The sequence below is a fragment of the Rosa rugosa genome, chromosome 1 (genome assembly GCF_958449725.1).
Source record: "Rosa rugosa chromosome 1, drRosRugo1.1, whole genome shotgun sequence".
NCBI lineage: Eukaryota > Viridiplantae > Streptophyta > Magnoliopsida > Rosales > Rosaceae > Rosa > Rosa rugosa.
This window is the reverse complement of record NC_084820.1, coordinates 7,681,867-7,753,038: the sequence shown is the minus strand read 5'-3', so window position 1 is coordinate 7,753,038 and position 71,172 is coordinate 7,681,867. Positions and strand designations below refer to the sequence as shown.

General features: G+C 38.8%; 5 protein-coding genes and 2 long non-coding RNA genes across 7 annotated transcripts; 4 read left to right on the top strand and 3 right to left on the bottom strand.

Moving 5' to 3' along the window:
- The first annotated feature begins 21,742 nt into the window (after positions 1–21,742).
- Positions 21,743–24,068, top strand: LOC133727125 (trimethyltridecatetraene synthase-like). The gene is made up of 2 exons (XM_062154748.1): positions 21,743–22,705; positions 23,309–24,068. The coding sequence occupies exons 1-2, from the start codon at positions 21,791–21,793 to the stop codon at positions 23,930–23,932; spliced, it is 1,539 nt and encodes a 512-aa protein (XP_062010732.1). The 5' UTR covers positions 21,743–21,790; the 3' UTR covers positions 23,933–24,068.
- Positions 24,069–27,214: 3,146 nt separating this feature from the next.
- LOC133736110 (uncharacterized) lies at positions 27,215–28,643 on the bottom strand. Its single transcript, XR_009859423.1, has 3 exons — positions 28,566–28,643; positions 27,578–27,988; positions 27,215–27,496 (listed from the first exon to the last, which is right to left on the bottom strand). It is a non-coding gene; the product is annotated as an uncharacterized LOC133736110 (long non-coding RNA).
- A 2,777-nt stretch (positions 28,644–31,420) lies between these two features.
- LOC133736092 (uncharacterized) lies at positions 31,421–32,849 on the bottom strand. The gene is made up of 3 exons (XR_009859409.1): positions 32,772–32,849; positions 31,784–32,194; positions 31,421–31,702 (listed from the first exon to the last, which is right to left on the bottom strand). It is a non-coding gene; the product is annotated as an uncharacterized LOC133736092 (long non-coding RNA).
- Positions 32,850–37,640: 4,791 nt separating this feature from the next.
- LOC133727124 (trimethyltridecatetraene synthase-like) lies at positions 37,641–39,689 on the top strand. The gene is made up of 2 exons (XM_062154747.1): positions 37,641–38,586; positions 38,798–39,689. Exons 1-2 carry the CDS (start codon positions 37,678–37,680, stop codon positions 39,425–39,427), a joined length of 1,539 nt encoding a protein of 512 aa, XP_062010731.1. The 5' UTR covers positions 37,641–37,677; the 3' UTR covers positions 39,428–39,689.
- Positions 39,690–45,806: 6,117 nt separating this feature from the next.
- LOC133714141 (serine/threonine-protein kinase RIPK) lies at positions 45,807–47,944 on the bottom strand. The gene is made up of 5 exons (XM_062140215.1): positions 47,276–47,944; positions 47,044–47,179; positions 46,805–46,941; positions 46,591–46,714; positions 45,807–46,489 (listed from the first exon to the last, which is right to left on the bottom strand). The coding sequence occupies exons 1-5, from the start codon at positions 47,660–47,662 to the stop codon at positions 45,915–45,917; spliced, it is 1,359 nt and encodes a 452-aa protein (XP_061996199.1). The 5' UTR covers positions 47,663–47,944; the 3' UTR covers positions 45,807–45,914.
- Positions 47,945–56,672: 8,728 nt separating this feature from the next.
- LOC133714128 (thiol protease aleurain-like) lies at positions 56,673–59,062 on the top strand. The gene is made up of 8 exons (XM_062140209.1): positions 56,673–56,925; positions 57,031–57,152; positions 57,295–57,410; positions 57,767–57,840; positions 57,945–58,209; positions 58,316–58,447; positions 58,535–58,670; positions 58,757–59,062. Exons 1-8 carry the CDS (start codon positions 56,735–56,737, stop codon positions 58,792–58,794), a joined length of 1,074 nt encoding a protein of 357 aa, XP_061996193.1. The 5' UTR covers positions 56,673–56,734; the 3' UTR covers positions 58,795–59,062.
- A 1,195-nt stretch (positions 59,063–60,257) lies between these two features.
- On the top strand, positions 60,258–63,883 carry LOC133727123 (protein FIP1). The gene is made up of 13 exons (XM_062154746.1): positions 60,258–60,456; positions 60,537–60,733; positions 60,838–60,887; positions 61,179–61,245; positions 61,461–61,533; positions 61,777–61,832; positions 62,161–62,257; positions 62,494–62,578; positions 62,662–62,724; positions 62,903–62,962; positions 63,186–63,278; positions 63,433–63,495; positions 63,590–63,883. The coding sequence occupies exons 1-13, from the start codon at positions 60,395–60,397 to the stop codon at positions 63,692–63,694; spliced, it is 1,071 nt and encodes a 356-aa protein (XP_062010730.1). The 5' UTR covers positions 60,258–60,394; the 3' UTR covers positions 63,695–63,883.
- The last annotated feature ends 7,289 nt before the right edge of the window (positions 63,884–71,172 follow it).

The following is a 71,172-nucleotide window of genomic DNA, read 5'->3' as shown; positions in this document are numbered from 1 at the left end:
TGCTAGGGTTTTGCCTAGCCGTAAATTGATCGTGTATGGATTTGGGACTGCCGGCCTCTTGGGTCGCCTTGTCCGGCATCGCCTTCGCTTGGCGACACTGGTTGGCTTATGCCTTCTCTTTTGTTTTTGTTGAACTTTCTATCTGAGTTTTGTTACCACGCTCTGTGGTGTGGGGGTTCAGCACAGGTTCGGCTCGTAGGTCCTCTCAAGGATGCAGACGGGTTTGTTCGATCTAACGGTGGCGACGCTGGACAATGGGTCGTTCCTGCACAAATCGAAGGGGTTGGTGTGATGATGGGTCGGTTCGGTGGCGCTGTGGAGTCTGGCCAGATCAAGGGCGCTGATGACGGTGATGGTGGCGATCTATCTTTCATTAGGGGCGTAGTTGGTGATGGCGGCGCTGCGAGTGTTGGGGGTTTGGCTACCGACAACGTTGTGGATTTGGGCTTGCCGGATCAGAATGTCGGTTGTGCTGGAGGTCTGATTGAGAGGATTGCAGGCGTCGGGAGTTGCAAGGCAGAGCTAGGGTTTCTAGCTTTGGGCCGGGGATTTCTTCCACAAGCTCTTAGGCCCAGGCTTCGGGCTTTGTTGATGATGAAGGCTGGTTTGGGTCTTGGGCTTGTCTCTAAGCCTCGGGTCTTTTTTACTGATAGTCGGGTCTATTTCGTAATTGAACCCAGGGAAGCCCCTTCTGCGTAAGAAGGTCCCGGGTTTGTAGAATAAGTTAGGGTTTTTTTCTCTTTTTATCCCTAACATTGTCTAGTTGTTGGTTACTTCTGGTGCTCTTACTATGGTGATTTCACTAGGTTGCTTTAGGGTGGCCTGCATGGCTTGATATTGACGTGGCCCTCGTGGGGGGTAAGTCATGTTGTGTAATTTCTTACATTTGGTTATATGAAAGGCTTGACGTTCTATTTAAAAAAAAAAACAGAAACATATCTTTTGATTTTTTAATACTCGTCTCTCTTAATTTTCTCTTGATATTTTATTCATTGGTATTATAAATTATTTGATTTTATTTTCAAATTTACAAGTTATTACCATACACCTTTGCCACTAGACCCCAAACTCTGGCTGGTAAGTAGCAAGTACACAGCCTAGGGGTCATCATGGGCCGGGTTAGGGCCGGCCCTACCCTAAATTTTAGGGCTTAGGGTCGGGTCGGGCCGGGCCTAGTCAAAGTCAATAAAATTTAGGGCCGGGTAGGGTCGGGCCGGGGCTTAAATATGCTAACCCTTACCCGCCCGAAAAGCCAGATCCGCTAGGGCCGGGTCAGGCCGACCTTCCGAATAGGGCCGAAATGGGCCAAAAAGGGCCTTATTTTGTTTAACAAAAAAAATATATATATATTATTTTTTTTTTCCTCAGAATGTGGCTCAATGATTATATAGGTAATACAAGACTTATTGTTTTTTGTTGATCATATTTAATACAAGACACACACACACACACATATATATAATTATATATATATATATATATACAGATTTGCTCACCTAATGGACAGTTTTAAGGGACTGTGAGGGACAAGTGAATCTGACGGTTGAAAATAAATGCACAGTTTTAACTTATAACATTTATTAATTTAGTTAAGGTAATTATATTCAATTAACTATTTCTCTAAATCTCCCAATATTAATTGTTGTGTAACAAAGAAAATAAAAATTAAAGAAAACAAAGCCTATGTAATAGAAAATAATAAAAATAATATATAAATTTTAGGGTTGGGCCAGGTAGGACTTTTAGGGCCGGGCCGGGCCTTAGGGTAGGGTCGGGCTTCATTTGCATGACCCTTACCCTACCCTATTTGAGAAAGGGTAGGGTCGGCCCGCCCTAATGCAAGGGTCGGGTCGGGCTTCGGCCCTACGGGCCGGGCGGGCTAAATGATGAGGCCTAACACAGCCTATACAACAATATATTGATTAGTGTCACGTGCTCAGAAGTTAATTGGGCTCATACGTTCTTCCCTTTAACATGCTTTGGTTAATTATTCCTTGTTATAGAAGCCGTCCAGATGACTCTTCAATTTTATTATACTTCTCATTCATTTTCAATAATATTGACATCTTTTCTTAAAAAAAAAAAAAAAAAAAAAAGAAGAAGAAGGAGCAACACCCTGTTTTGAAGCTTAAGAAGCAGTAGCATGTCATATTCCTCATACGAAATGCCACAAACCACTCAAAGAACAAAAAAAAAAAATATATATATATATATATATATATATATATATCCATCTGTGACCATAGATCAATTCTTATTTTCTTACAGTTCATTTAGCAAAAGGCTAAGGAAAATTATAACCAGAAGAACACTGATCACATTCTTTTTAAAAGTAATTAATGACTCTTGAATTGTTTGGCCAAAAGAAACTCTTGAATTCGACATGACAGCTTGTAAAACAAAAGAAGTACTAAACACTTTTTTTTGATGAATTAGGATGAGGGGAAGATCCCTAGCACCGTGTTGATGCCCAAAAATCCAGCTATCAGGCCCAATTCATTTCTCGAGCCCAATAAGCAAATTATACCGACAATCATCATGCCACGCATGTGGACCCCAGCCACATTCACGCATTTGGGGCTTATACGGAAGGGTGTGGTGTGGAAGGCCTTTAGCCCAAAGCCCGTTGAAACCATCGTCTTCCCTAAACCAGAAATATCGTGCTATCAAAGTTGCTGTTGGGATTGGTGCTTCACCATTTCTGGCAAGAACCCAGAATCCATGAAGAAGCTTTCTGATTCATATACCCAGCAATCCCGTTTCAATTTCCAATAGCCCTCAAACTTTGTGATTACAATTTACAATAGCAGAAAATAAGGGATTAGAATCCCTCAAAGATCACAGCAGCACAAAATCTGGGATTGCCACCGTCCTATACCTATACCACCAACCTTCACTCTCATAGCCAGAGCAAGCTTTCACTCTTTTTGGTTTCATGGGGAAAACAAAAACTGAAGGCTTTAGAATGATCCCACCAAAATTGAGAATACCCCTTCAAAACCCCGGGTTCTCAGCACGTATCTTCCCCGCCTATCTCCGCTATAAAAAACGGGTTCACTGCCATTGGAAACCAGACCACAACGACCCAAAACATCAAGCAAGAGATCAAGCTTTATCTCTGAATCCCTAGCCATCAATTCCCCCAGTCAATCTTAACCCAAAACCCAGAAATCATGCCATTGCTGGAACTCTCTCTCTCTCTGCTAAACTCCCAGGCATCTAGCTCCCACACCATATCCGCCTATAAGTTCTATTCTCGAGAAATCAAGCTCTAATTGCTGCTGTTATCATCTAGCTGGTCACAACGAAGTTGTTCTCAGGTCTAACCTTTGATCGATTTTGGGCTTAGTCTTGCTTAATCAAGAGGGTTTTGCTGCCGAATGGCCAAAACACAAAAATCACCCTCATTTCATTTCAATTTTCAACAAAACAACCATCATTCAAATAATTGCATATACTAGAGAGCATAGGGAAAAGGCACTACCACTACTGCAGTATGACGATTAAAGATCCTTAATATAAGAAAATTCTGGATTTGCTTGTTTATAAACCAAAATGATCATTAATCAGATAATCAGAAAGATTACATGCATTTTATGATTTTTTATCAGACCCTAGGTTGTCCTACATGAGGTACTAATAACTCACACCACTATTTCCATCAACAAACCCACTAAACCAATCAAGAGACTTAGAAAGAAAGAAAAGAAATACCTCCCGTTTGGAGCAAATCAGAAAACAAAGCAAGCTTGGATAGGGAAAGTCGGAGAAGATGACTGCATGACTGCAAGTCTGCTATGAAAATCAGTACAGGAAGAAGAACTCGACTCAGCTTGGATGGGGAGCCGCGGAGGAGGGTCTGACCACAGAGGAGAGAAGTGAGCTGTTGTGGGCTGTGGCTGGGGAAGAACGGGACTTTTACCTCCCAATTTTTTTTTTCCTCTGGGTATGGGCTGAAACTAAAAGTAGATAAATATATATGTATACTTAGTGGTTTTTTGCCCAAAAAACTGTCTAGGCTTGAGCCCATATAGCGCTCCACTTACATCCGCCCCTACCTCCTCACAGAAAATCTAAACAAACACATGAATTAGAATATAATCGTCATTTTCATGATTTTGTTTCCGCCTTTCTATTTAGTTAGTAGAAGTACCATATAAATACCTAACAAATAATGAAGAAGGACCATATGTTACAATTTGTAGCTGTATTAGTTAAAATCATTAAACTATACATTCACTTATCGTCCCTAATGCGTAGATTCTGGTTTTTTAGGGCTTGTACTAGGGAAACTGAGATGGAGGAAGTTGAGAGGCGTTTTGCGGGTACGTTGGTTCTCTCAGAGAGGGAATCGAAGGGTCTGAGGATTGGAGGAATAGTAGCCCGGTCTGCGCTTAAGTACCAGTTTGCGGTGGTTTGTAAAGTATTGACGGACGGGAATTTTCGTCGTCAAAGTTTTATTGACCTCTTCTCACGTCTGTGGGGGGGAGACAAGGGAGTGGCGATCAGTGATGTTGAGGATGACCGGTTTTTGGCCTGCTTCCAGAGTGAAGGTGATATGCGAAGGGTGTTGAACTGTGAGCCTTGGGACTTTGATAAGTCGCTGATTGTTATGGCTCCAATGGGGAATGCAAGATCTGTAGCTGATGTGCGCTTGAATTCTGCAGTATTTTGGGTCCAAGCTCATGGGGTCCCATGGAAGTTTCGCACACCTGAAGTTGCAGCGGATATTGGTGGTGTTCTTGGCGATTATATGGAGGTGAAAACTGATGAGAACGGATGTTGTGTGGGGCGCTGTGTGTGTATTAGGGTTAGGCTGGATATTAACTTGGCTCTATTGCGCCGTACTGTAGTTAATTTCCCAGAGTATGGGGATCAATTAATTGAGTTTCAGTATGAAAGATTACCGGAGTTTTGCCAAGAGTGTGGTCTAATAGGGCATCCAACTAGGGTTTGCTTCGAGAAGCTGGGAATTAAGGGTAAACCGGAGTCGGAACGTCCTTTTTCCTTAACATTGAGGGTAGATAAAGATGTGCATGGGAGAAGGTTTGGTCATAGAGTAGGGAGGAGTAGTCTGGCGGCTGCGTCTAGTGATGGAGATGTTAGTGGTGATGGGAATGGTTCTAAGTCAGGGTGGTCAACAGATTTGAGTAAGAGATCTCGCAGTGGAGGTTCCTCCCATATTTCGAAACCATTGCAAATTGAAGATATCTGCCAAGATACGGCTTCTTCCCCGGTGAAGGCGCTACCTCCGAAACCTAAGTCCAAAGGTGTGCTGATTGCAGAGAGTTTTTCTGCCCGACACCGTAGTTTAAATGTGGGTGACGTATTGGTCAATGATACCCCACTGTTGGAGGATGTAGTGAGAGATGTATCTGCTGTGGTTGTGGCTGAGAGTCAACCCCCTCCCATGCAGATGAAAATTCCTCCAACTTTGAATCTAATGGAGTGTGATGCAGTTCGTAGATTGGGTTATGCTTTTAGACAAGCCTTTGGTTCCAGTACTGGGTTTGGGGAGAGTGGCCCAATTGTATTGTCTGCATTTAGTGGAGTTGAGAAGAGCCGCAAGGCCTCGTTGGAGTTTTCTCTGGGGGTTAATAGGAAATCTCCCGTGGGTAAGAAGAATTTGAAGGGGAGGAGAATGGTGTCAGTAACGGCCAGAAGGAAATTACAACTGGATAGTGATTATACTGTATCTGAGTCTGAAGCTGATGGCAGTAAGAGGAAATTGGAGGTGAATATTTTCAGTGGTGATGAACAACAAAATAAGAAGGTGATGCTTTCGTCGGGTGTCCCTGAAGTGGTGGGAGCAGCGGGGCTGCCCCACCACGAGCAATGAGGATGTTAAGTTGGAACGTCCGAGGGATGAGGGGATCCCGGACGTTCCGTGATCTGAAGGACTTCCTCCGTGTTCATAAGCCGGTGTTGGTTTTTCTTATTGAGACGAAGATGACTTCGTGTCAAATGGGAAGGCTTAAATCGCGAGTGGGTATGGATGAAGTTCTTTGTGTGCCAAGGGATGAGTCAAATGGTGGTTATTCAGGGGGTCTTTGTTTACTTTGGAAGAATAGTATTTCAGTTTCTTTTCTTTCGTCGAACTTTTATTATATAGATACAATGGTTACTTGGGAGGATGGGTCTGTGTGTAGAGTGACTGGCTTCTATGGGGAACCTCAGGCTAATCAGAGAATGTACTCATGGAATCTGTTGCGTAGTTTGGCTCAGGGCTGGGATGGACCGTGGATAGTGTTCGGGGATTTTAACGAGATATTACATATTGAAGAGAAGACGGGAGCTGCTCTTAGATCCCAAAGACAGATTGATGAGTTTCGGCAGGCTGTGGAGGAGTGTGGTTTGTATGAGTTTGCTTTTACGGGTTATGAATTTACATGGGATAATAGACGTGAAGGAGATGCAAATGTAAAGGAAAGAATTGATCGAGGTTTTGGTAATCTGCCTTTAATTCAAAAATGGGGAGGCTTTTTTTCCCATCATCTTGTGACCATGGCCTCTGATCATTGCCCACTGCTAATTGAATGTGAGCCTCCTACATGTGATAATAATTTTTCTCAAATGAGGAGCCGGAGATTCCTTTTTGAGGAGATGTTGACAAAGGAACAAGAGTGTGGACTAGTGGTGGGATCGGTGTGGAATGAAGGGAGGAATAGAGGAGTGGTGGGTAAAATTAAAATAGTGGCGGAACGGTTAAAAGTTTGGGAGAAGGAAAAATTTGGCCAGGTACGACGTGATATTGTTGAGTTGAGGAAAGAGCTAGATGACCTACAGAGACAATATCCTTCCAGCGAGGTTGTCCAACAGAGAAGAGACATGGAAGTGAAGCTTGACAAGGTGTTGGAGAGAGAGGAAATTATGTGGAGCCAGCGATCCCGGGTTAATTGGCTTCGGTATGGTGATCGTAATTCGAAGTTTTTCCATAACTATGCAAAGCAGAGAGGGCGAAGGAATAGAATTACGGGGATCTTGGGTGAAGATAATAGATGGAGAACAGGTATGGCTGATATTGGCTGTGAGTTTGTTAGCTATTTTCGTCAGCTCTTCTCTTCCAATGGGGGACATATTGAGGATAGTATCTTTGAGGCAGTGGACTCTAGAATCACGCAGACCCAATCAGATTTTCTATCGAGGACGTTCACTCGAGCTGAGATTGAAAGGGCTTTGAAAGAGATGGATGCGACAAAGGCCCCCGGCCCGTATGGAATGCCGGCATTGTTCTACCAGAAATATTGGCCTGTGGTGGGTGCTGATGTTGTGAATCTATGTTTGGATTTCCTAAATGGTCAGGGTACTATAGGTGGAATCAACCATACTTTAATTGCCTTGATCCCAAAGGTGGATAGTCCGAAAAAGGTGACGGAGTACAGGCCAATCAGTCTCTGTAATGTGTTATATAAGCTGGTGTCAAAGGTTCTGGCTAATAGGATGAAAAGGGTTTTGCCGGTGGTGATTTCTAGTTACCAGAGTGCTTTTGTTCCTAATAGGTCTATTCATGATAATGTAATTGCTGCTTTTGAAGTAATCCATAATCTAAAGAGTAGAGGAAAGAAAAGCAGACAGAAAGTGGCAGTGAAGTTGGACATGGCAAAGGCATATGACCGAGTCGAGTGGCAGTTTTTAAGGAGGATGATGCTTGTAATGGGGTTCCCGGAACGTTTTGTGAAACTTATTATGGAGTGTGTTCAGACAGTTACGTATTCGATTCTGCTCCAGGGTAGACCTTTTGGGAAGGTGAAGCCATCGCGTGGGATTAGACAAGGGGATCCCATTTCCCCATATTTATTTATTATCGTGGCGGAAGGTTTTTCTTCTCTTTTAAGGAAAGCTGAGTTGGAGGGGCAGTTACATGGGGTTGCTATTGCACGTGGTGCACCTTCAATCTCTCACCTGTTTTTCGCGGATGATAGTTTACTGTTTTGCCATGCTACGGTGCCGGATTGTGCCAAGCTGAAAGAGATATTTGGTGTTTATGAGGCGGCATCTGGGCAGAAAATTAATACTGATAAATCTGCAGTTTGCTTTAGTCCTCGTACTAGCAGAGTGGTAAAGGAGGAGTGTGGTGGGGTTCTGGATATGAAAGTTGTTCCCTGCCACGAGCGTTATTTGGGGCTACCTACTATTACTGGAAGGGATAAGAAGAGAACGTTTCGTGGTTTGGTTGATAGAGTTTGGAATAGAGTGAAAGGTTGGGAAGGGAAGATTCTATCTAAAGGGGGAAAGGAGGTTCTTATAAAAGCGGTTGCTCAATCGATACCTACCTATACCATGAGTGTCTTTCAGTTGCCGGTAGGGACGTGTGAGGAGATTAATAAACATATTGCTCGGTTCTGGTGGGGAAAATCTGGTGGAAAGGGCATTCATTGGCGAAGCTGGGACCGTATGTGTTGGCCTAAAAACGAAGGGGGTTTGGGTTTTAGAGAGCTTCAAATGTTTAATAAGGCGCTTGTGGCAAAACAAGGCTGGCGGTTGCTCCGAAATCCTGACTCTCTAGTGAGCAAACTATTGAAAGCACGGTACTTTCCAAGACGCAATTTACTGGAGGCTGATGAGGGACGAAACCCTTCGTCAGTTTGGAGAGCTTTTGTGTGGGGTATGGAGCTGTTGAAGCAGGGGCTAAGGTGGAGGGTTGGTAATGGAAGTGATATTAAAGTATTTATTGACCCGTGGGTTCCTGAGATGGAGGGGTTCAGAGTGTCCTATAAGGATGGTATGAATATGTCTATGTTGGTTTCTGAGTTAATTACGATGAATGGAGAATGGGATATGACCCGACTTGAACAAGTTGGAACTATCCAAGAGGTAGAAGCCATACTTGGTCTACCAATTGTTCGTAATGGTGGATGTGATAAGCTGATTTGGAACCAGAATAAACATGGCAAATATTCAGTTAAAAGTGGTTATTGGCTAGCGGTAAAGGAGCGAAGGGAGAGAAGTGGTGTTCAAGGTGCTATTCCAGCTCCTACGGATTACTGGCGGCATCTTTGGAAACTTAAAATACCTCTAAAGATGTCACATTTTTTGTGGAGATGTTCTACAGGTTACATGCCTTGCAAGAGTGCTTTGTTCTTGAGGAGAATTACAATGGATCCTACGTGTTCGCGGTGTCAACAATTTTCGGAAACGCCTTTACACGCAACTTTTCTCTGTCCAGTGAGCGTTGCGGTGTTGGAAAAGGCGAGCTTCTACCCAAAGTTAAGCCAAGGTACGTGGGATAATTTTACTAGCTTCCTGGAGGATGCTATGAGACAATTGACTGTGGAAGAGATCAAGCTTCTTGTCGTGTTGTTATGGTGTAACTGGAAGGAAAGAAATGCTGTTCATTTTGGGGAGTTGGCACGACCTGCACAGATTATATATGATATTGGAGCTTCCATTTGGGCTGGCATTATACAGGAGACGAATCATAATAATGGTCAGCTGGGCATGCATGCAAATGAGGTAGAAAGTAGAGGAAAGTGGGTTCCACCCATGCATGTTTTTTTTTTAAAGCTTAATTGTGATGCATCTGTGATGGCAAATGGGGGCCAAGTTGGTATTGGTTGGATTTGTCGAAATAGTGAAGGAAGGCTTGTGGAAGCTATGGGTGAGAGGATCTCTGGGAGGTTAAAACCACGAGCTGCGGAGCTATTATGTGTTCTAAAAGGTTTGGAATGGGCAGTAGTGCGTGGGTGGAGAGGCCTATGGGTGGAAACGGATTGTCTGGAGGCTGTCGGGTTAGTTAATGGCTCTGAAGAATGTCTTGCTGATGAGGGATTGTTAGTGGAACGGATCCGCTTGCTGTTGGGTGCTTTGGAAATTCAAGGGATCCATCATGTGGTTCGGGTGGCTAATACGACTGCTCATGAAGTGGCAGGTTTTGTAGCTCGGGGTAACGGGCGGTATAATTGGTTAGGGGTTGGGCCCAGTTGGCTCATGGATGTCATTGATAATGACGGACCCATAACTAGTTCGGTTAGTAGGGAGGAGAGTGGGGAGTTCTTGTCCACCACCGGTCATTCCCGTAGTTTGTAGTTTGGTTTGTTTTTGATTGAATAAAGGAATTTTCTTCTCAAAAAAAAAAAAAAAAACTTATCGTCCCTAATTCGAGTACCTTTACTTTAATACCTTTTGAATAAAAGGAAAATATCGGTACAATTATCAATGATGTGGTTTATTATGGAGAGTGACAGTACCTGAGCATGACTTCTTAATTACAAATTCTTATAATTTGGAATGCTATCATGAAAAATACTCCTAACGAAATTAGTTTGAAAGATGAATGATTCAGATTATGAAATTACAATACAAAATGTATGCAAATAAGAGTAGTTTGGACGAATGTACTCATCTAAAAAAGTGTACGGCGGAGCACATAAACCTATTGGCCACAAAACTAGCTAGATTGCATTCTCCTAATTTGGAAAGAAAAATAACAAATCGTTGTTTCATCGATCTGATGGGAAATACACTCGAACTAATCTGAGTACTCAAGCCTCGTTGGCCGCACAAAGTTAGAACTACAGTTACAATCTAACATTTAGATCGCAGACGGAGCACAATTAAACAACCTATCATGCAACTAGTACGTTGGTTGCTAGCTAGTTGAATCACCAAAAAATCGAAATGACCCGCCTAACTGTGATGTCTTTCACTAATTGATCAAACAATATTATTAGGAGAGTGTCATAAAAATGTTACAAAAATTTGTCCTTCCTAGCCATGTAAGTAGCCCGTTATTATTTTTTTTTTTTTTGGGGAAGCGGGTAAGAGCTAAACCCGTTATTCATTTGCTAGACATGCACCAATACTCCGGTATGAATTCAATTCCCATTCTCCAATATCGCTAATTTAAAACTGAATCGGTGGTCGATAAGTTTCTTGCTTTTGAATGTCTAAAGGCCTATGAAATCTTATCAAATATTGTGGAGACTATAAACATCAATAAATTATCAAGCCTTTGGTGAAATGAACACGGAATACTTATGTTTAAACTCATTTGAGCACTTGAGTGAGGCTTAGGAGAGGGGTTGAGTACGTACGACTTCCAACTTCTTAATATCATTCAGATACTGATGATTGACGGGATTAATTAGCTGGATCAGATCGATATGCATGCTCTTATCTATTTACTTGAATAAATCACCATTTCCGAGTCATGAAATAATCAACACTTTGTTCACGTTCTTCACAGTTCTTCACATCTGATCGAGCAGATTCTCATGTTGGGACACATGCATACTACAGATTAAAACGGTAAGCTTTTGAGTTGTATTGGCACGTCCAAAGATGTGAGGCAGCCTCTAGAAATGGGACGTAAAGTGATGAATATGGAAGGCAACGTCACTGATAGACTATAAAGAAGGTGAATTATTGCCTGCACAATGAAGCAATATATTTTCCCATTGAAGAAAAGATAAACCAATTATTGATCGGAGTGCTATCCCCTAAATTGTTTACATAATTCGTTATAAAGATTACTTTTCATTGAGCAAGTGTAGGCGATTTCCGTCACTTTAAAAAGCTTTCTCTTACATACAAAGAATAAAAGCACGATTGCCTGCACAATGAAGCAATATATTTTCCCATTGAAGAAAAGATAAACCAATTATTGATCGGAGTGCTATCCCCTAAATTGTTTACATAATTCGTTATAAAGATTACTTTTCATTGAGCAAGTGTAGGCGATTTCCGTCACTTTAAAAAGCTTTCTCTTACATACAAAGAATAAAAGCACTGTTTAAGTAAAATATATTCGAGAGAGAATTGTAGAGAGAGATGTGTATTATTATTGAGAATAGGAGCCCTATATATAGGGATTACAAAGTACTAGTTCTAATGTTATAAGGAATACCAATCCGTGTAGGATTGGGAAATCTAGAACCTTCTCTCCTATTGCTACTCCTAGTTTGATAAGGCACACTAAATCGATATTCCTTCAACACTCCCCCTTGTGCCGCTTCAAACTTGGTGGTGACGCTTCATCCGTTGCCTCGTTAAAAACCTTGCCAGGTAACAAAAACCCTGTGGGATAAAAATAACCCTGGTCGAAGGACAAAAAGAGCACAACACGTCCTTCACTCTTCGAGATCGAACATGTAGACATCATAACTCCCCCTGATGTCGATATCTCCCCCTGATTGCTACAATCGTGGGAATTCAGATAACTTTCTCAATCCGATGCTCTTCACATGTTTCTCGAAGGTGGATTTAGGTAACGACTTAGTGAATAAGTCCGCTACATTATCCTCTGATCGGATTTGATTCACTTCAATCTTTAGAAGTGATTGTTGTTGCTGATTATAAAAGAACTTAGGCGATATATGCTTGGTGTTGTCGCCCTTGATGAAACCTAACTTCATTTGTTCAATACAAGCTGCATTATCCTCATAAATGCATGTAGGTTCATCTGTGGTAGACTTCAAACCACAACTTCCTTGAATATGTCGAATCACAGACCTTAGCCATATACATTCACGAACGGCTTCATGTAGAGCAATAATCTCTGCATGATTCGAGGAAGTAGCAACAAGGGTCTGTTTCGTAGACCTCTAAGATATCGCAGTGCTTCCCATGGTAAAGACATAACCAGTTTGGGAGCGACCTTTGTGAGGGTCAGAGAGGTACTCTGCATCAGCAAATCCCATCAAAGCATCATTGTCGTTTTGATGGAGGGGAGTAGTGTGAGGCCGGCCACCCTTGGTGTTGGTGGCGGCGTCGACGGCAATATGGCCGGCCACTTTGTCATGGTGGACGATGGCTCCATGCCTAATGGGGTCCGATCCCATTCTTCCGTCATTCCTCTTCTCTCTGTAGGGATAAAATAGGCCGATATCAATCGTACCTCCTAGGTATCGAAAGATTGTCTTTACACTAATCCAATGGCGGCGTGTTGGTGCAAAGCTATGTCGAGCTAACAAGTTCACTGCAAAAGAGATGTCTGGTCTTGTGCATTGAGCTAAGTACAATAATGCGCCTATTGCACTTAAATAGGGCACTTCGGCCTCTAATGGTTCTTCGTCCTCATCCTTTGGACGAAACGGATCTTTTCCGGGCTTAAGACTACAACCAATCATGGGAGTACTCACAGGCTTTGCTTTATCTTCATTAAAGCGCCTTAGGATTTTCTGAGTATATGCAGACTGATGGATCAAAATCCCATCACTACGGTGCTCGAGTTCTAAACCGAGAAAAAACCGTGTTTTCCCAAGATCTTTCATCTCAAATTCGGATTTCAAGTATTTATCAGTTTCCTTCAACTCATCTAGAGTTCCAATTAGGTTCATGTCATCGACATAAACTGCTATGATTGCAAATCCGGAACTTGTTCTTTTAATGAACACGCATGGGCATATTTCATTGTTAATATATCCATTCCCAATCAAGTAGTCACTTAGACGGTTATACCACATCCGTCCGGATTGTTTTAATCCATATAGTGAGCGTTTTAATCTTATTGAAAACGCGCTCCGTGGTTTAGAGCCACTTGATTTGGGTAATTGAAGTCCATCTGGAACCTTCATATATATCTCTGAATCTAGATCCCCATAGAGATATGCTGTAACCACATCCATAAGCTGCATGTCAAGTTTTTCGGAAACTACCAAACTGACAAGGTAGCGGAACGTTATAACGTCCATTACGGGAGAATATGTCTCCTCGTAGTCGATTCCAGGGCGTTGTGAGAAACCTTGCGCCACAAGGCGGGCTTTATATCTTACCACCTCATTTTTCTCATTACGCTTTCTAACAAAGACCCATTTATGGCCAACAGGCTTTACACTTGGGGGTGTCGATCTGCGTTACAGGCCCAAATACCTGTCTCTTTGTTAGTGAATCCAATTCAACCTGGATCGCATCTTTCCATTTAGGCCAATCTGCTCTTCGTTGACATTCTTCAACAGAGCGAGGTTTGATATCGTCATATTCTATAATTCCTTTTGCAATATGATATGCAAATGCATCATCAATCGCCATAGAATTTCTATCCATCATCTCATGTACACTAGTGTAATTTATGGAGATCTCTCTATTCTCTAGAGTTGGTTCTGACATTTGAGCGTCCCCTAACGATGTCTCTTGGACATAACCATAATCCGGAATATTCTCATGAGATGGATTATTCACATCGATGATTAATGGATTATTTTGTGCCAAACTCGCTTTCTTTCTTGGGCGAGAATCCATCGAACATATGGGCCTCCCGCGCTTCCTGGCAGGAGCCATGGGCCTAGCCAAAACGTCACCATCACTGTGAGATGGGACGTTGGCGCCATGCTCATATCCTCTTGAGTTGGCGTCGTGTCCTCTAGTTTTAGGGACATTAATCCTTGCAGGCACGTTTGCAGCAGGTATGTGTGATCTCGTCACTTTAGAGATATCAGAAAACGCATCAGGCATCGATTCTGCTACGTTCTGAAGATCGAGAATTCTCCGCACTTCAATTTCGGACTGTGCGGTTCGGGGATCAAGATGAGACAGAGTGGGGACAGACCACGACAATTCTTGTCGTTCCTGTTGAACATTGATGTTCTTATCTCCCCCTAACGACGGGAAGACTGTCTCATCGAAGTGACAATCCGCAAATCTAGCGGTAAAGAGATCGCCTGTCAAGGGTTCTATGTAGCGAATAATCGTTGGAGAATCATATCCAACATAAATGTCTAATCGTCTTTGAGGACCCATTTTGGTGCGCTGTGGTGGCGCAATTGGCACATAAACTGCACACCCAAATATGCGTAAGTGTGAGACATTAGGCTCATACCTAGTCACCATCTGGGACGCAGAAAAGGGTTGAGTGGCAGTGGGCCTCAGACGAATAAGCACAGCTGCATGCAATATTGCATAGCCCCAAGCAGAAATAGGGAGATTGGTGCGCATTACCAATGCCCTAGCGACCATTTGTAGTCGTTTTAATGGTGGCTTCTGCGAGACCATTTTGGGTGTGAACATGAGGAACAGGATGTTCAACATTAATCCCAATGGACATGCAATAATCATCAAAAGTCTTTTATGTAAACTCTCCAGCATTGTCTAATCTTATAGACTTAATAGGATGATCAGGGTGGTGAGCCCTTAACTTAATTATTTGTGCTAGGAGTTTAGCAAATGCAGCGTTCCTTGTGGATAATAGCATGACATGTGACCAGCGTGTCGATGCATCAACCAATACCATAAAATATCGAAATGGTCCGCATGATGGTTGAATAGGTCCACAAATATCACCTTGGATTCTTTGCAAGAATGGTATATTTTCTTTGGTGTCCTTTGCATAGGATGGTCTCGATCCTAACTTTGCTAAAGAGCAGGCTTTGCAGAACGAATGATGGGTTTTAGAAACAACCAATGAGGATTTTGGTTGAGCCACAAAATCACAAGTGACTTTAGAAGTAAAAGTTGGAGACAAAGGAGCCTTGGTGGCGTCGATGCCACCCTGAGGCCGCAGGGGGAAGGCGGCGCCGGCCAAGGATGGCTGGATTTGGGGGTGAACGGTGCTGTGAGGCGCAGGGGCTCCTTCGGTGTCCAAAAACCGAGTTTTACTTCTTTTCGTTCTAAAAAAAGGGATGTCCGTGTGAAGTATTTAATATACGGATCATCATGTCACGACCTGGGTGTCCCAAACGGTCGTGCCAAAGCCTATATGTGTCGGAATCCCATAAATCATCTCTCATGACATGGTTGGATTCAATGACTCGAATAGTGGTTGCATTCAACCCACTAGAGCGACACATAAGTTTCTCTAAGACTTGTTTATGTCCGTAGTCATTAGAGGTGATGCAAAGGAACTCTTGTCCATTCTCACAATGTGTTTCCACATGAAAATCATTGGCACTTACATCTTGTAAGTAATAAAGTTCGAAAAATATGTCCATGACATGAGATAAAATCAATCGATACTTTATTAATAATAGCCAATGATTACATCAAAGTTTCTTGACCAAAATCTAATCCAACATAAAAATCAAACCGTAGACAAATCGTAGTCACTCAATCCGTTCGGTAATTTCAATTTGGTTGTGACCAGGTAAGGTAAGGCGAGATTTTGGTGGAGCGTTGCTCACTTTTAAAACCGTTCTCTCAGATCAAACCTTGCCTAGACATCACAATTACTCTTGAGTATGCCTAGAGGGAAAGAGTTAATACAATAAGTCATTTTATTGATTTAAGGCATAATTGCCATTACATAATTCTTGGAAATATAAAAATCTGCGGCATTTTGTCTTCATCGCCAGATTTAAAGTCTTTGTGAACTCGATGTCTTGATCACCATGATGCGACTACCTTCGTAGGTACATTGCAAATTCAGGTCCATTGATCAGACGTTCCATATCAGAAATAGACACCATGAAGAGGATTCTCCCTTGATTGAGGCGCATTGGAGCAATATGCATAGTCCCTAGGACTGGTGGCGTTGGAAAGTGATGCCCATGGCCAAAGTTGGCTCCATGGTTTCCAACCCTATTTCCCTCAAAATCACGCCTCATACGGTCGTGAGATTGTCGCCTTGAGCGATTACCTTCTTGAGCATTTCGATCGTATAGATCATGACGTCTATGGTGACTTTCTCTAGCCATAGGACGATGCTCTTGATAGTTATCTTGAAGCCTATCAAATCTTCTTTTCACAAGTTCATTGCCATGTCTTTCAGTAGTGGCCATAGCTTCAATAAGCTGTTGAAAACTTGTGATCCGTCTTACATTTACATGAGTCCGGAGTAAGTCAGAGGACCTCATAGCATAGACGGGGAAGGTATTGAGGGTTTTCTCAATCAATTGATCTTCTGTGATTGTTTTTCCACAGAGACGCATCATTGCTCTGATGCCGAGAGCTTCCGAATAAAATTGCATGACAGTGTCAAATTCAGAGAAGCGAAGATCTTTCCATTTTGCTTTTGTATTCGGAAGTATGGAGTCACGAACATTGCCATATTGTTCGCGAAGCGCATGCCAAAGCTTTATGGCGCTATCCTCATTTATGAACTCAAACTATAGGTCACTATCCATGTGGCGTTTCATGAAGGCAAGTGCCTTGGAATTATCTTTCTCAGTTTGAGGGTCTGGAGCTGTTTCAATAGGACAAAGCTCTTGGATTGTATGCAATAAATCACGGACAATAAGGTGGATCACGACATCAGTGACCCAAATTAAGTACCTTTTGCCTGCATAATCCAATGGAACAAAATCGAGTTTGTTCATGTTTGACATCCTGAAAGATGAAACAAGAACAAGTTAGTTTCGGAGTCAATGCTTCCACGAAAACTAATATAAATAAGTTTCCGAGCTATGCTACCAAGAAATCGATTTCCAAGAATAATTGGATTAGACCGAAACAATGATGTTTGAATGGTCAAAATAGATGCTCACGAACGCTCTTAGTCCGTAGCATACGAACGCTCTTAGTTCGTTAAATCGATGCTTACGGACGCTCTTAGTCCGAAGTCTTACGAACGCTCTTAGTTCGTTAATTGCGTGAATCCCCACGATTCCGCTTTTCAAGAATCGAACCCACATTATAAGAAAGGTGGGATGTAGAAGAAGGGAGGTTTTCAAGTCCCCGAGAAAAGAAGAAATATTTGAATTATAGGAACTTCAAAACTTACTCTTGAATACTTACTTGTTGGTTTTGGATCACGCGTGTGTCGATGCAGGCGTGATGGAGCGAAGCAATCTGAGTAGAGGCGTGCAGCGAATGCGGGGCAACAGGGGCTGCGGTGGTAGTAGTGGTGCAGGAGTAGCGGAGGCAAACTGCAGGGGCAGCAGCGTGCGCGGGGCAGCAGTGGGCGCACGGGGGCGCAAACGAGCAGCAGAGTTGCAGGGACGCTGCAGGGGCAGAGTGGGGTGGACGCACGGGAGCGGGGCTGCTGTGATGTGGTAGGGCTAGCTCGGGCTAGGTGGCTTCGGCAGATTTTGGTGAAGAGGATTGATTGGGTTTTGTTTTTGGTTTTTGCTTTTTGGCTAGAGTCGTGCTGATAACGTGTTTAAGTAAAATAGATTCGAGAGAGAATTGTAGAGAGAGATCGATGTGTATTATTATTGAGAATAGGAGCCCTATATATAGGGATTACAAAGTACTAGTTCTAATGTTACAAGGAATACCAATCCGTGTAGGATTGGGAAATCTAGAACCTTCTCTCCTATTGCTACTCCTAGTTTGATAAGGCACACTAAATCGATATTCCTTCAACAAGCACGACGTTTTATTAAAACACATAGATTGATATTTGAATATACATGGTGGGATCTTTCAATTTTTTTTTGATCTGAAGTTGTCTTTTTTTGTATCTTTTCTATTGGCATAAAGGGAATAGACGTGGTGGGATCTTTCAAATTTTTTTTTCGATCTGAAGTTGTCTTTTTTTGTTTCTTTTGTATTGGCATAAAGGGAATAGACATGGTGGGATCTTTCAAATTTTTTTCGATTTCAAGTTGTCTATTTTTGTTTTCATTGTTTTTTTTTTTTTTTTAAATAGAAGTTTAATTCATTAGATCAACAGCCAAAAGGTTAGAGTCTACCATAACTTACATAAGCAAAATTCGGCAAAAAAAATCCGAACTAAACTATCTAAGTTAGAGCAGATCATTAAAATATCTAGGACGCTCACATTTAAGCGAGCCTATTGAAAAAACCTCGCCTCCTACGGAATAGAAATCATTCAACTAACCCCCATTTGCCAATCACGCAATTGTGGTACAAGCAAGAGACTAGAAACGTCATAGAAGAGTCATAGAAGTTAATTCAACCTCACACTAGTCAATACCCTAATAAAACATTAGAGCCCAAAAAGGCAAAAACAGGCCCAACTGGCCTCAACATGAGCCCAAGCTCGTAGACCCAAGCCCAAGTCAGATCTTGACTAGCAGGAGGGTTCCCCTGCATCTCCACCATCGGCATGGTTTCTGGTGGCCGGCCTATCCACCCCATCAGCCGCCAAATGAAATAGTCGTCGATCAACAGTGCCACCACCAGATTGCTCCGGCAACACCCTTTGTCGTCGACGAAAAAAAGATCGGCACTGATCCTTCAAATACCGCCTGGTCTGCTTCTTGACGGCTCTAACCCGCAAATTGCCTCCGAGCTTGAGATCTGCAATCCAAGCCAGAGAACCTGTCCTCCATGACGAAGGCTTTTCCTCACCCAATTCTAAGAAGAGGAGTCCCGACTACACCGTCGCTAAGCACGACGACAGAGTCTGCCGCCGCTGCTATACTTAGAAACCCTAGGTTTCTGCTAGGTCTCTATATTATAGAACTGTCTAACTTGACTTTTTGTTTCTATTGTATTGGCATAAAGGGAGTGTCTCTATATATGTTTTTATTTTTTTGGGATCTTGACCTGATGCCCAAATTTGGGTCAAGGTACTCCCACTTACTCCACAAAGATAATTTTATCCTCATTTACCCAATTTAAGGATCAAATGACAATTTTACCCAGCCTAATTAATAGGCTACAAACTCTATCATTGATTTCTCTCTCCACTCTCTCTCTCTCTCTCTCCCCGATTGGCGGTGTGCTGACTCAGTGGCCGTCATCGTCAACCTCGAGGAGCCTTAGAGAGAGAAGATGCGACCAATTGTCGTTGCTCCAGTCAAGCTCATAGCCGGTGACGCTTTTGGATGACTTCGTAGGCCAACTGAGAATCGTCATCAACAGCGGCTCTGAAGAACACTGATAGGAGGATGATGAGCCGTGGTAGGGCACGAGTTCCGGCAATAGTAGCTCCAGATTCAACGTTTCGGTTTTGCCACCAAAACTGTGTGTACGCATCAAATTGAATAAAACTTGGGGAATTACCTGAGATTGGGAAATGGATTCAGGTTTGGGGGCTCGCAATCCTCGGCCTTGCATAAAGATGCTGAGCTCGCAGGAGGGCATCGTTTCGGTGGAGAATCCCCGTCGATTAAGTTCGTGGAGGCGCCGGCCATGGATGGATTATTCCTGGGAATTGAAGATTACGGTCTTGCGGGCTGTGGTCGGTCTGTTTTCCAAGATGGAGGTGTTGGTGGCAATGCAATCAGGCTTTTACAGAGTTGAGTGAGGAGATAACACATTAGATACAGTAAAGGTTATTGTTTGTTTTGATGAAACTTTTTGGTAAGTTGGCATCAGACTAATATATTGTTGTATATGTGTTGGTATCTGATTACAACCCAACTCTAGCATTTTACTTCCTCTGTGGTTGATTTTATCGAAAAGTATGAGAAAATATGTAGAAATGATGTTTTAATTCTAGTTATGTAATAGAATAGCATCTGTTTGGTAGATTCGTGACTAACTATACTAATGTTTAGCCGATGTAATTATTTGGTGGGGCAATAAACAATTTATTGGGGGGTAATAAATTTTCTATTGGGGGGCAATAAACTTTCTATTGAGTTTTAATATTCTCCAGTGACCTATGAGATTTCCGACAACCTCTTTAGAGATATCCGGCGAGGTTTCCGGTGACCGGTGTCAGGATTCCAGCGACCGAAGTCCGGTGAAGTCTCCGATGACTTCTCTCTCTAAGTGACAAAGAGAGGGAGGGTAAAATTGTCTCAAAAATAAACAAAAAACAATAAAAAAAAAACTTAATTGGGTATTAGGGCAAAAAATATGTAATTTGTTGGATAAGTGGGCAATCTTATAAGATGTTTGGGTAAGTGTAGCTCAAATTTGGGTAAAATGACATTTTCCCTTTTTTTTTAAAGGGTGTCTTTAAGGTAATTATATGCATGTCATACATTAACATACTGTAGAATTTCCTGTCTCTATATATATTTTGTTCTTGAGGAGTGGTCTTGTTCCTCCCGTGAGTGAAATTTATGCATTCATTATATGTTTATTGATATGGAAATAACTGAAAATGACCTAAATAGTCTAAAAGGGGAAGTTAAGTAAGAGCTCAACAAATAGGAAACTCAAACTGCGATTTCTTCGTCCTTAATTCTAGGGCATCAGGGTATTATTTATTTTCTTGTTTACTTGTTCTAAGTTTGAATTTTCAAGCTCTTGGACCTATATATATGAGGAAACCTTCCTATTATTTACAACTTTGAACTTTCCTTGCTTCTGCATGTTCTGCCACTAACGTGGTAACTTCATTTGTTTAGTGAAGAATAAAGAGGATAAAATATATACCATATATGCAGACTATGCAGTAGTACATTGCTTGAAGCATGAAAATGAAGCAAATAAATCGCCATTTCAGCCCCAAAAGAGTCAAATTAAGGAGACTTTAGGTTATTGGTTGGTGACAGGTCAATTAGAGTACTGTTAGATATAGTTAGGCTGTCTGATAGGGTTTCCAATAATTCAAAAACAAAAAATTACAATGGAATCTGAATTTTTAATATCCACCAAATTTTTAGTAAATCTATAAAGTGATTAGTTTGTCGATCGTGCAATGTTATCGAACTTGTATTTCAGATCGATAATAAAAAATAAAATAAAAATACTTCAAAGAAATTTCTTTATATAAACAGATTCCTAACTTTGCCATTCAACTGCGATCCAAATGGGGATGAGGATTAACTTGTCGTAGTTGATCCAGTCTACTCCAAAAACTAAACATGTAAAGAAAAGAACATAAAATATATCGTATATAACAAATTATCACACATGCAAAGTCTGCAAAAGCTCAGCAGACTTTTTCTTCCCATCACTAGTTTACTGCAAGTATCCAAGTGACTCACGATATCACTAAACAAATAACATATAACTAGGAATAAAATTTGGTTCAAGTGGTATAAGTACTTTTTCTTCCCACCTTAACTCCAAGACCATCTTATACTCTTCCCAACTATAATCACAGTGCCCAAAAATGGAGTCTCTTTCTTGGGCTATTTCAATCCTAGCAGTGATCTTAGCTACTCTGACCCTCCTCTCAAAAGTTTTCCTCCCCAAAAACCACAAACTGAATCTGAAATTTCCACCCGGTCCAAAACCCTGGCCGATCATTGGCAACCTTAACCTCATTGGTCCTCTCCCTCATCAATCACTTCATAAATTATCCCAAACTTATGGACCAATAATGCAGCTTAAGTTTGGCTCCTACCCAGTTGTTATTGCTTCATCTCCAGAAATAGCAAAGCAAATTTTAAGGACACATGATCATGTATTTGCCTCCAGACCCCAAACTGCAGCTGGCAAGTACACCACTTACAACTACCTCAACATCACTTGGGCACCTCACGGCCCATATTGGCGCCAAGGCCGCAAATTCTACCTCTCCGAGCTATTCAACTCGAAGAGACTAGACTCTTTCGAGTACATTCGTGTGGAGGAAAATCGCGCTTTCACCTCGCGGCTATGTGCCTTGTCAGGCAAGCCAGTCACCCTCAAGGATCACCTCTCGCGCCTCACTCTCAGCATTATAAGTAGGATTGTGTTGGGGAAGAAGTACTTCAGCGTGTCTGAATCTGAGACTTCGATTGTGACACTCGACGAGTTCCAGCAGATGCTGGACGAGTTGTTCTTGCTTAATGGGGTGTTGAACATAGGGGATTGGATACCCTGGCTCGAGCTTTTGGACCTGCAAGGTTATGTTAAGCGTATGAAGGCTTTAAAGAAAAAGTTCGACAGATTTCATGACCATGTTTTCGGTGAACACAGGTCAAACAAGGAAGGTGTAAAGGAGTTTGTGCCAAAGGACATGGTAGATGTACTATTGAAGCTCGCTGATGATCCTAATATTGAGGTTAAGCTAAAATATGACAGTGTCAAAGGATTCACCCAGGTATGTATGTGTTTGTGTATGTATAAATACATTCAATCAATGAGACAAGCTAGTGTACTGGTGGGTATGAGATACCCTCATTTACAACTATTTGAACAAAAATTTACAAGTATTTGAACTAAAATTACAACATTGAGAACAAAAGTTACCATATTCATTTACACTATTTACATATAGTTAAACAAAAATTACAATATTGACAACGAATTTGTTCAAAAGCTTGTAAAAATGTCGTAAGAGGTGTAATTACCATTATTAGAACTAAGATTACAACATTGACAACGAATTTGTTCAAAAACTTGTAAAATGTCGTAAGAGGTGTAATTACCATTATTAGAACTAAGATTACACAAAGTAGGACTCAAATTACAACTTTGACAACAAAATTTGTTCTCACTTTTGTAAATGTGGGTATGAGATATCCACCACTACACTAGAATTTCCCTCAATTAGTTACTTCTTCATTCATCAATTAATTTTGTTTAATTGTATGATGTGACATTTATTTATTCAAATATAAGTTTATATATTATGAACCTTATTTATTTCTAAAACAAATTAGAAACCGACATATATCTTGACACATTGTTTATTTGAAATCAGGATTTAATAGCGGGAGGCACAGATACCTCAGCAACCACTGTGGAGTGGGCAATGTCCGAACTGATGAAACAACCACACCTCATTGAAAAAGCGACTGAAGAGCTTGACAGAGTAATTGGGAGAGAGAGATGGGTGGAAGAGAAAGACATAGCACAACTTCCTTACATAGATGCAATCATGAAAGAGACAATGAGGAAACACCCTGTTGCTGTAATGCTCGCACCACATCTGGCTCTTGAAGATTGCAAGGTGGAAGGTTACGATATTCGTAAGGGGACGAGAGTGTTCATAAACACATGGAGCATAGGGAGAAACTCATCAGTGTGGGAAGCACCAGAGGAGTTTAAACCAGAGAGGTTTCTGGGGAATTCAATTGATGTGAAGGGACATAATTTTGAGCTGCTGCCATTTGGTTCTGGAAGGAGGATGTGCCCTGGTTATAGCCTTGGACTGAAACTGATTCGGTCTAGCATAGCTAACATGCTACATGGATTCAAATGGAAATTGCCTGAGAATATGAAACCAGAAGATTTGAGCATGGATGAAGTTTATGGATTGGCAACACCAAGGAAGTTTCCACTTGTTGCAGTCGTGGAGCCTAGGCTCCCAATCCATCTTTATTAATTATAACAATGTAGCTTGCTTACAGTTTTTTTTTTTTTTTTGCTTTCCTGTATGGAGTGGGTAAATGTAATATTGTAATAAACCCCTAATGTAATAAATCATTCCACAGTGTCTGATATTCTACACCCCAATCTAATCTAAGATCAGAAACATTAATAATATAACTCTCTTTGTTCTAGCTAATCAAGCATTCAAGGCCTTATTTTTAATATTATCTTTTGTCAAACTAAAGTACCCCAATTATTTCAAAAAAAAAAAAAAAAAAAAAAAACTAAACTACCCCATTAGAGGGTTGATTTGCCAGGAAATCCACCGCCAAATCCATCTTTTGATTTCTTTATATGGGAAACTGATAAGTTCTGGACCTACTTATAAAATTCTCTCTTTCTTTCAGCGCAATTATTCAAAACTTTTTTTTTTTTGGATCAATTATTCAAAACTTTCTAGTATTGGAAAATCTCACCGTATATTTCTATTGATTGAGTGGGGACCCAGATTCCCCAACAAGAACCTAACTTAACTACTGGTATAGTGAAATTATCCCATTACTGACTGTATTTGTTGAGAGTCAAGGTATCAAAAAAGTCAGCAATCACCAAGTTTATACCAAAAACAGGATGGCGACACGTGTTCTAATTCTAATGGTCTGTTGATCAGTTATTACATATTAAAACTATACTGAACCATAGAGAATTAATGTCATTCATGGGACTATTCAAAAAAATGTCATTCATGGGGTCTCTATTATTTCCTTGTATTACAATGTGTGAATAGATGGAAAATTTCTCGAGCTTTCTTATGATTTGCGAATATTAGTTAAACATGTTTATTATATCGATGAAAGTCGATATTTATGTGTGTCTGTACTGATTTCTTACATGTGCTTAATGATTCATCTCATAGCCATGGTTATTCAGAGACTAAAATTCAATTACCAATGTAATTTTCTTTGTTTACTTTATATTTGATGTTAGGGCTAAAGTCTGTTTAGTCCATGTACTATGCCTCTCTCATCGTTTCAGTCCCTGACATTCCAATTTAATCTGAAAAGTCTCTGAGGTCTCAATTTCCGTCTAATAGGTCATTTCCGCGGGAAATTAGGAATTGGCCTTGGGTGAAATGTCCAATATAGCCCTCAGTTATTTTTTTTTCTTCCTTTTTTTCTTTTTCCTTTTTAATTTCTTTTTTCTTTTTCCTTTTTAATTTCTTTTTTCTTTTTCCTTTTTAATTTCATTTTTCCTTTTTTTATTTTTATTTTTTTCCTTTTTCCATTTTAATTTCTTTTTTTTCTTTTTTCTTTTTCCTTTTTAATTTCTTTTTTTCATTTTTTTCTTTTTCCTTTTTAATTTCTTTTTTTCCTTTTTTATTTCTTTTTTACCTTTTTTCTTTTTTCTTTTCCATTTCTTTTTTGCTTTTTAATTTCTTTTTTTCCTTTTTTATTTTTCATTTTTAATTTCTTTTTTGCTATTTCTTCTTTTTTTCTTGTTCCTTTTTAATTTTTTTTTTCCTTTTTAAGTTCTTTTTTCTTTTTCGTTTTGCCTACTTTCTACTTCCTCAACCCACCAATCCCATTCCGATCAAACTCCACAGCCCATCTGTTTCCCAATCAGCTCAGAAATTCGCCGCTAAACCACTCCCCTCTTGTTTTCATAGCCTACTTCTCTCTCTCCCACTCAAATCCCACTTTCTCTCTCCACATCAAGCCTCAATTTGGAAACTTTTCACTGAAAATGACCATTTTTTAACTTTTCACTGAAAACTACCAGTTTTTTCAAACTTTGAGGTTTTTGGGTCTTGCTCAAAATGGTGATTTGGATTTTGGGTTTGGTTGAAATGGTGGTTTTTGATGGCCAAGTTGACAAAAACCAGAAGTGAAGAAGAAGAATAGTGATGGAAAAGAAAAATGGCCGCTGGCGTGGAGAACAAGAATTGGGGTTTCGGGTCGATCTGGATTGGTTCGCCGACGTGGCGCTACTGTTGCAGCAAAATACGATGGTCATTAAAAAGGAAAAAAAAAAAGAAAAGGAAAAAATAAAAATAAAAAAAGGAAAAAAGAAATTAAAAAGAAAAAAGAAATTAAAATGAAAAAAGGAAAAAAAGAAAAATAAAAGGAAAAAGAAAAAAAAAATTAAAAAGGAAAAAGAAACAAGAAGAAAAGAAATTAAAGGAAAAAAAGAAATTAAAATGGAAAAAGGAAAAAAATAAAAATAAAAAAAGGAAAAATGAAATTAAAAAGGAAAAAGAAAAAAGAAAAAAAAAATTAAAAAGGAAAAAGAAAAAAAGGAAAAAAATAAATTAAAAAGGAAAAAAAAATAACTGAGGGGTATATTGGACATTTCACCCAATGCAAATTCCTAATTTCCCGCGGAAATGACCTATTAGACCGAAATTGAGACCTCAAGGACTTTTCAAATTAAATTGCAATGTCAGGGACTGAAACGATGAGAGAGGCATAGTACAGGGACTAAACAGACTTTAGCCCTTGATGTTATGTATCATATATTGTATTCCATATTAGCGGTGAAATAGGGTTGAATAAACTTAGAGGACTTGAGCACAGTTAAGACCCTCTCCCAATTATTCATGTTGCTAAAGAAACAACTTACATAGAAGAGGCTTCCCCGGACTCAATTGAGAGAATAAAATTAAAAATGAGAGGTGTAGCAAGTCAAAGAATAGATATAGCCTGCATTAACATAGCGGCCCAATAACAGCAGCTCCATACCCATCCACTTTTGCGCCGGCAGCCCAGCAATGTTGCGCTCCAGACCCAGACCCAGGTTGAGAGCATCCGCTACGCCCTTTTTTTTTCATTTGTTAAAGCAAAGTACAATTAGAGGGGCCAACCTCAAAAATTTCATATACGATGCAATCAAAATTTGAGAAAATAATGTTGAGGTAAATCAGTTCTATTTTGTAGTTGAAACGATGTCTAGTAGTTTTGTAGACATCATTTCTATTTTTCAAAACCGATGTCCTGTATTTCATGGTAAATCAGTTTACTTTATAACAGCTGATTTGTACGTTGACAGTAGATAACGGTTTGGTGTTTAGATATCGATGTGCATTGGTTTTATGTACATCGATTTTTGAGTGACATTTCGATATGTTCATAATCATGAGACATCAGTCCAGTTTTAGGTACTGATTTGGAATCTCTGAATTGACATCGTTTTCTTTGACATTAGTGTTTTGTTTCCCATTTATATACATCAGTTCATATATATAAGAATGATGTGCAAATAATCATCTAGCTGCTGGAAAAAGAAATACATTTCTCATCACCCAAAAATTGGGGCTTTCCATTAATTTTCTTTCCAAATTCATGATTCAACATAATTCACAAAATAAAACCCAAAACCTACAAAGGCTAGCCTAGAAACATATTAGCAACCAACTACAAAAGTACGTTCTACACCAAACTTTGCTTCAAGCAAAAACTAGCCTTACTCAAAATCATGGAAGCCAAAAGTCTTACACCAAACTCTGTATATAATCAGCCACTTCAATGCACACCTCGTCAATATCATTTTGGCTATATGATTTGCGCGCCTTTACTGCCCACTAGAAATGTATAAAACAACATATAAGTCACAATCATTGAGTAAAATCCCACAGTTCACTCAAAGTATGATAAAGTCTTACCTCTTTCCTTAAAACATGTGTTATCAATAAGGGACCCTATAAGCAATGTAACAAAATTCTTCAACCAGGGGTGCACAGATCTCCTCATATTTTCTGGAAATATAAAGTATTTTGTCAAAATCATGTGCCAAGTGTAAAAGAGAACAAAATATAAGATGAACAATCAATACATAAGTAATTTTAACACACTGCAAACAAAGAAGGATGTAAGTTCTTACGACCTTGTGATTAATTGTTTTCTTTGTTCTTTTTTCTTTCTCAGCCTTGTGTTTATACCAAACCCAAAGTCCAATCAACATTCCTTACTTCAATGGAATAGTCAACTACACTTCAGGTGAAATCAGGTGTTGGTCATCAATGGAATAGACATCATCTTCTGCTGAGGGAAAGCTTCTGGAATTCTGGAGTTGTCTGTAAGATGGGCAGAAAGATACGAAGTTTATGAAGCAGAGAATGAAATGACAATATCATGAACCACATTCACCCCAACACCATGACTCCAGTTTAGAATAAGGGTTAAATTTTGTCTTACTTGAGCGTTTTTAATCCCATGTAAAATTCATTGTTGGCTCTCCAAAAAATATGGTAATAAATATCATATTTTAATTCCTCTTTAAGTGTTATCTTATGTTCTTACTATGCAATTCCCCACACAGTTATATTTAGTTATTTACTTTACCTAATTCACGTTTGTGTCTTTGGTCATCAAGATCCCTGGCAAATTCATGTCCATTTCAACTCATATGTTCTAAAAACAGTCATAATGCTAGTAGTTCGAGCATCTCAAACTAGTAATTTAGGTCGGCACTTCATATAAACATCACAATGTTTTTCTACGAAGATATATACTATAAAGATAAAACTTGTCATATATTACTTCTGTTATATTAGCTACAATAACTATGAGATCATTGTACAAAACTGTTGATATTTGAAAACTAACTGAGAGACAAAAATAAACAAGGAAACTGTCTCATGTAGTATTCACCTTTTACATTTTGACAATCCACAGAAAAACGTATATCCTGATGAGGAAAAGAAGGATTATCAGGTCTACAAATATCATTGCTATGTAATTGACAAGACATACTAGACATAACAAGCTAGCTGGTCCCCATTTCTTAAGTGGAAGACTTAACTAATGCCATTTTTTTTCCCGATATGAAGACAGAACCATGTGATCCTCAAATGCTCATGTCTCCCTTGTTTGTATTCATACTCAAAACAACGTACTATGATTTTCAATACATATTGGAAGATTTCCTTGCAATTTATTTATTTCTTTCTCTCTCTTTTTTACGTTTTTCTGCTGGTCATTTTCATTTCTACTATTTCCTACAGGAAGACTTATGCAGGTTTACAGTTTCCAATCTTCTTAGGCAGTAGAGGTTTCTCAATGGAAAACATAAATATTGAAATCGATCAATCAAATCATGAACTCATATGGTAAATTAAAAGAACTTAGAGCCCATGTAACACTGCAGGAATGTTCTCCCTGAGAAGCAAAACAATTGCAACAGAGGAATCATAGTGAGTACCCTACATAGTCAAAGCAAACAGAGAAGACCTACATCTCAGCAATGTATTATGCAGAGAATTCATGAGTTCCTAATTCATGCTGAAGAAGACAATGAACCCAAGACTTTGTATGTTTCAAAGGATAAAGTCCACAACTCCAAAAAAAAAGTACAGAAGCATCATAATAATACAAATCTACCATCCAATAAGATCACAATAAAACCACAAAATCACACGATCTGAACCGGATCAAAATCCAAAAATCAAAACTTTAATGCAAGACAATACCAATTGGATCCAAAAGAGGGGTCATGAATGGAATTACCTTCAGAGGGGAAAAAAAAACACTACAACCACAACTAATATAAGCAAGAAGCTATTAGCCTATTACAAAAGAAGTCCAAGGCATGAATCAAAGTGCAGTAACACATTCTTGAAGCCAAGAAAAATAGTATGCGAAAGCATTACCAGGCCTTATAAAATCGGAGAGACCAAAATCAATAACCCTCACTGAAGCATCCTCTTCTCTTGTGGCAAAAAGAAAATTCTGCCAAGCAGTCATATGAAAAGAGTTATTGGTAATAGGTTCGGACGAGAACTGAAGATGTAAAACAAACTACATGTGGAGGGGACTTTCAATACAATTCCATCCAAATACAAGAAAGTAGTGGAAAGTAGAAACTCTGAATGTAGTTGGACCTCTGGCTTTAGATCACAATGCACAACACCTTGAAGATGATAATAGGCAATAACACTTAAAATTTGCACAACAATAACTTTAGCATCTTCTTCTGTGTATCTTCTGTAAGATTCAGTGGACCTGTCAATGTCAGCTGAAGTCACAACAACTTGTTGCTCTTAGTGCAGAATAAGCAATTGGACTTGACAGTGATCTTTCAATTAGGATTCCTAGCTTATTGAGAGAAACTTACATGATTGGCCATTCCTCAATACATTAGGTTCAATAAAGAATCTGTACATGAATCAGGAATAATGTCCTATTGCTAATAGATTTAGGAAAACCTTTATGGGAAGGAGCCTAAACCAAAGCCTATATATAGGACTACTTGGTCCCTGCTCTAGCTATCAGCAATAACCATCAACTGAGAATTCATCACCTCTGCCCATTGGAGACTCTCACTAAAGGATAGCTCAGAGGAGAACCAACCAAGTGCATCAGCTCTCAAGTTCAACTTGTATTCTTCAACAATGGCTGCAACTCCAAGTAAATTTATGTATTCTTATATTGAGCACAATGATCATACATATGCATACATTCAGTTTGAGACTTATATTTGGTATCAGAGCCTTTGTGCTCAAGTAAGAATCAACTTTTGCAAAACTTATTTGACACAGAATTTTACAAAATCGGAGCCTAAGGAATTTTTCTCAAAAAAAAAAAGCGCTTTGTTTTAAAACCAAACACCAAAGGGGGAGAGAATTTAGATTATTTTGATCCAGGGCCAATACATGAACCCAGCCCATTCCTACAGCCCGAAAGCTTGCATATAAATAGAAAATAGAAGCACAAACACACTGTTGCTTCTTCAACGGTTAGCCCCAAATCTGGGTATTTCTCCAGATGCTAGAGTTGCTCGATTAAACCTTCAACAAGAGAATTCCGCCTATATTTCTCTACAGCTTGTTGAATTGTTAATCAAGGAGCTTTTGCATCTTCTATTTTGCTTTCGGATTGAATCAGTGATCAAAACTTCATATAAATTCTCAATCCCAGGTACGTGTTCCTCACATATGCTCCAATTTTGTTTTCTTGCAGAAATTTAAATTCAATTAGCCTTGTTGAGGCCCATAAATATGACTGTTTGCAGGATACTATTTGAATTAGCCTTTACTGCCCACTGTTTGCAGGATACTATTTGAACGATGTATGTGCCTTTAGGCAACATCAGTTAATCTATTAAGAATGATGCTTTATGTTACTAGGAACATCGCTTTTTGTTAGTTGAAACGATGTCTAGTAGTTTTGTAGACATCATTTCTATTTTTCAAAACCGATGTCCTGTATTTCATGGTAAATCAGTTTACTTTATAACAGCTGATTTGTACGTTGACAGTAGATAACGGTTTGGTGTTTAGATATCGATGTGCATTGGTTTTATGTACATCGATTTTTGAGTGACATTTCGATATGTTCATAATCATGAGACATCAGTCCAGTTTTAGGTACTGATTTGGAATATCTGAATTGACATCGTTTTCTTTGACATTAGTGTTTTGTTTCCCATTTATATACATCAGTTCATATATATAAGAATGATGTGCAAATAATCATCTAGCTGCTGGAAAAAGAAATACATTTCTCATCACCCAAAAATTGGGGCTTTCCATTAATTTTCTTTCCAAATTCATGATTCAACATAATTCACAAAATAAAACCCAAAACCTACAAAGGCTAGCCTAGAAACATATTAGCAACCAACTACAAAAGTACGTTCTACACCAAACTTTGCTTCAAGCAAAAACTAGCCTTACTCAAAATCATGGAAGCCAAAAGTCTTACACCAAACTCTGTATATAATCAGCCACTTCAATGCACACCTCGTCAATATCATTTTGGCTATATGATTTGCGCGCCTTTACTGCCCACTAGAAATGTATAAAACAACATATAAGTCACAATCATTGAGTAAAATCCCACAGTTCACTCAAAGTATGATAAAGTCTTACCTCTTTCCTTAAAACATGTGTTATCAATAAGGGACCCTATAAGCAATGTAACAAAATTCTTCAACCAGGGGTGCACAGATCTCCTCATATTTTCTGGAAATATAAAGTATTTTGTCAAAATCATGTGCCAAGTGTAAAAGAGAACAAAATATAAGATGAACAATCAATACATAAGTAATTTTAACACACTGCAAACAAAGAAGGATGTAAGTTCTTACGACCTTGTGATTAATTGTTTTCTTTGTTCTTTTTTCTTTCTCAGCCTTGTGTTTATACCAAACCCAAAGTCCAATCAACATTCCTTACTTCAATGGAATAGTCAACTACACTTCAGGTGAAATCAGGTGTTGGTCATCAATGGAATAGACATCATCTTCTGCTGAGGGAAAGCTTCTGGAATTCTGGAGTTGTCTGTAAGATGGGCAGAAAGATACGAAGTTTATGAAGCAGAGAATGAAATGACAATATCATGAACCACATTCACCCCAACACCATGACTCCAGTTTAGAATAAGGGTTAAATTTTGTCTTACTTGAGCGTTTTTAATCCCATGTAAAATTCATTGTTGGCTCTCCAAAAAATATGGTAATAAATATCATATTTTAATTCCTCTTTAAGTGTTATCTTATGTTCTTACTATGCAATTCCCCACACAGTTATATTTAGTTATTTACTTTACCTAATTCACGTTTGTGTCTTTGGTCATCAAGATCCCTGGCAAATTCATGTCCATTTCAACTCATATGTTCTAAAAACAGTCATAATGCTAGTAGTTCGAGCATCTCAAACTAGTAATTTAGGTCGGCACTTCATATAAACATCACAATGTTTTTCTACGAAGATATATACTATAAAGATAAAACTTGTCATATATTACTTCTGTTATATTAGCTACAATAACTATGAGATCATTGTACAAAACTGTTGATATTTGAAAACTAACTGAGAGACAAAAATAAACAAGGAAACTGTCTCATGTAGTATTCACCTTTTACATTTTGACAATCCACAGAAAAACGTATATCCTGATGAGGAAAAGAAGGATTATCAGGTCTACAAATATCATTGCTATGTAATTGACAAGACATACTAGACATAACAAGCTAGCTGGTCCCCATTTCTTAAGTGGAAGACTTAACTAATGCCATTTTTTTTCCCGATATGAAGACAGAACCATGTGATCCTCAAATGCTCATGTCTCCCTTGTTTGTATTCATACTCAAAACAACGTACTATGATTTTCAATACATATTGGAAGATTTCCTTGCAATTTATTTATTTCTTTCTCTCTCTTTTTTACGTTTTTCTGCTGGTCATTTTCATTTCTACTATTTCCTACAGGAAGACTTATGCAGGTTTACAGTTTCCAATCTTCTTAGGCAGTAGAGGTTTCTCAATGGAAAACATAAATATTGAAATCGATCAATCAAATCATGAACTCATATGGTAAATTAAAAGAACTTAGAGCCCATGTAACACTGCAGGAATGTTCTCCCTGAGAAGCAAAACAATTGCAACAGAGGAATCATAGTGAGTACCCTACATAGTCAAAGCAAACAGAGAAGACCTACATCTCAGCAATGTATTATGCAGAGAATTCATGAGTTCCTAATTCATGCTGAAGAAGACAATGAACCCAAGACTTTGTATGTTTCAAAGGATAAAGTCCACAACTCCAAAAAAAAAGTACAGAAGCATCATAATAATACAAATCTACCATCCAATAAGATCACAATAAAACCACAAAATCACACGATCTGAACCGGATCAAAATCCAAAAATCAAAACTTTAATGCAAGACAATACCAATTGGATCCAAAAGAGGGGTCATGAATGGAATTACCTTCAGAGGGGAAAAAAAAACACTACAACCACAACTAATATAAGCAAGAAGCTATTAGCCTATTACAAAAGAAGTCCAAGGCATGAATCAAAGTGCAGTAACACATTCTTGAAGCCAAGAAAAATAGTATGCGAAAGCATTACCAGGCCTTATAAAATCGGAGAGACCAAAATCAATAACCCTCACTGAAGCATCCTCTTCTCTTGTGGCAAAAAGAAAATTCTGCCAAGCAGTCATATGAAAAGAGTTATTGGTAATAGGTTCGGACGAGAACTGAAGATGTAAAACAAACTACATGTGGAGGGGACTTTCAATACAATTCCATCCAAATACAAGAAAGTAGTGGAAAGTAGAAACTCTGAATGTAGTTGGACCTCTGGCTTTAGATCACAATGCACAACACCTTGAAGATGATAATAGGCAATAACACTTAAAATTTGCACAACAATAACTTTAGCATCTTCTTCTGTGTATCTTCTGTAAGATTCAGTGGACCTGTCAATGTCAGCTGAAGTCACAACAACTTGTTGCTCTTAGTGCAGAATAAGCAATTGGACTTGACAGTGATCTTTCAATTAGGATTCCTAGCTTATTGAGAGAAACTTACATGATTGGCCATTCCTCAATACATTAGGTTCAATAAAGAATCTGTACATGAATCAGGAATAATGTCCTATTGCTAATAGATTTAGGAAAACCTTTATGGGAAGGAGCCTAAACCAAAGCCTATATATAGGACTACTTGGTCCCTGCTCTAGCTATCAGCAATAACCATCAACTGAGAATTCATCACCTCTGCCCATTGGAGACTCTCACTAAAGGATAGCTCAGAGGAGAACCAACCAAGTGCATCAGCTCTCAAGTTCAACTTGTATTCTTCAACAATGGCTGCAACTCCAAGTAAATTTATGTATTCTTATATTGAGCACAATGATCATACATATGCATACATTCAGTTTGAGACTTATATTTGGTATCAGAGCCTTTGTGCTCAAGTAAGAATCAACTTTTGCAAAACTTATTTGACACAGAATTTTACAAAATCGGAGCCTAAGGAATTTTTCTCAAAAAAAAAAAGCGCTTTGTTTTAAAACCAAACACCAAAGGGGGAGAGAATTTAGATTATTTTGATCCAGGGCCAATACATGAACCCAGCCCATTCCTACAGCCCGAAAGCTTGCATATAAATAGAAAATAGAAGCACAAACACACTGTTGCTTCTTCAACGGTTAGCCCCAAATCTGGGTATTTCTCCAGATGCTAGAGTTGCTCGATTAAACCTTCAACAAGAGAATTCCGCCTATATTTCTCTACAGCTTGTTGAATTGTTAATCAAGGAGCTTTTGCATCTTCTATTTTGCTTTCGGATTGAATCAGTGATCAAAACTTCATATAAATTCTCAATCCCAGGTACGTGTTCCTCACATATGCTCCAATTTTGTTTTCTTGCAGAAATTTAAATTCAATTAGCCTTGTTGAGGCCCATAAATATGACTGTTTGCAGGATACTATTTGAATTAGCCTTTACTGCCCACTGTTTGCAGGATACTATTTGAACGATGTATGTGCCTTTAGGCAACATCAGTTAATCTATTAAGAATGATGCTTTATGTTACTAGGAACATCGCTTTTTGTTAGTTGAAACGATGTCTAGTAGTTTTGTAGACATCATTTCTATTTTTCAAAACCGATGTCCTGTATTTCATGGTAAATCAGTTTACTTTATAACAGCTGATTTGTACGTTGACAGTAGATAACGGTTTGGTGTTTAGATATCGATGTGCATTGGTTTTATGTACATCGATTTTTGAGTGACATTTCGATATGTTCATAATCATGAGACATCAGTCCAGTTTTAGGTACTGATTTGGAATATCTGAATTGACATCGTTTTCTTTGACATTAGTGTTTTGTTTCCCATTTATATACATCAGTTCATATATATAAGAATGATGTGCAAATAATCATCTAGCTGCTGGAAAAAGAAATACATTTCTCATCACCCAAAAATTGGGGCTTTCCATTAATTTTCTTTCCAAATTCATGATTCAACATAATTCACAAAATAAAACCCAAAACCTACAAAGGCTAGCCTAGAAACATATTAGCAACCAACTACAAAAGTACGTTCTACACCAAACTTTGCTTCAAGCAAAAACTAGCCTTACTCAAAATCATGGAAGCCAAAAGTCTTACACCAAACTCTGTATATAATCAGCCACTTCAATGCACACCTCGTCAATATCATTTTGGCTATATGATTTGTGCGCCTTTACTGCCCACTAGAAATGTATAAAACAACATATAAGTCACAATCATTGAGTAAATTGAAATTGTGTTTTTGACCCACTTTCTTTTCTTTTCTTTTCTAAGGGAAATTCTACAATGTATTAACATATGACATACATACAATTATCTTAAAGTGGTAAAATGAGTCCTCAAAATAGTAACATTAGTCTTCAAAGTAGTAACATGAGTCCTTAAAGTGGTAAAATAGTTGATGTATGAGAAATTTTTTTTATTTGATTTTAGTATTTTACTATAATAACATTTTGGATGATTTTTATATAAAATAAATTTATTTTATTTAAAGGGCATATATGACAATCTAAAATTTGGTCAAACCTTTGACACTAAAATTTGGCTTCCATTTATAATAGACTATTATAGTTAGTAAAAAACGGAACGCGTATAATTCGGCAAATAAATGTACGTGTATAATACAGTTTACCTTATCTAATGATACGGTTAAATATTCGGTCAAAAAAAGGCGATAAGGCAAATTTTTAAGTTTGAATTATACGTGTATAATACGGCAAGTAATAAAAAAAGGAGTTCAAAAATATGGATATATAAAACACTAGTTTTGTAAGAAAATAACTAATAATATACTCTCAACTCTTACTTTTACTTTATATCATTTCCGAAATGTGACAAAACATGAAGAAACATGAAGAAAATGATATGGCACCCAAGTATAATGTAATTAGGCACTTGAATTACACTACGCCATATTGAATTTTATTTTAATTATACGCGTATTAACTAACTATTGCTTTAATTTTTTTTTAACTTTCAAGTATTTTTACTCCGTATAAAACATATACTCGTATAAAACGTGTTTAAAAAAATCAAACCCAATAATACGTGAAAAAAACCTAGTCTACAATTTCAATACGCCGTATCAAATATTTTTTTAATTATACACATACTGAAATTTTTTACGCGTTTTAACTAACTATGATAATAGTAGTATAATTATGATATGGGCCGGCAAGCCATAAAGCCTCAAAACACGCCGACAGTAGGACAGGATAAGATGAAGTTTCCGTCAAATTCGTTATTTCTTTTATTGTAGCTAGGTAGGGTATGAGTCTCTTCTCCAAAAAAAAAAGGTAGGGTATGAGTCCCTCTCTGGCATGCAGAGCATCAATAAACCCTATCCAAGCTAGGTAGACCCAGTTTTTTACACTTTTACATTTTTACGTAATCGATAAAATAATTTTCACGAGTACCATGTGCATAAAAACAACAAATGGAGGTCACTTCACTCACCCTGACCCTGGTGTATAATTTATATACAATATTGAAATATATCACATTATCACACGTGCAAGACTTTTAGAGGGTTACAAATTATAATCAATGATCGATGATTGCATGGGTCAATAAACAAATGAAGAACTAGAAGAGTGAGAATAGATTACTTAAGACTTGAAATCTGTATAAGATATCATAAAATTGCCATACAATTTTTTGAAGTATATATTTACAGTTTTCCATTAGCTATAAGATGCATGCCATACAATATTTGAGAGTATATTTACAGTTTTCCATTAGCTATAAGAAATGTTCAATATTCTCAACATATGGTACTAGCAAGTAGTAGTACTATAAAGTCGTTCTAATGTAAAACATGTATCATCATAAATTAATTATGCTAAACTAAGTAATCCTACGTTACGTAGTAGCAGCAGGCCCACATATTGAGCTATAAATATACCTTCAAAAACTTCAAGTCGCCTCACCATCTACATTCCACATTACTAAAATGGAGCTGGTTTTCACTTGGCCTGTTCTAACCTTAGTCTGTCTAGCAACTTTAGCCCTTCTCTCTAAACTTTTCTTTCCCCAAAGCCGAAAACTGAAATCTCCACCGGGTCCTAAACCATGGCCTATTATCGGCAACCTAAATCTCATAGGTCCAATCCCTCACCAAAGCCTTCACAAACTATCCCAAATTTATGGACCAATAATGCAGCTCAAGTTCGGATCCCGGCCAGTTGTCATTGCTTCCTCTGCAGAAATGGCAAAGCAATTTCTGAAAACACATGATCATGTCTTTGCTTCCAGACCCCAAACTGCAGCTGGCAAGTACCTCACTTACAACTACCTTGATGTCACTTGGGCGCCTTACGGTGACTATTGGCGCCAAGGCCGCAAGATTTTCATCACTGAGCTCTTCAGCTCGAAAAGACTAGAGTCTTTCGAGTACATTCGAGTTGAGGAGATTCGTGCTTTCCTCTCGCGCCTCTGTGCCTTGTCAGGGAAGCCGGTTATGCTTAAAGAGCATATCTCGCGCCTAACGCTGAGCACGGTGAGTAGGATTGTGTTGGGAAAGGAGTACTTCAGCCAAACTGATATTCAGACCTCGGTTGTGACACTCAAAGGGTTTCAGGACATGTTAGACGAGTTGGTGTCGCTGAGTGGGGTTTTGAATATAGGGGACTGGATACCCTGGCTGAAGTTTTTGGACTTGCAGAGGTACGAGAAGCAAATGAAGGACTTGAAGAAAAAACTGGACAGGTTTCATGATTATATTCTGGATGAACACAAGGCAAAGATGGGAGGAGTGGAGGATTTTGTGCCGAAGGACATGGTGGACTTATTGTTGAAGCTGGTTGATAATCCGGATCTTGAAGTTAAGCTCACACTAGATGGTGTCAAGGGATTCACCCAGGTACCTTACATGTGTATATATCTGTGTTTATGTGTGCGTGTGCCCTACAGTATGGAGGTAGACTTTTAGCAGAAGCACGTACATCATATAATACATTTATATATACTTGATTTTTTTTTGAATTACTTGTTTTCATCTATGATTCTTGTGGTAAAAGATGCATCCTATATACAGCACATTAAATAGTTGATTTTGTTAATCGAAAAAACAGGATTTAGTAGCCGGAGGAACGGATACATCTGCAACGAATTTGGAGTGGGCAATGTCTGAACTCATAAAACAACCACACCTCATTAGAAAGGCAACCGAAGAGCTTGACAGAGTAATTGGGAGAGGGAGATGGGTGGAAGAAAAAGACTTGGAACACCTCCCCTACATAGATGCAATCATGAAAGAGACAATGAGGAAGCACCCTGTTGTTTCAATGCTTGCACCACATCTAGCCCTTGAAGATTGCAACGTGGAAGGTTACCATATTCGTAAAGGGACTAGAGTGTTCGTAAATACATGGAGCATAGGGAGAGACCCTTTATTATGGGAAGCACCAGAGGAGTTTAATCCAGACAGGTTTTTATTGGGAAATAAGGGGATTGATGTGAAGGGACAAAGTTTTGAGCTGCTTCCATTTGGTTCAGGAAGGAGGATGTGCCCTGGTTATGGCCTAGGACTCAAAATGATTCGGTGTAGCTTGGCTAACATGTTGCATGGGTTCAACTGGAAATTACCTGACAATATGAAGCTAGAAGATTTAAGCATGGAGGAAGTTTCTGGGCTGTCTACACCTCGGAAGGTCCCACTTGTTGCAGTTGTGGTGCCTAGGCTCCCTATCCATCTTTATTAGTAATTACTTCTATGTTTATGTGAATGTGATGAAGATGTTCTTGTGAAAATTTTATGATTGGAGCAAATGAATAATTGTCATGACCATTATAATGATTACTAGAGTTACTGAATTTGAATAGTCATAGTGTTTATGTCCATAGTAATTGCCATATTTGTGGTGTTGTCTAGAGTCCACCTATATTAAGGCTATGTTACTCTCAAAGAGAAAAATTATCAAAGTTGTGTAATATAAATTAGTAAGATCTTATTTTAAAAGTCTCCTCCATATCTCTCTCTAGAAGCTCAATACATGCCTTAGCCCAATATCCCAATCTCTCATATTATGCATAGAGCATACATCTCTCTATCCAAAATTACTTTTCTTATTTTAGGCTCCGATTCTAACAGTATAAAAGTTAACAAATTAAGCAAAATTTAAGAGAAAGATCAATGTCGTTATGTCAAATTGTCAACAAGTAAAGAAACAAATTAAAGGTAATGAAACCTATCAAAGAAGCTTATTAAGAACTTAGCCTTGAATTAAGGCTTCCAATGTCGATTAATCAAGCTCTTCAACTCCTTTGACAACAGCCGTTGGACTTGCCAAGAATAGTGGTCTGATGGTGGTTCCCACGTCAAAAGCCTCAGAAAAGAAATAACTTTTTTTTTTTTTTTGAAAGGAAGAAATAACTTAAATAAAGTGGGATTTTGTTGGCATTGTGGTGGGTGAGTGGGTCCCACAAGTTTGGAGTCCAAATGGATTTGAGTCTTTCCTTGGACCAAATCTGATCCAAAATTTGAGTCTGTAGGAGAAACAGATCCAATTCTTTCCGACCTACTGCAACACAAATCCACTACTTTTAGACCCAAATTGGATTTTGGACCCAAAAATAGGTCCCCAGTGCAGATGCTTTAACAAAAGTTGTTCGAACTTTCTCTTTCTTTCTTTCTTCCGCTGTCGTCATGTACGGATAGCTTCCTTCAGGCATGAACAAACGGACCATGATTTTTTCAGAGGCAGGTTCATATAACTCTTTACCCCCACCGTTGTTTGTATGAGGATTGGACTCAAAGATATTTTGGAGTTTCCATTCCTTAGCCATGTAGTTTTCGAATTGATCACCTAGAGAACTTTTAAAAAAATCGAGCTGAATCAGTCGATACCATGAGGATAATACCAGTTCTTTTTCAGTTTTCACAAACAGTTGAGGATTCTTTAGGGCAACGAAGAGTCTTGAAGGATCTCACATCTAGTTCTATGTTAACCCCTTCACCTTCAGTTTCTTTAAAATCATCGCCCTGAGTGTGTTTTGAAATTGTGAATATGTAGAGGTTGAATCATGTACTTTATTCCAAAACTTGTCGAGGCTTCCTGTCTCGAAGATCAATGCCAATGCTGCATTCGCGGCCCTGTGAACTAGTTTATCACATGCTGCTCTAACAAGTCCATGAAGTAGGATATTTCCTACTTTCCAGTAATTTGGTTCACTCTCCATCCTTCCATTCTCATAAGAAGAAACGACCAAGAATATAATGCAGCAACTAAATCCTATGCCTAATGCTTTTTTCCGTTCACGACATCATCATAGCCTGATTCAGATTTTGGAATTCTAAAGTCACAAATAACCATGGCAGCTTGTGTCTCCTCTGCGTAATTGCACCAGATCGTGAAAGTACCAATAGCCAAACAATCCAACATCTTTCTTGTGTGTAGCCCAGCCTTATTCAGACAACGAGAAATTATTACATGGTCTTGGACCATAGTACACGTGGTGGTCCGGAGTGGGGATTCGTAGTGATTTCTGATTGGTCTCTTAAATTAATTTTTCTTTTCTTTTTTCACCCCTGCATGGTTCCCACCACATTCGAGTGATATTATTGGTTGGGATCACCACATGGTAGTGTCACGTGATACTCCAGAACCACAAAATAATTCCTCATAGAGAATATTTGGTGGAAATTCTTCTCCGTAAACTTCGGACATCTTATCCTGACAATCAACGACAATTGAGAGCAAGCCGATGACTTTCAATGCATTGCATCTCTGTGGCAGAACCCTTCTTCACACCATGTAGCTAGGCATCTGTAAAGAAGATCGAGTAACAACAATCCGCCTTTTCTAAATATTTTTTATTGTATTAGTGACTGCGGTGGCTAGTGCCTTCTCTCGCTTTGGTCCTCTTTTGACATACAACTCGTCTAATAAGGAAGGAGAAGCTTTTGCGGGTTCAGATGGATCTTCGTATGCCCGTACAACACGCGCACCAGTGGTAGCAAAAGTAGCACCAGCCTTAAGTAGTCTTTTGTTCACTTCAGGTCCAATGAAACGGCGCTTTATGGACCTGGGTACGTTTTTACCCTCGAGCATTCCATAAAGCTTGTCAGTGCCGACCTCGTCAATCTCGCGGATGATAGCAGCGATAGGATCAACTTTTTTTCTTGGGTGAGTGACTTTTTATCCGGGTTTCCTCTTGAAACTTGAAGACCGGCCAAGAAACCATTCTCCCCGCGCAGCTTGAAGGGCGGGAAGCAGAACGGCTGGCTCTCATCATGCTCATGTTCAGGGACGTAGCCAGGATTCGAAAATAGGTTAGGCTAAATTTTTTGGGCGAAGCCCAAATTTTTTTTTTTTGATGTCTCTATAGCCAAACCTGTATAATATCAATGAATCTCATCAACCTATTCAACCCATTCCCAATTATCAACAATTCAACATCAACCCATTACCCATTCCCAATTATCAACTCACCCTAAACACCATACATCACGAATTCACGATTCAAACATCATCAGCTTGGTTTTGGGTATACGATGTTTACCTGAGAATCTGAGCATCAGGGATTGAAGATTTGAAGCCTTCAAGAGCTCAACTGCTCAGGCGGATTGAAACTCTGAAAGGGGAGGTGGCTCGGTGGCCTGAAACTCTGAGATTGGAGGTGGCTCCCGGCTCCGTGGCTCGCAGCGATTGGAGGTGGCTCTGTGACTCGCAGCGATTGGAGGTGGCTCCGTGGCTCGGTGGCTGGAGCCTGGAAGCTGGAAGTCTGGAAGAGTGGAAGGCGGAACCGATCTGAAGCTCTGAACGGGGAGACGGGTTTGGTGTTTGAGAATTGAGAGTCGGGACGGACTGACGCAGCAATCTACAACTCTTCGAAGCATTAGTATTTTTTTTTTTTTTTGGCTATACCCATACTTGACACATTTTGGGCCAAATTCTCCCTTGGGCTACAGCCCAAGTAGCCCTTTGAGTGGCTACGTCCCTGCTCATGTTGAATGAAGGACTTGTTGTGGTAATCTGTGGCTGCTAGTCCTGAGAATTCAAAGGAAGTTAGTTTGATCGGGTGCCGCTGCGAATTGGTTTTGATTTTGGGATGGAAAAGTTGGTACTGTAGGGTGGATTTACATAGGGAATTTGTACTTTCGTTTCTCTCTAATTCCTTTTGTGGAACGGTCTAATGAATACTCCAATTCTTATTGGTTCCCGATTCAAATTTGCTTACTATTTGATTTCCTATTTCAAGTATCGGTTTTAATGAACTCTTTGGTCCCCTTTAGTCAACTTTCTGTTTTTAAATTTTTCTTCTGATAAGGGCTGAAGAAAACCAACTTAAACTAGCTTAACAGGTAAAAATTAAACGAAATCGATCAGAAAATGTAAGTTCTCTCTGTTTAAACGAAAAAGAGAACCCTACAAGGCTGCAAAGGTAAAAAAAAGAGTGTATGTCTGGTCGCAAACTGTATTCAACCAGTGAGTGTTTCCTTCAATTATTTTTATGCATGTGTTTCATGCGTACAAATTAGGTCTTGATGTCGATAATGCATCACTTTGGCCCATTCGTCAATTATGATTCAGACCTAGCGCTAGAGCCACCCGTGATCAAAGAAAGAGCTCGATCCGGATGCAGAATCGAATGATTAATTGCAAAGCTTGGTCCTCATGATAATTTAGTTTTGAAGATTGCAGTGTGGATCGAATCAAGGACTTAAACTGTACACTTTGATCATTGATAATGTGGCACCAATTCTAATGTGTACTACTATATTGAAAGGTGTTACTTCAAAATTTTACATTGCACTTGATGTATTGATATTTCATGTTACATAATATCACCTTAACCATTGATGTCATCTTAAAACGCTAATTTTTAACATGTTGCCTAGGCCATAATTAATAATTTATAATATTAAATACAAATTTGTTAATGTGAATAAGAATAATAAGAAGTTTAAAACTAAACTAACTACAATCCATTCCACAAAAAAAAACAAAAAAAAAAAAAACAAAAAATTTTTTAAGAGCATCATTTCTACTCAAAACTGTGGACTATACATGATTTTTGACCAAAATCTCATATTCTTATTTTCTCCCCAAATTTTTTCTACCCTCAAATAATTATTTTTAAATATTTCTTGAACTGATAAAACTCAAAAATCATGATGAAAATAATTTTTATAATTTTTCAAATTTAAAAGTTAATAAATTCATAAAAATAAATTATTCGAGGTTTCAATGTTTGATAAAAAAAAAAAAGTTTTAGTGTTCCGTAATTTGAAAAATGTTCCAAAAGTAATGCTCTTAGAGTCTGAGCTTATAGTATAATACTTTTTTTTTCCCACAACATTGGATAAAGTTTCAAAGTTAAATTTTTGCTTCTCAGAGATAATACAGCTTGCACTAACTATATAGCGGATGATTTTCATATTGCAACTCAATATCCGAAAATGCTCAACTTCATCCATAAAATAATAAATGTAATTTATTGAGTGTATATACAAATTTATTATTAGTAACATCATTCATATGTCTTGCCTTATTTATCTCGTGTGTGGAGGAGGTCATTAAATTCGATATGATCATACACCCACACATATAAAACACATTCCAATTGGGTATGAAGATTTAATTTGGGTATTATGAAGATTAGTTTAATGTGAAAACACAAGAATGTGAAGTGTGATTAGTGCAAAGAAAATAAGAAATGAAGAGCGGCATACACCGGCCGGCACATATGATATATGGAAATGGAAAACGACGTGCCGTCATTTAGCTAATGACATACTCTCACACAAGCTAGGACTTTACCAACCCCATCTTGCTCTTTTTAGGGGTCAACTCCTTTAGGTTTCAAACCATGACAAGAATAACACCACCACCGTTGAGATACTCAAATGGATTATTGCATAGGAATCCAACCTCATTCCCCTAAATATCTGAGATTGAGTTTGGCTTAGGCTTAAGCTATAGCACACAATTTAAGGCCATGCAGGCCCGGATGGAAGGAGAATAAGGCACGTTTGGTTTGAGGTATCTCTTTGACCAAATTCATATAAAATTATTCAAGGCATACCAAAGACCTAATGAAATCTTGAATTATTGAGAGGCTCTCACTAGCCCTACAATTAGATTTTTATCACTTTTATTTTATTTTCTCACAATGAGAAAATCATTCATGTTACAATGACAGAATGACAAGGCATCGAGCAGGTTTTTTAATTGAGCATGTAGGAGTTTTGCGTAAAAGATGTCTTGTGTTCGACCGTCATGAATATTGATGGTGAGACGCACTAAAACCCATGCAGGATATAAATGTCATGTGTAGCTTCTGTGGAGATGCCACCCTCTCTCATTTGAAGTTTTTTATTTCACAATAAAAAAATATTGGAAAAATAACACATTAAACATTAACTTTTTTTTTTTTTTTTGAGAATGACATTAAACATTAACTTAATTATTAAAATTCAATAAACCTACACATTGCATGGGGTCAACGTCTTTGGCTAGCTATTGGGATTGTACTAAGTAAGTTTTATACATCCACTTGGTTAATTTGGTCTTTGGATATAGATACATGAAACCAGATCATGCCTCCAATCTTGATTCAGAAAGCCACCCTGTCACCCTGTGTTTGTTATTTTCAGAAAGTGTGGATTTGATGACGGTGGATTCCTCTATTTCTGTTAAGAAAATGACAAAAGCCTTATACATGTCACCATGAAATGGAAGTATCTCTCCGCGTTATACAAACACTGCTTAGCTGTGTTTGACAGTGTTGAAAACAATGCTTTGATTCAGCAAGCCTAAGGAAAGTGATTTCCCACTTTTTGAATTGAGGTGTTTGATTTGTTCAAAGTTGTGTTTGCTAGTGATTCTGGTTTTTATCCTTGGAAAGGAATGATTTTTTGGTTCATATACAGAAAAGTAGTGTTTCGTTTTCAACGAATATTGAAAATGATAAGTCTGTAACCATTATACATATAGATGTTAATAAAACATTTTTCAAGAACTAAACATGAAACTTTGAGCCTTCGTATACTACTTGAATGAGAAAACAAAAGGGTTTCTCAATTTAAGAAAAGAATTAATTAAGTGAAGAAAAAATGGACATGGTTGGCCAAAAGAATCAAAGAAAACATTTATGTCCTCTCACAAGAATTTGTTACACTAAGCAACTTTGAAAATTTTCTATGTACAGTGTGAATGGCTTGCTTTACATTGTTGTACTAGTACTCTACGCTTCCTTGACTCCATGGTGCAAAGGAGAGTTCAAATCAAGACTTCTGTGACGTTGGCGCACCAAATTTTCCGAGTAACAGTTAGGAGACTTTGGAGGAGTCCTTTGATGATGCCTATGGCCATGGTGGAGCTGCTGGTTTTGGTGATGGTGGCCGCACTTCTTCTTTGATTCCCTCTGTGCATTGCCTTCCTTCACATCCTTAATTGAATTATCGGATTTATCAGTAGGAACTGTGTACACAAAGGGTCCAATGGGAATGTCATCAAAATCCTTGAGGGGCTCTAATGTCTTCACCACATCACACATTTTCGGTCTTTGTTTAGGCCGGTGGCTCAGGCATTGGTAAGCCAATGCAGCAGCCTTTCTGGCCCCCATTTCAGAGTATTGTCCTTCTAGTCTCGGATCCATTATTCGGCTGAGTTTTCGGGGTTCATTCAGCATTGGCCTTGCCCATTCTACTAAGTTCTGCTCTCTATGAGGACGGCTCTTCTCCACCGATCTCCTTCCTGTTAGTAGCTCCAAAAGTACCACTCCGAAGCTATACACATCACTCATCGCCGTCAAGTGACCTAAAAACAATTGAAATCATCAAGCAAATTAGTCTAAGAGCTTATAGCCTAAATTACCAATATGTGAACAGGGTTGAACTGAATGGTGTGAGAATTAGTACCCGTCATAATGTATTCAGGAGCAGCATAGCCTTGTGTTCCCATGACTCTTGTCGAAACATGTGTGTCATCTCCTTCTGGACCATCTTTTGCTAGACCAAAATCTGAGAGCTTGGGAGTATAGTCCTGGAAATCAAAAATGAGAAATACTTAAGCATTTAGAATTAACAAAAGGAATAATACCATGTTATAGATGCTAAGCAGAGCAATACTTACAGAATCTAACAAGATGTTCGAAGCTTTGAAATCTCGGTATATAACTGGTTTCTCTGCTTCATGTAGGAAAGCAAGACCCTTTGCAGCTCCAAGAGCAATCTTCATTCTGGTTGACCATGGCAGTGATACTGAATACCCTGTAGACCAGATTTTAGACATTAAAGTTAGTAATTGAGATTTTGAAAGCTTCTAAAAATGAAAATCTGTACGTAGAGGAAAAAAAAACTCAGAAAGCATACTTCTGAATAGCTGATTCTCTAAGCTGCCTCTTGGCATATATTCATACACCAATAGCCTATGTTCATCTTCACAGCAATACCCTATGAGCTTCACAAGGTGTGCATGCCTCAATTGCCCAAGAAAGATAACCTCAGTCTGCAAACCAGAATCAAGAATATGATTAAAACAGAGGATTCAAGAAAACCCCAAGTAATTATTTCTCAGTAGTGCAAATTAAAAAAAAAAACTCACCAACCACTCTCTATGCCCCTGTGTTCCATCCAAGTCCAAGAGCTTAACAGCCACAGGCTGAGCAGCCAAACCAGGTCTAAGCTTGTCATCGATGAACCCTTTGTGGACGGGCCCAAACCCGCCCTCTCCAAGAAAGTTGCTGGATGAGAAGCTCTGTGTGATCACCTTCAGCTCCCCAAGTGTGAAAATATGAAGATTGGAGCCTGCAAGAGATATAGAGAGATCTTCTGAAAGTGTAGTCGAGCTGGGATTGCTCAAATCCGAAAGCGAAAGCCTCTGGAATGAAGTCTGCTTTGCTATCACCTTTGCTTTGTTCTTGGGAGCTTGGAACTCAGACTTGTAGCAACTTGGGACTATAGACCAACATGTGATTTTCTTGACTGTCATTGTTCTTGATGATCAAAATGCCTTCAAACCTGTCTGTGCTGGTTTTTCTAAGATTGAATGGATTATCCAGAAGTTCAACAATGTTTGAAGAAGGGAGAATTGGGTTAGGAAATGACAAGGGAGAGATGGTGGAAATGAGCAATGGTAGGGAAGACTTTTAAAGGAGAAGACAAGGCCTAATATTCAAAATCACCAACTGCCCTCCAAACCAGACAATAGAGAAAGAGGTCTGCAACTTCTTTCTATCAACCCCTCTTGATTTGTTTTTGTAACATTCTATGCATCACCTTCTAATATATTTATAGATTTCAGATATAGATGTCAGGCTATATCATATCATAAAAAGGGGTAATGAGTCCTTAGTCCACATAGTTGGTTTTAACCTAAAATTACATGGCTGCCCTCCTTGACCTTGACTTCTAATTAGCATAAGGGTGATTAAAATTAATAACTAAGCAGCAATAATCAAGAAGTTATTATAGTTTTTAAATCACTGATTTGCTTTCTGTCGTCATTGGGTTAGATCATGGAAAGCATTAGAACGTACTTAGCAGCCTATAGGGGATATTGACAAAAGTGGCTGAAGAAGAACTTAATGCTCCCAATAGAACAAAGAAATCCAGCTATGATATTGAAAAGTTTGCAAAGAGTGTTTGAGAAAACCAGCTGTTTCACACCGAGGTATGAAATGGGTGGAGGTTTCCTAGTAGTTTAGAGTTTAGACTTGTGGTTAATTAGCAAAAAAGGGTTGGTCCAGTTGCAATAAACTTCAGGTTCTAGAATATTGGTTGATCAATATAATGCATTATCCCCAAAATGCAATCATCAACCCTCAAATACAATGCGTCATCTTAAGCATCACACTATGTTTAGATCATAACCCTTTAGTTTAAATGTTGAGATAAATGTTTAATAGAGTTTTCTCTCTGGGGTGCACACCTGCGGATTTAAGTTTGATAGAGTCCGCTCAACATCTATTAAAGCATGTTTTGCCATGCTCTTTGAGGGGCAAAGATATCATTGCATTGGAGCTGAAAAAGTGATCAGTGAAGTACACAGACATGTTATGATAAGATGTTCGATGAATTGTTTTAATATTAGGATAAGAAAACTAGGAAGAAACATGAAGTTTTTAGCTTCTTTCTCTCACTACCTCAAAAATCAAAATTCATAAAGATTCGATGTGGCTGAGTAAATTGTTATTTAAGAGGGTATGGAGAATCGAACGTTCTCCATAAGTGATTGTCAAAGTTTTAAGTACCGAATTATTAGATTATCTTTTTAGATCACTTCGATATTACTCATATAGATTGTTTTAAATTGAATTTTTTTTCTTAAATAAGTTCTTTTTTATTTAGAAAAATGTGGGTCCCCTTGTATGGCGGTTAAGGTGTCACTAGTTGCATTATGCTAATGAAATGTTTAATCTTGTTTTTAACAAGTGTTTCAAAGAGATGTCATAAAAAAAAAAAAAAAGTGTTTCAAAGAGATTAATAGGAATCTTGCAGACGAATTGAACTAGTAGGAAGAGTCAATGTCTCAGACTCTCTGAAAGAAGCTTCGGCAGCTTAACTAGATGTGGGGATTAAGTAAAAGGATATATTTTATTGATTCATCCATGTAAGATGTCACAAAATCCCAGGGGCAGTTCTTGGTGGGGAATAGAACATTGTTTTACTCGTCACTTCATGAAAGTCAATGGGCATTATCGTCATTTCTGATCATAAACAACGACTGTTTCATTGCCTAATAGCAAACTACCCTGCGATATTCAAATGAGTCGATATGACGTGGTACTTAAAGGTGGTTTTAATTAGTAAAAAAGTAAATCTTTATTGACTTGGCGTTGGTAAGAAGTGGAAAATGAACCAGCACGAGCAAAATATGTGAGTTTAGAATATAAAGTGAGATGAAAAATTACGTGTTGAACTGAAAATATAATAAAATGAAAAAGATGTTTTTTCCTACTTTGTACAATATAATCTTGAATGATATAGGTGTACAGTTTGGATTTAGCAACTAGGAGCCAATACAATTAGAATCCACAGTGGCTAGTGGATTGATCGAAGTTAGGGAAGACTAATTAACACGATTATGATGAGGAAACCCTTTTTTTATGTGCCCTAACAAAGCCAAAACCAAAGCCAGTGAAATAATTAATAAAGTTAGCTCATGATGAATTAGTAGGGATTTGAGAAAAGCTTAATCTATTGTATCCATCATCCTTGGAGACTCTCTGCCCTACAACAAGTTAAATTTTTCTGAACTTCTTAAATTTTTTCTATTTTTAGAGAAAATGACCAGTATTTTATTGGTTATTATCAATATTACAGGATAATTAGATGCATAGATAGACCTAAAAATATGTAATACTTGCATTTGAGATGACCAAATAATCCTGAAACAAAATTTAATCTTACAAAACGATCTCAAACTCACTTGCTGAATAAAGCTCGCTAGAGTTATCAAAACTTGTGACAAGCTCATGGCCTAACAATAACCAAAAACTGGGACCGTTGTCCAATCCAGTATGGATATGGATTCTTATTTAGATTTAGAGTACACCTGAATTCGACTTGAGTCCCAAATTAATTTCCGAAACTTACCCGAAAGCCGAATTCAAATCTCAAACTCGTGCCCCAAACTGAGCGCCCTAGCTAGTCGAAGATGACATGTCAGGAACTCAGGGTCATCGATCATGCTACCCGCCAAACTAACAAATCCGGCACGGAGGTCACAGCATGCACAACCCTAGCCGTCGAAATCATTATATTCGCAATCCTAGTTTAAGCCTTATTTTAAATTACGAATAATGTGTGCCAATAATGTTCTTCACTTCTTCTCATTCGCATTCATGCATCTATATCCAATTATCCACCCAAACCCTGTTGTTTGCAATGATCACGTGAGGAAACTATTTATCGTTAATCTTTCAAATTAAGGTCAAGAACTAAAAATTCAAAATGATAAAACATTCAATCAATCTCCAACCACCCTCTACCTTCTCTATATGGAATTTCACCAAACGACCAAACACAGCAACAAAAATTCTTGAAACTAATTCGCATGCAGTTATGTAATCTCCACCTTGACTTAATTCGAAAACATGTTCCATCAATCTTTTCAGAGTTGTTTCCATCATGCTAACAACTTGGAGAATACGATTATACAAACCAGAAAGACTTGTAAATCACCTAATGGAATATTAAGGGACGGTGATGATTTATGTCTAATATCAAATACGAATATGAATGTGTGTGATCTCATCTAATTACTAAGACCATGCTAAAATAATGGTAGGCATGATGTAGATTATGCTCAGTTCAACTACCAAAGACTGCATGCAACTCTCTGTTCCGATGGAGTTGAAGTTTTCTTGGTGTACAAACTTTAATTTGGTATAGACTTAATTAGCAAATACGTGTGCTTCAAACTTCCGTGTATACAAGTTAGGCAAGAAGATCTTACTATTTACGCACGGAAACTAATTTGAGTGTTTTGGAGGAACTAAAACAAGAAGTGAATTACTTATATGGTGGTCAAAGGTCAAAGGAAACTACTAGGGCTACTGGCCTATCATTTGTTATTAAGGAATGCAAAGCTTGATTTGGCCTATGAATTCGATCTTCTTCTTAAGCGTGTGAGACTCTCAGTCAATTAATTAGCATGTGTTTGCTGGGTGTGAAAGGCTTTGTAGCTTTGTGTGCAAGAACCGTCCACTACATACCTTTATCGATCTCCAGGGAGAGAGGAGAATTGAGGCTAGCTAGGAAAATGATGGGAAATTATGTTTAGATCATGCTCAGTTCACTCGTACGTAATGTAATCATCTGTGTTTGGAAATTGCCGAGTGCAAATTATTGATGTTATCCAAATACGAGTGGTGTATACCCATATGGCCATATACAGAATTGTGTTCTACCTTAGAGAGCGAGGTCAAAAAATTTACAGATCAACAATATTCATTCATTCTATTAGGTGTTTGTCGATTTTTCGCATGTTATTACATTATGTGGTAAGAGAGATAGACACATAATTGTGTATAATTATAATGAAGAAATTCTTTTTCAATCGCCAAGTGTTAGGTAATAAAATGAGAAATTTTTACTCACCATGTGATCATATTAAGCCAGCAATAGGGAAAGATACTAGAATAATAATATGATTATTGAAGCTCTACATGTTGAACGGTATTTGTTTCGTAACTAATTTTGGGCTTGGCTTCGGTTCCTTGGCAGTAGAAGGAGTATTTCTGGATCGTCCAGCAGGCTGCTAAGGCCCGAAACTGGTCATTTGGATTTGTTGCAAAGCCCAATACAAGGTTTGGGAATCTCAAATATGACAAATGAAGCCGACAACAAACTCACATTAACCTAATCTCTGTTCTTTAATCCTCGTTATTCATAAACAGGAAAATCACTATAAAATACAACAACATGATCAAGAATACTGCGAGAGGTTGAATATTCTTGTGGCCCCAAAACTTGTACTAAATGTAAATTTGATTAATGAAGATTCTTCTGTCACCACCACCATATAAATATCGTATGTTATTTTCAAACAAGCTATTGGAGAAAAAGAATGACAATTGAATCTAGACCAAAGAAATGTATGAGTTCAAACTTATCTACAGTTGATGGGTACCTCAAAATTATTGCTTACATTTTATCTACAAGAAATTTGGTATTTATATTTGTTATGTTAGGGTTTATTGAGGTATTTCTAGGTCAAGTGCCAAGCTCTACAACTTTTTTCAGATCTTTAAAAACGTTTCGTACCAACACAAATAGTCACTGAGTATTTCTAGTGACATTCTATTGAGACGTAAGTACTTTTAACATGAATAACTTCATATCAAAATGCTTAAATCGGAATAAAATATGATTTTAGTCAATTTTTTTAGTGGCGTATTATTTCACTGGTTCAAAAGAAGCTATGGTCTGATCTCTTTTGGTGATCATGATTCTCCTTGATATTTCCATTGAATCTTGTTTGATTGATAAAGACTCTGCGTGGTGATTCATTGTGGCACAATAAGCACCCATACTTGCCGTTTGCATTGTTTTATTCAACAGCTATGTCGCCTGTCTCTTTCCATCTTTTGTTGTTTTCCAATTGATAACCGCACTTTTTTTCTTCCGGTGAATATTTAATCAAGGGATTCCAAAATAGTCATGGTAGTAGAGTCCAATACTACAATAAAACCAAAAGCTAACAGAATTCAATAATTGTGTTCTTGTGGAGTAGAAAATTCCTCCTTATAAACACAATTTTTTTATTTGGCTTGGAAGTAAGATTCAGGCCGTTGTGGTTATGGTGCCGTTTTTCATGACTATAGAGGAGAATTCTTTGGTGACTTTACTTCTAATCTTAACATTCATAGTTCATTAGCAACGGCGGTAATGGCTGTTATTCAGGCTATTAAGCTAGCTTGGGTAAGGGACTGAAAACATATATGGCTAGAGGTTGACTCTCTCTAGTTCTAAATTTCCTGTGGTTGCCTGATTTGGTGCCTTAGCAACTTCGTATTAAGTGGGGCAATTTCTTATACCGTCTTTCTCAAATGCAATTATGATCTTCATATATCTTCGGGAAGAGAATTAAGTTGCAGATGTATTGGTGAATTATGGTTTGATTTCTAGTGAATTGATTTGGTGTGACCTAACTATTTTCATTCATAAACATTTTCAGAATGGCATTTTGGGTATTGCTGAACTTTCGTTTTCAATAGTTTGGTTTTTCTATAGCTTGTTTATGTTTTTTATGGGAGGTTTTGATTTTTTAGCCCCCCTCCGGTTGTAATTCTTTTTCTTCTTCAATAAATTTCAGAAGTTAAGGTGGCTTTTTGCGGCTTTTAATCCCTAACTTCAACAAAAAAAAAAAAAACATAAATACTTTGCTGGTAAGAGAAGAAAGCACATAAACATGTTCAAATGGATACGTTAATCATTACATAAAGAACATAACATGTTAACCTCAAGGGTTTCTAAAATCATATTAACACCTAAACGCACATGTGAATATGTGATAGAAGTTAAGAAATAGAATGTGGGGAGAGTTTTCTATGCAGGAATTGAAAAACAAAAATATGTATGATTACAAATTTACAATCACATCTTAGTGTAAAATTTAATCATTTATGATCCCCTTGTATAATTTTATAAATTAAATGAATTTTTCTCTTTCTCTTAAAGAAATAAAATTCATGTCGGTGAGCCGTGACATGTTGGTTAACTAGCCTAACTAACACCATAGAGGTTATGGGTTCAAATCTTACTAACATTAGGGGTGGGGTGGGCAGTTACATTATCGTCCAAAATTCAAAAAATAAAAAATAAAAGGAAGAAGAAGAAGAAAAATAAAATTCATCAAAGTTATTAGTAAGTATTATATGGAATATCATCAAAACACACGTCATAAATGAAATTAACCCTTTCAAAATGATTTTTAACGCATATGCTATGAAATTAACATGAAATTGCGATTGTGCATGAAGAAGTATCTGGTCATTAGAACTTTGGTAATCAGCGATAGTTTTGAACGCGCCTGCACGCGCTCTAGGTTTTCAGAAAATTTTCTCCTCTCCGTCCGGCGGCACGCCCCAGGGCGTTGTCGTCGGACGGGCTGTCTCCGTCTGTGGAAGCTTCAATCGGTGGGGGTCAACCTGGGCTGCTCCGATTTGAGAGAGGTGGGGGAGGGAAACGCAGTCAGAGGCTGGTGGTGGTTCGATTCTTGTTGGCGGGGCAGGCTGAGTGCGATGTCGCGGATTGCCGATGGACTTCTGGTTTCGATCTGGACTGGTGTTGGGTGGTATAGCAGCTCCGATCTGGGTATGAAATTCTGGATTGGTGAGGCGCGAGATCTAGTGTGCTGGCAATGGAACGATCGGATTCGTGGAACGCCGACGGTGGAGCAACCTTCATGGGCACTTCGGGTTGGAGGCACGCTGATGGTGGCACCCCGTCGCAGGTGGTGGCCCGACAAGGATTGTGGGAGGATGGTGGAAGCTGTACAAGATTTGGATTGGGCCTTGCATGTGGGTTGTGGTTTCCTTGCTACCCGGGTTTGGGTTTGGGCTCAAGTTTTGGGGCCTGCCCTAACTATTTTTCACTTTAAAGTAGTTACTTTAAGTCCTTAATCTCTTGAGTTTAGATTGTCGTCATGATGTCCGACGGATGGTTGTGGTAGGTTTTAGCTGTTGGGTCGAGTGCACTGTAGGCTGTGGCAGAGACAATCATCACTTTGGCCTTCCTGTGGGTCGTTCCTGTCTGGTTTTGGGTCAGCGAAAAAGTCTGGTTGTGGCATAGACGAGCATTATTGAACTCCTTCTTCAAGACTTGAGATGATGATGATGCTTGGTATATGTGAGATGTTATGAGTAGGGATGTAGTTGGAAAATGAAGTGGTAGAGATGGAGGTTTTGTGAAGGAGACGGTGGTGGATTGTGTAGAGAATAGAGAGAGAAAATGATGTAGTGGCTAAGTGTGGGTGATGTCTTCTTTCTTGAGAGAATGAGTGCTTAAATAGATGGAGAGAGGTGTGAAATGGTGTTGAGAAGCAAAATGGAGCAGCTCAAGCCTTGTAAGGAGAATGAAGGTGGAGTATTAAAATGATAATAGATCCCAAAATCAAGAGAAAATGGCATGGGAGTGATGGTGTAGGTTGAAGTAGGAAATGATGAGTGAGGGATGATGATTGAACCTAAAACATGATAGATATATATTGGAGTGTTGATGATGATGGACTTTTGGGTAATAGAGAGTGTTTGGTTGAATTGGAACCAAAATGGTTGGAATTTGGTTGAGATAGAATGATGGTGAATGGATGTAATGGAATAGATGCTATGGTACTCATCCTCCTTGCTCCTCCATGAATGTGGCCGGAAAATACATGGCACCATTGTGAGTGGTGGTGCGTCGCCTCGTGTGCCGTCAAAAGTGGTGGTGCACGGAAAATTTGCCGAAATTTCATTTTTTTCTTCTCTTGTCAAGATTTTCTACAAAACATGGAAATAGATTAGTCAACATTAAATTGGACTTTAGAACAAGTAATTTTCATGTTTTAGGGCACAAATATGTATATGAATTATAATCCAACACATGGTGCAGGCAAGGTTGTTGATGACTTTGAGTAGTGAAGGTAGAGATATGTGAATCAACTCAGTGTTAAGTTGGATCGCTGGGTCATCGATGGAGCCAGCCAAGGGCAGAGCCACATTGGGGCCCAGTGGGTCTCGTGTCCCAGTAATATTATATATAGTTTAGTTTGCTTTTAATTGAACCTGCTAGTTTAGTGCAGTGGATGGCTGATGACCATGGGTTCGAAACAATCAACCAAGTTCTTTTTTGTGTTGGTATGAACAAAGTTGCAAACACATGCAATGTATGTGAAGCTCTTCCATAACTTACCAAAAATTTAACAAGCACTAGTGATTTACACTCCTTTCGGTTCAAAAATAAGAAAAAACTTTTTTTTTTTTTTTTTTCTAGAAATTAAGATACGTTTGGTCCCAATGCATTTTTTTTTTTTTACTCTTGTACATGGTACGTTCTACGAACTTTCTGTCTTTATATATGTTATGCAAATACATGTAATTTATGTGAAGCTCTTTCATAACTTACAAAAAAATTCAACAAGCAGTAGTTCTTTACACTCATTCGCCCAAGAATCCTCCCTCTACAACACTATTAGCCAGACTAATCCTCCTTTTCCCACACTGAAAATCATCCTTTTATATATAGTAACAAAGCTGAAAAACCGACTCCTCTTGGGTTCAAATGTCACACAATTGACAATACAGGCGGTTTTAACAGAGAACATTCTCCTGCCGTTAAACTGCAGAAAGCAAACCTAGGTCATCCCTCACGTCATCCACGACGAACGTTAACCAGAACCCCAAAATTACCGGATACGTATGGAACCAGACAATGTACGCAGTCACAGCAAACGTGGCAAGCTCTGATTAGTTCACCTCCTCCAATAAAAACCCTCCTCCTACAATCCTACATATATAAAACACAGTTCACTCGCCCCCACGGTTATCGGAGAAGAACATAATCATTACATTAAAACATGGCTCCTCCTCGTTTGACGCTGGTCCTGTCCCTCTTGGCCGTGGTTCTGATCACCTGCGCCGCTTCGAGCTTCGATGAGTCCAACCCCATCCGGTTGGTCCCCGACGGCCTCCGTGAACTGGAGGACCAGGTCGTCCAAGTCCTCGGCCGGGTTTGCCACGTCCGCTCCTTTGCTCGGTTTGCTTACAGGTGAGTGAGAGCCAGAGCCACCGGTTAGTTCTGTCACTGGTTTATCGCCGTCCGATCTTCGTGATCGGTTGAGTTGACTGGTTTTGCTTTTGACTGGTTTTGAAGGTACGAGAAGAGGTACGAGAGCGTGGAGGAGATGAGGCGGCGATTCGAGATTTTCGCCGAGAACAAGAAGCTGATTCGATCCACCAACAGGAAGGGCTTGTCTTACAAGCTCGGTGTTAACCGTAAGTCAACTCCTTTTTTTTCTTCTTTCATTTCTCTGTTTTGTTAAATTAAAATTAAAAAAAAAAAAATTGATCATTTTGTGCTTAGTAGACTTGATTTGAGATTTAGGGTTCATTGTTGTTATGGTTGTATTGGTTACAGGCTTTGCTGATTGGACTTGGGAAGAGTTCCAGAGGCATAGGTTGGGGGCTGCTCAGAACTGCTCTGCCACTACTAAGGGCAACCACAAGCTCACCGACGCTGTTCCACCTCTCACGGTAATTCTGTACTATTTTTGAGTCACCATAGTGTTGAACCACACCGGTGTTGGATGAATTTGAATGGCCTGATTTAGCTTTTCAATGGATTTAGTCTTTGATTGAACCTTAATCTAATTGTTCTGATTTCATTAACGTGGACAACATGAATTTTCCGGATTTTAAATGTTTTAGAGTTTACAAGATTGCTAGTGGGGTAAGACTTGATTATATATCAAATTTTGAATTTGTCAATCATTTGCTAAACAAATTTGGAGCCTAGGAGTATTTTATTAGAACTTCTCTGATTATACAGTCAAAGCTGAAAATTCAGGTCTCAGATTCTTGTAATGTTAATCCTTTCCTTGTATGTACAGAAAAACTGGAGAGACGAAGGCATAGTCACCCCAGTTAAAGACCAAGGCCACTGTGGATCTTGCTGGACATTCAGGTTGATTAGTTAGCTTAATTTGAGTTTACAGGTTACATAATCCAATTGATGTTTAAATTATACTAGTTCTAATGATCTTCAACATATATATGACTGTGCTGCAGTACCACTGGAGCTCTTGAGGCAGCTTATGTACAAGCATTTGGCAAGCAAATCTCTCTGTCCGAACAGCAGCTTGTGGATTGTGCTGGAGCTTTCAACAACTTTGGGTGCAGCGGTGGGTTGCCATCTCAAGCCTTTGAGTACATCAAATACAACGGCGGTCTTGACACCGAGCAAGCATATCCCTACACCGCAGTAGATGGTGCCTGTAAATTTTCATCTGAAAATGTCGGTGTCCAAGTCCTCGACTCTGTCAATATTACCCTGGTAAGCCAAAATTGGGTGTCAAAATTCTTGTATTAACTGTGAGCAGAGCAGGCACAACTATTTTTTTGAACTAGATAATCCAACTGAATTCGTTTTGTATATGCAGAATGATGAGGAAGAATTGAAGCACGCAGTTGCATTTGTTAGGCCTGTCAGCGTAGCATTCCAGGTGGTCCAAGATTTCCGATTGTACAAGTCGGGAGTTTACACCAGTGAGACATGCGGCAACACTCCCATGGTCAGTTAAAATTTTCTGATTAGGTGAATGAGAGACTAGTCAAATGCACTTGTTCTTCACTAATCTGATCCCATTTTTATTTGCCAGGATGTGAACCATGCTGTTCTTGCTGTTGGATATGGAGTGGAAAACGGTGTCCCATACTGGCTTATTAAGAACTCCTGGGGGCAAAGCTGGGGTGACAATGGCTACTTCAAGATGGAGTATGGGAAGAACATGTGTGGTAAGTGATGCTCGAATGAACTGCTATCAATGTGAATTATGTGTTTCTGAGTGCGGCGTTTTATTAATATTATGATTTTGATGCAGGTATTGCAACTTGTGCTTCCTACCCGGTTGTCGCTTAAGTCTCTTCTCAGAAGCAATGGTGATCTTTATGTGGATAATATGTAATACAAGAATCATCTTGTTTCAGTCTTGGATTTAGTAGGGCTCCAACTTTAAGGTGAAGAAAGGCCACGATGTTGTGGTGATTGTAATGTTTCTCTTGATGCATAGAATAAGTTCAGATTGTACTTATGGCCATTGTAATGCAAACAGCAAAGATCTTGTTTAATTCTCTCAAATGGCGACGCCAAAACATTATCAATAGTACAGTTTTAATACTTAATGTTACTCTTCTTGTTGGTTCTGGAAGTTCAAAACTTATAATGAATTATATCAGTGTTAAACGTGCCTCGAAGCAATTTTGGTTGTGAAGTGAATGCCTATTCAGACTAGCTAACAAAACAAAGACCGAATTTGAAATTCCACGATTTTTAGTAACAAACTTTGTTTCCAAAATTTATGAGCTTGTTTAGCCTTCCATCATTTGAATTGAAGCTCGGACAATACAAGTTCTAAACTAGTTGGAAGGTCTTCCTCTTAATGGTTAGGCTCCTCTTCCTTATGGTAATACTACTTTTTGTATTGGTTGAAGTTCAACATGATATTCATTTCACTAACACTCGCATCTTAAATGTGAAACCAAGGCAGAACACAAAAGAATCATGTCAGTATATATCGTTTGGTGAAAGTATTGGCATCAATGGAATTCATACAACAGCATTACAGCAACTTCTTTATAATTCAGTAAAGAATCCAGTTGTGCCAACGATCTTCATGATTTAGAAGAAAAGTCCAGCAAATGAAATATACAATCCAGCAAAAAGTCCTAGTTGCCTCTCTCCCATCTCTCTTTGCCGACTCTGCGTCTCCATGTCCTGGACGTTGCCTCGCAGGGCAAGGCTATTGAAAAATTAAAACACTGACCAAAGGACGTATGGCAGAATGGCAAATGAAATATAGAGTCGAGCAAAAATGACCATGGCCAAAGTACTTAAAGGTTGTTGGCTCATCCATGCCACTAAACAGAGCACGTTGCATTTAGTATTGGGCATACAATCATTGCAAGAAGACCTTCTTGCCATGTCCAACCACTGTTAACTTAGAATTGTTGCATTTAGTGTTAGGTTGTTTTTGACGGCATTTCTTAAGCTAAAAATGATGATGCCAAATTTGAGACATTTCAGTAAATTTGAACTATTTTTTCTAAGTAGATATATAACCAACAATTTTTCAAGAGGTTTCACAACTTTCGATAATCGAATAACGAAGCCTTATAAAAAGCGACAACTTTTACTGTGTTTTATGGAAGGCGACAACTTTTCATCGGTATTTTATGAAATGCTATAACTTTTCATCGGCATTTTATGGACGGCTTATTACATGTGATTCAATGAAAAAGTTTAAATTTTTCAGAGGATCGAAAGAGTAAATTATGAAAATTAAAAGTACCTAATGGAAAACGGCAGTTTACCCACATCTCACAAAACAAAAAAGCTCTCTGACACTGAACTCCTTGAGTTTGAAAGACTCAAAACTTTCCCGAGCGAGATCGCAAATCCAATTTTCCACCAGAAACTTTGAGGTTCCCGGATTCCGATTCCTATTCCAGATTGGAAACAAATGGCAACAGAGCGAGAGAGGCACGCTTCGATGCCCTCAACCTCACCCGAAGACGATGCACTGTAAGTCACTCCACCGCCACCATTTTTCCCCAATTCAAATCCCAATGTTGCTCACTTTCTGTACCCTAATTCCAATCCAGGTTTCTGGATATAATGCACGAGGCTCCGTTGTTCGGCCACCGGAAGTCGCGAAGCCTCTTCGGAAGTGTCTTCTACTTGATCGTACTCGCCGCTTACGCTTCTGTCGCCGTTGCTTCGATGTGGATGTTCAAGCCTATTCACGAATATATATCCCAAGTGCTTTGCAGCTGCAACGTTCTTCTTCTAGTTCTCACAGGTTTCGGTTACTTTTTTTTTGATGTGGGGTTTCTGAAATTTTGTAGCTTTTAGCTGATTTCACATCAAAGTTTCGATCTTTGATGCAGTTGTTAACTTTTGCAGGCATCTTTCAGCAGTATTTGGTTTACCAGGTGCAGAAAATACGGTTACAGGTAACGGTTTAGTTCTGTTAGATTTTCGATTTTACTAGTGTGGGACCAACATTATACAGAATCACATCAAGAATAGATCATGCTACTTGAAAATTGGAATTGCTCTTTGAATTGTGTTTGTGCATCAAGACCACAAGTTTGTGTGGGAGGGAGTGATTCTGATGATTGAATTCAGTTTCTGTTTCTGCTCTTGTTGATTAGTAGTTTACAGGGTTGTGATGCTAATTTTGTTTGGTTTGTAGGCTGCGAGTTACATGATTTGTTAACCATGAGATACATATTCTTTTGTAGGGTTATTATAGCTTCAGCCAGAAATTGAAGCATATTGTTCGCCTACCTTTTGCAGCTACTGCATATGGTATGTACTCTGCCTTTGTGTTATTTCTTTGTTCTTTTCATCATTTGAAATGTGTAGTGCTGGCTCCCATTTTTTTTTATCATCGCAAAGACTAGAAAAGCATATTGGAGTATTACACACAGTTTATAGTTATCTGTGATTATTGTTACCTGGCAACTTTTTTCTCATCATTGTTATGACTGATTCTGTTTCTGAATATCTTGCTTGAATGTTAGGAACTGCTGTGATGTTACTGTTCATGGTCTGGAAACCCCACATCAATTTCCTTTCTCTACCATCAATATTGAGGTATACAAATCACCATTTCTATTATGAAGCTGGGACGTCTTTATCACAATCTGTTGCTCTCATCCCTTTTCAAAAACGTTTATAATGTGGCCGGAATATGAGCTGGTTTCCAAATCTGGCCCATATCTATTGATATTCACAGTTTCTTGTTTAGTACGATGTAGACTTTGTACAAGTCTATTATGAAATGTAGTTTTGTGAACTGGTCCATGACTGAATATTGTTTATCAATAATATTTTCAGGGTTATTATGGTAGTCGAAGCAATATGTGCCGGAACTTTTATTAGTCTATATATTGGTGAGTTTATTTGTGCATTTTGATTATGAAACTTGGAGTATTGTCACATTAGTTAGTGGAGCAACTTTCTTGGTTGTCACTAGTGGATTAGAGACCTGGAGTGTCATCTGGTCTTATTTAGAGACTTGAAAACCCCTATATCCCCTAGTTTGATGTTCAATGGCATTTTCGGTTACACTTATTAATGCCGAGGATGAGAAAAATATGTCCTTATACTCAATAGTGCATTTGATCGAAAGCAGTTCTCCACCAAGCATGCCTGCATACAGAGCATAAGCTCCTAATCTGATGGAGGTTAAATCTCATTTTATTGCTTTTCTGTTTCCAGGTTATGTTCATCAGTACAACTCATTAAATTCCCAGCCTGATGTCTTAAAGTCATTATATTCTCCTCTTCAACCTTCAAGTTCATTGGAAGGTTTGAGGTAATCATACTTATTTTCTTGTGATGCCACACAATCTTGCGTCGTACCTTTCTTCCATTCCTATTGGCATCCATCACTAGAATTTCTGATAGTTGATAGCAGAAGATATGTCTCTTAGTTGGATGTTATTGGAAGCTGCTATAGATGCATCCTAATGGAAGAACTTGCATTTTGCTCATGTATACTAATATTCCTGTTTAAACTTATGCAATCTGTGGTCTGAATTATATTGATAGGTATCATGATGTTGGTCGACTCTCTGATCAACAAATGGCTTTATTGCAATATCAACGTGAAAATCTCCATTTTTTGAGTGAAGAGGTACTTCTGAAAATGTTTTTATTACATGCTAATAATCTATACATGTTGTAATGTAACATATACCTAACATATATTTATTGCAGATCCTTCGATTGCAAGAGTGCTTAAGTAAATATGAACGGTCCAGTGATGGTAGCACACCTCAGGTAATTGATTACTACTAGTGCTGACCAGATTATACATTTCTTGATGATTGCGGTGATATATACTTAATGGTTCTTTAATCTGAGTAGAAGACGTAGATAGGTGTGGAAAGTTTGTCTTGTTAATCATGTTGTTATTTCTAAAAACAGCCAGAATAATTCTTACTTGGTCATTTTGCAGGTTGATCTTGCTCATCTATTGGCAGCACGTGATCAGGAATTACGGACACTTTCTGCTGAGGTAATATCTTCTTCAAAATACCAAGCAGGGTTTGTCTTTTTAGTCTTTAAAAATAAAAGGTAGATTTATTCTATTCACTCAGTCATCTAGCTTGTATCTTCTGACTGAATTGTTTCAATTTTTCGTTTCCTGTTTTCTTCTACTGCTACTTATTATCTTAACACCATTGCACTTGCAATTTCAAGCTTAAAAGGCGTACTTGAGTGATATTTTCATATTGCAGATGAATCAACTGCAGTCGGAGCTACGGCTTGCTCGTTCTTTGATAGCTGAGAGAGATACTGAAATCCAGCAAGTCCGAACAACCAACAATCAGGTCTATACAATACTAGATATGTTGTTTAAATTTGTCTGAGAATGTTTTGCTATTCAATCACACATGTTTTGTTCTATGTGCCCTCATATTCCTGTATTGTCCAAGTTCTTTCCTGTTTTCTTATCTTAACTGTAGTAAACTAATCCTTGAACAGTACGTGGAGGAGAATGAAAGATTGAGAGCTATTTTAGGAGAATGGAGTACCCGAGCAGCAAAGGTATTGTCATCTTGACTCCATTATATGTGAATCATCAACTTTGTCATTGCACAATGTTTGCTAACATAAATTTTCTGATTTGGGATATTAAAAGCTTGAACGAGCATTAGAAGCTGAGCGGATGTCCAATCTTGAACTACAAAAGAAGATCCCAACTCTCAGAAACCAATCGCAATCGTCAGCTGAACGAACCAAGTAGACGTGGATATTTGTAATTCTCATTGTATTCTTTTACTTTTTTAGTTTAGAAAACAAAACTTAGGAAAAAAAATGGAAAAGAGGGATTACACGTGTAAATAACATTTGTGAAGAGGAAGAGCTTTCAACTCATTTTCAAAAAAGAAAGGCTTTGCACCCAAGAAAGTTTAATTTATGAAATAGAACTTAAATGTTAACAAGATAATTGTTGGAGTACTTGGTAAAAGTATGCGTTTGGGGTAGAGACCTTGGGGTTTTGATAAAGGTGGTGAACCCAACCTTGGCATTCGACTTAGTTGAGTTCTGCGGCGGCCTTAGAACTGCGGGTGTCGTTTGTCACACTTTCTCCGTCTCACTCAAGAGGTTGTTTGTGCCTCTCCATTTTCAGCACTCGCTTGCTTACCTCTGCTCCCTGCTTTAGCTTGTCTACAACCCCTGTGGAGCTTGGTCTTTAGTTTTTGGGTTTGACCTGATCAGTGTCGTTTGCGAGGAATATTTAAGTCAGGGAGTTGTGTAAAAGGAGTTTGGTTGGTGTGGCTTAACCTCTTAATCCTGGTCCTTATCTTTTCTTTATTAAGCGTTTTCATAACAAACAAAACAATATCATCTTCACAAGTCAAGATTCGAACTACAGAGCAAAAACCAAATGCTTCCATATGTTTCAGATTATGACATGAAGACTTTGTTGGTACTAGATGTTACACAACTAAAATTAGTTATTTTGACACTTACATTTCAACACATTTACCACTGCACTCTGCAGGTAATTAGAAGTGTAATACAAACATAAAACTGAGTGTCATAATCACTTTCCAAGATTATAGTCTTTGAAAATTATGCAGCAAGATCAATAGGTATCCAAAATCTAATAATCAAGGTGAAAGAAACTAAAGTGAGGTTCCATGTAAAAGATGAGGCAAGAGAGCTCCAGGAAGTAACTAATGCTGATTGCAGAGGTCCAAATGAAGAGAAGAAGAGCCACTGACCATTCTGCAATTCACCAATGGAATATTCAACGGTTCTTTAAGGTGAAAGTGCTTCAATCCTGCTGTTGGAGTGAGTCATTATTTTGATCATCTCTTGCACATCTTGTTCATATATCGAACGGACACCGCATCTTTTCACCTTCAGGCCAGGCCCTTTGGTTTCAAATAAGAACTCAATCTGATTGCTAGTCTTCCACTCTGTACCAAAGTAATAATCGCAGGGAACATAGAATAGCCAAATGTGATGTGACTCAACCCGGCAAAATTCGTCACTAAAGCGCAACGCAGGCTGTCTGCGACACACCTCTAGTTTTCTTCCATTGACTTTCAGGCAACATACCAGATGATGTGTAGCTTTAAATGTCTTGAATTGATCTGTGTTGAGTTCATTAATGTGATGATGCTCATGGAGTCTAAACACAACACAGAGAGCAAAACCCATCAAAGATTTGGTATCCCAGCAATCGAAATCTGGACTTCGCCATAGACTTAACGAAACTCCAGGCCTTTCATGGCTGAACCAGCTGGGAATTTTGAATTTTCCTTCCAGGAAGTACAACTTGAAAAGTTTGCTCTGCATTAGAGATGCCCTGTGTCATGATTCATGAAAATATAGGATGGTAATTGATTAATACAGGTGTCGTTTTGGTCAATAATTGATTAATGTCGGTGTCTATATATCAATATATATGTGTGCAAAAACACTCACACCGGCCTACAAAGAAGAGATAGAAGTACATGGCAAGGGAATAACTTCAGCATTTCAAATGATATGCTATTGCAGCCTTGATTGTCCTTTATTTTGAAGCAGTTGATGAAATTCAAATATGATATGTTCAATCTATCAAAATTGAATGCATGAAGCAACATTTCCAGTGAAGAACAACCATCTGCTCTTATATCCAATGTACTATTTGAAGGAAGGCCTGACAACTCTTGAAGACTCATGCAGTTCTCCAAGTTAATCTTCTCTAGTTTCAAACATGATCTGATGCCTGAGGGAGGCTTAGAAAAATTATTTCCACTGAGATTTAATGCCAGTAAAGAGGGAAAGCAGCCGAAGGCGTTGGCAAATGCTGTGTCACCAAGATTGCAGTTACTTAGGTTTAGATCTGTTAAATTACAAAGACCAAATAAAGGCAACCGCTTGCTCAGTGATCTGTTCATCCTTTGCTCTGTAGAGCTACACAGATCAGATAAAGACAACGGCATACTCGTTGGCTCTGTATTGTCGCTTTGCATCCATACAGAAGACAAGGACCATGAGAAATGTTCCCAAACCACTTCACAAGTCACAACCATGTGTTAGAATATCGTTCCATTCTGTTACACTTGCATGGCTTTGGCCAAGTTTCAAGCATCCAGAAAGATTAAGCTTTTTAAGAGACTTCAACGTATTAATTGTGCTCGGAAGTGAAACAAGGTTTATGCAGTTGCTTAGATCCAAAGAAGCAATGCCACTGAGGTATTCAATTGAGGGAGGTAGTTCATTTATGGCAGTCTTCTCGAGACAAAGCGTCAACAAATGTTTCATATTCTCAACAAACTCAGGGATCTTCTTAACCTTTGAGCAGCCAGAAAGAATAAAAGTTTCAAGAGACTGTGATTCGATTTTACCTGGCAGGCTCTCAAGACTTTTGCAGTCTTCAAGATTCAGGACAACAAGCCTCTTGAGAAATCCAAGGGATTGATGAACTCGAGTCAAATTTATACATCCTTCAAGATCTAAAGTCTCAAGATTTTGAACGCCCGTGAAGTATTGCGTTTTGACAATGTTATGGGAATGGCAGAGTTTGATGAGCTTCAACTTCTCCAAACACTGCTCGCTAAACAATTATACAAAATATCAAAACTATGACTTACCACGGATAAATCAAATTGCTTTAGAATATAAAATAACAGTAAGCTATTGCTAACAGGCATACCTCTTACTTTCCCTAAAGCAGAAACGTCTTCTCTCTTTGAGAAAACCCTAAGGAGGCGGCTTCAAGACGTGTGAGCATTCTCGTCCGGCGGCGGCTCTAGCCTAGGCTGGCCTCTTGGCTTCGCCGAAGCCACATGGCTTTGCTGCCGGGCGGGATTTGAATGATTGCCTATGTAGCTCTTGGGATGGAGTGGTTTGAATCAAGGTATTTGCATGGGTTTGTTCTTGGGATTCCGGTGGTCGTCTTCCTACTCCGGTAGCTGTGTTGCCGGGGACCGGAGGAACTTGTTTTGACAGCGTCGGCTTGTGGTTTAGATGGAGGCAGAGGCCGTGTGTTGTTGGGTCGAGCAATCCGGTGTGGAGGCATCATGGTGGCGTGCGGGATGGATCGTGGCGGCGTGCGATGTTGGTCGTGGCGGCGTGCGATGTTAGTCGTGACGGCGTGCGATTTGGTCGTGACGGTGTGCGATGTTGGTCGTGACGGCGTCAAGGCAGTGGTGCATTAGGGCTTCTGGTACGACGGTGGTTGTCGGGTCAAGTCAAGGGTGCCTTGACGGACCTTGGTTGGGTCACTCCTCTCTGGGCTGCGTTTTTGGGCTTCTATGGTGGGCTGGGGTTTTGCCCTAGGCTCATCCCTATGTTTTTAGTTTGTCTAATTACAATAAATTCCTTGTTTTTAGGAAGCAAAACATCAGTGTGCATTTTATGTATCTCTTGTGCCTCTGGAGTAGTATCGAAGGAGGGTATTCGCTACCTCTACGTATTTGATTGTATAATGAGTATGACTATATGTACATACCACTTGTGGGTACTACCACTAGCTTCTTGTCTGTTTATGCCCTTAAATGACAGCAGAAGGGTATGTAACGACCTATTCTGACTTGTGATGAATATACATTTTTTCTTGATTAAAAAAAAAACAGGCATACCTCTTTTTTCCCTTCCAAAGCTGATCAATGTTGCTGTGGCACAAGTTAAGTTCAATAAGTTCATCTGGTTTGAAATTTTGTGGGAGAGATCTTAAGGGGTACCCAATCCATTCCACAAGTCTCAAGGAACCAGACAGACAAGTGAGGCCCTTCGAGAGATTCACATTACGAATATGGAGAAGAGTAAGTTGAGACAAATTTGAGAAGGCTTCTGGGTGCCAATGAGCCATTTCTAATTTTGGCAAATCCATTACCATGCCTTGAATTACTTATGTTCCCTATTTACAAAAGAACAAGCATAATAAGTGAACTGGATAATACGAAGAATACCACAGGACATAACAGATTACTTGAAGTTTCTCTTACCTCATTTTTCTTCAGCACATTGTGTATGTCTTCATGTGACCATAATCTACTACGTTTGCCTGGCTCTTTAGGGGACTCTTCACAAACTATTTCCCTTTCCATTTCTTGTAGCAAATCATGCATGCAGATTTCGTTGTTTGAAATAGTAATGAGAGATTTATCAACAAGAACACTTGAATTAATATCAAGGTGAAGCTGACAATAGTCTAGTATTTTTGTCACAAGATTCCTATCCTTGCCCTTATAAAAACAAACGATATGTAGGAATACTGTTGAAGAATGTTGACTTTAGTGTGCCTTGTCAAACTAGGATTAGTTCTATAGTTATAATAGGAGAGAATATTCTAGACTCCTAGTTCTAGTTAGAATAGGAATCCTTGTACTCCAAGAATATGTACTTGTAATCCCTATATATAGGGCCCCTATTATCTTTACCTACCTGCGCAGCACCTGCACGCCTAGTGTACAAGCCCTCCTGCACACACCTAGGATTGAAGCTCGACTGCAATCCCGCTCTTGGATCGAAAGCGCACCAGCAATCCTGCACGTCTGCAATCCTACCACGCAATCAGGATCGCGAAACAGCCTGCGATCCTACTTCAGGATTGATAGCAAGTGACAATCCTAAAAGCCTACACGCCTGCAGCAACACGCGCGTGTATTGGGAATTTCAAGCTCCGAAATTTATAAGTTTTCACAAGTAAGTTTTCCCCTTTTTTGAAATTTCAATTCTTTATTTTTCTTCGGGGACTTACAAAATTCCTTCTCCTACATCCCACCTTTCTTATAACATGGGTTCGATTCACAAAAGCGGAACCATGGGGAGTTCACGCTAAATTCGAACTAAGAGCGTTTGTAAACCACGGACTAGAGCTTTCGTAAGCATCGAAATATTACAGACTAAGAGCGTTCGTAGGCTACGGACTAAGAGCATTCGTGAGCATCAAAATTTGACCATACAAACGTCATTGTTTTCAATCCAAATTCAAATTTTGGAAATTATCAACAAAGACAGTGGTTATAACTCTTTCTCACTAGGCTCACTCAATTAATTGTGATGTGTAGGAAATGTTTGAATTGAGAGAACGGTTTTAAAAGTGAGCATAGCTCCACTAAAATCTCACCTTACCTTACCTAGTCATAACCAAATTGGATTTACCGAAAGGATTGAGTAACTACTACTTGTCTAAGCTTGATTATCATTTTTGGATTAAATTTTGATTTAGAAACTTTGACGTAATCATTGGCTTTCATTGAAATAAAGTGTCGATTTTGATTCAAACTTTATTCATTCAAGTATGTTTCCCGGAGAGCTAGAATGCCTCGTGGATAGTGCTACTACGCACACCATACTTCGAAATAGGCAGTTATTTCTTGAGATGATGCCTACTCGATCTTCAGTGACTACGATGGCAGGGTCATCTAAATTGATTCATGGTCCAGGACCAGCTCAATTCTTGTTGCCAAATGACACAATCATTAATGTAACTGAAGCTCTCTACGCTCCTAGGGCCGGAAGAACCCTTGTGAGCTTTAAAGATATAAGAGCCAATGGTTTTCATATGGAAATGCATTGTGATAATGGACAAGAGTTCATTTGCATCACCTCTAATCACTACAAACATAATGATAAACGAGTATTAGAGAAACTTATGTGTAGTTCTAGTGGGTTGTATGAAACCACTATTCGAATCATTGAATCTAATCATGTCATACGAGACGACTTATGGGATTCCAACACATATATGCTTTGGCATGACTGTTTGGGACACCCAGGTCGTGACATGATGATCCATATATTAAAGACTTCACACGGACATCTTTTCTTTAGAAAGAAGAGAAGTACGAATCAAAAGTCGATTCAAAGAGAGCATTACACCGCTGCCGCACCTCGGGGCGCCGCTGCCGTGCACCACCGGCCGGCTAACGCCGGCACCGTGATCCTCCTGCGGCAAAATCATGGCTTTGACACCATGTATGGAGATTTGGCTCCCCTCTCTACTTCTTAAGTCAATTGTGACTTCATGGCTCAACCAAAATCCTCATTAGTTGCTTCTAAAGCCCATCTTTCGTTCTGCAAAGCCTGCTCTTTAGAAAAATTAGGATCGACACCATCCTATGCAAAGGACACTAAGGAAAATATTTCATTCTTACAAAGAATCTAAGGTAATATTTGTGGACCTATCCAACCATCTTGCGGAAAATTTCAATATTTTATGGTGTTGGTTGATGCATCGACACGTTGGTCACATGTCATACTTTTGTTCACTAGGAACACTGCGTTTGCTAAACTCCTAGCACAGATTATTAAGTTAAGGGCTCACCACGTACCCTGATCATCCTATTAAGTCAATACGTCTTGACAATGCTGGGGAGTTTACATAAAAAACATTTGATGATTATTGCATGTCCATTGGGATTGAAGTTGAACATCCAGTTCCTCATGTTCACACCCAAAATGGTCTCGCAGAAGCTGGCATTAAAAGACTTCAAATGGTTGCTAGAGCATTGGTAATGTGCACCAATCTCCCTATTTCTGCTTGGGGCTATGCAATATTACACGTAGCTGTACTAATTCGTCTGAGACCTACTGCCACTCAGCCATTTTTTGCGTTCTAGATGGTGACTGGATATGAGTCTGATGTCTCACACTTACGCATATTTAGGTGTACAGTTTATGTGCCAATTGCGCCGCCACAGGGCACCAAAATGGGTCCTCAAAGACGATTAGACATTTATGTTGGATATGATTCTCCAACCATTATCCACTACTTAGAACCCTTGACAGACGATCTTTTTATCGCTAGATTTGCGGATTGTTACTTTGATGAGACAATCTTCTCGTCGTTAGGGGGAGATAAGAACACGAATGTTCAACATGAAAGACATAAATTGTCGTGGTCTGTCCCCACTTTGTCTCATCTTGATCCCCGAACTGCATAATCCAACATTGAAGTGCGGAGAATTCTCGATCTTCATAACATAGCAGATTCGATGCCTGATGCATTTACTGATATCGCTAAAGTGACGAGATCACACATACCCGATACAAAAGTGCCTGCAAGGATTGATCTCCCTCAAATGAGAGGACATGACACCACCTTAAAGGAAACTAGGCATGGCGTCAACGTCTCCCCTAGTGGTGACGTTGTGGCTAAGGCCATGGCTCCCGCCAGGAAGCGCGGAAGGCTTATAGGTTCGATGGATTCTCACCCAAGAAAGAAAGCGAGTTTGACACAAAATGATCCATTAATCATCGATATAAATAATCCGT

Coding starts and splice junctions, on each gene's coding strand:
- LOC133727125 (XM_062154748.1), top strand. CDS start 21,791: ATGGAGTCTCTTTCTTGGGCTATTTCAATCCTAGCAGTGATCTTAGCT. Junction 22,706..23,308: donor GTGTCAAAGGATTCACCCAG/GTATGTATGTGT, acceptor ATTTGAAATCAG/GATTTAATAGCGGGAGGCAC.
- LOC133727124 (XM_062154747.1), top strand. CDS start 37,678: ATGGAGCTGGTTTTCACTTGGCCTGTTCTAACCTTAGTCTGTCTAGCA. Junction 38,587..38,797: donor GTGTCAAGGGATTCACCCAG/GTACCTTACATG, acceptor TCGAAAAAACAG/GATTTAGTAGCCGGAGGAAC.
- LOC133714141 (XM_062140215.1), bottom strand. CDS start 47,662: ATGACAGTCAAGAAAATCACATGTTGGTCTATAGTCCCAAGTTGCTAC. Junction 46,715..46,804: donor CGAACATCTTGTTAGATTCT/GTAAGTATTGCT, acceptor TTTGATTTCCAG/GACTATACTCCCAAGCTCTC. Junction 46,490..46,590: donor TCCTGAATACATTATGACGG/GTACTAATTCTC, acceptor AATTGTTTTTAG/GTCACTTGACGGCGATGAGT.
- LOC133714128 (XM_062140209.1), top strand. CDS start 56,735: ATGGCTCCTCCTCGTTTGACGCTGGTCCTGTCCCTCTTGGCCGTGGTT. Junction 56,926..57,030: donor TTTGCTCGGTTTGCTTACAG/GTGAGTGAGAGC, acceptor CTGGTTTTGAAG/GTACGAGAAGAGGTACGAGA. Junction 57,153..57,294: donor TTACAAGCTCGGTGTTAACC/GTAAGTCAACTC, acceptor TATTGGTTACAG/GCTTTGCTGATTGGACTTGG.
- LOC133727123 (XM_062154746.1), top strand. CDS start 60,395: ATGGCAACAGAGCGAGAGAGGCACGCTTCGATGCCCTCAACCTCACCC. Junction 62,579..62,661: donor TCCATTTTTTGAGTGAAGAG/GTACTTCTGAAA, acceptor TATTTATTGCAG/ATCCTTCGATTGCAAGAGTG. Junction 62,963..63,185: donor TACGGACACTTTCTGCTGAG/GTAATATCTTCT, acceptor TTCATATTGCAG/ATGAATCAACTGCAGTCGGA.